Source organism: Xenopus tropicalis, chromosome 10, assembly GCF_000004195.4.
Source record: "Xenopus tropicalis strain Nigerian chromosome 10, UCB_Xtro_10.0, whole genome shotgun sequence".
NCBI lineage: Eukaryota > Metazoa > Chordata > Amphibia > Anura > Pipidae > Xenopus > Xenopus tropicalis.
In genome coordinates, this window is record NC_030686.2 from 29,431,749 (window position 1) to 29,492,155 (window position 60,407).

Here is a 60,407-nt window from a genome sequence, read left to right on the forward strand (position 1 = left end):
GTTACTAGGACACCATACTACAGATTAAAATTGTCACAATATAGGTCATTTGTGTATTAACTAGAGTAAGCTAGGATTCCCCCAATCTGAGGGCTAAAATGATGTTATTTACAGCCCTACAGCTGTTTTCACACCCTCAACATCCTCTGGTGGCATCATAGCAGCTGCTTGGGCATCCCTGCTATATACTAAAAAATGTTTTCAAATGGTTATACAATATATTGGTAGTTTTTTCAGTATTCTGTTTACTCAGATCTTAGTCTAAAACCTGGCCTTTTTAACCATAATCTACCCCTATTGCAGATCTATTCCATGCCCAGTGGCATAACTCATAGTGCAGTGGCACAGGGGCAGCTGGAGAGACTAACAGATTCACAAAGTTCTGCTAAGCATCACCCTTCAATGAGATAGCTCCAGTTTCTCTCCATTGCTAGAGCCCTTATCGGCTCTATTAAAATGAAAATTGCCTATTTAGTTCTGGTGAGGCAGGCAAGATCTGGGACAAGAAAAACATAACATCTTAGATTGTAAGCTCTACGAGGCAGGGACCTTCTTCCTAATGTCTCATACCACATGGCACTTATATATATATATTTATTGTATTTATTTATTATATCACTTGTCCTCCCTGTGTGTAATTTTGTATTCTGTAAGATTGTACAGCGCTGCGTACCCATGTGGCGCTTTATAAATAAAGTTATACATACATACATCAGTATCATGCCAACAGCAAGCTGGTTGACCAAGTAATTGAGTAACGGTGGCCATACACCTCAAGATCCGCTCATCTACCAGGGTTTCCAAATGAGCGTCTCTTTCCCAATAAGGTCACCTATGTGCTGGTGCAATAGAAAAGAGGCAAGCACAAGCAACATTTCAACAGAGAATTACATCTCTTTCATTAAAATATTTTATTTCTGGGCCATATTGGGCTGATCCATTTGGCCTTTGAGCCAGCGATCAGATCATAATGGAGGCCAATGCAGGCTGTCGGGAGAGAACTGCATTTAACAGGCCAATGTAATCCTTGCGCCAACCATTTTTAAACATGCCTCATAGATACATGCCAAATATCTGTCAGGGAGGAAGTCACAGAGGGCCCATACATAGGCAGATTATCTGCAGACTTAGGGGCACATTTACTATGGGTCGAATCTGAGTCCGAATGGAAAAAATTCGGATTGGAAACGAACGTTTTGCGACTTTTTCGTATTTTTTGCGATTTTTTCGGTGCCTTTACGACTTTTCGGAAATTATCGCGACTTTTTCGTTACCAATACGATTTGCGCGAAAAAACGCGAGTTTTTCATAGCCATTCCGAAAGTTGCGATTTTTTCGTAGCGTTAAAACTTGCGCGAAAAGTTGCGCTTGTTTCGTAGCGTTAAAACTTGCGCAAGTTTTAACACTACGAAAAAATCACAACTTTTTGCGCAAGTTTTAACGCTACGAAAAAATCGCAACTTTCGGAATGGCTACGAAAAACTTACGTTTTTCCGCAAAAATCGTATTGGTAACGAAAAAGTCGCGATAATTTTCCGAAAAAATCGCAAAATACCGATCATTACGAAAAAAACGCAATCGGACGCATTCGGCCCGTTCGTGAGTAAGTAAATGGGCCCCTAAGTGGTCAAATCAGGAGCTGAAATCTACACATGTATGGCCAACTTTATGATTGACAAGGCCTATCAGATTGAGGTCTTGGAGGCCCAGAATTGATAGAATTTATACAACTTTGCCATGTTCCCTGTTGTGGGCAGGAGGTAGGCTGACACCAATGGGCTGTATAGTAAGGAAGAACTCTTTTAGGACTAATAACCCTCATCCTACGGTCCTCCAGGCACAGAGTTTGACAGATCTATTATCTTCCGCTGCTCAGTTGCATGCAACCTCATATAAAATTAAGATGGAGGGATGCTCATTATATTGTAATCCCTTTGACAGCTCTGTTGCTACGCTGCAGTCCATACAACTACAAACCTTTATTAAGAGACCCTGTGTGTCAAGAAAGATTTTGTTGGACGGTTGGAAATGTACTCAGCTCAACTCCGGCTGTCTCGGTACTGTATATCCCTTTGTATTGGCACAAGCGTATCTCTTTTCATTTTCTCCCTTACAGGAAGAATCGGTCTACCACAACAAAATCAATCCCCTCTCCAGCCGTATTCCCTCCCAGCATTCCAGATGCTTTTGAACGCAGTAGGCTTTCTCACTGACCGAAGGTCACAAGGATAGACAAAACAAGGAGATGCAGAGACGAGCTGGAAATTGGACAATTACCTGATAGGACGGGGGGAAAAAAGTAAAGTTAGAAAAGCTTAAATGAATGGAAAATTCTCTTACTGGGCTCCACATCACATTGCTAATTTCATTTGTAAGTACTCACTTTCCCAAGGTAGGAAAATTAATAGCTGCCAAAAGCAATAAAAACCTGATTTTTTTTTTTCGTCTCCCTTTCAGGAAAATTTAAAAAAAAAAACAGATATAACCCTTAAACTGCTGCAGAATATTATAACAGTGCTAATCCAAAAACATGTTCTTCATTTTAAATAGGGAACTATTGCACTTATTGCAACAAGCATTAGTCCTGCGCCAGTTAAAGAACAGTTCCATACAGGTATGGGATCCCTTACCTGGGAACTAGTTATACAGAATCTATTTTATATTAATGTATTCTACTGTACAGCGCTGCGTACATAAGTAGCGCATTATAAATAAAGTTATACATACATACATACAGAAGGATTTAAAATTTGGAAAGGCCATTTTCCATAGAGTAAATTTTCTCTATAATAATAAAACAGTACATTGTACCTAATGGTAACTAAGCTGCATAAATCCTTCTGGGCTTCTTTCATGTGTAGCAGATTGAAGGTATGAAGATGCCTTACCAGAAAACCCCTGCCCCAAGCATTTTGGATAACAGATCCCATATCCAAAACCTTCATGTAGCCTACAATAGGTAGCTCTTTTACTGGAAATGTTAAAAATTGAACCAGTAAAGTTTTATAGAAACAATAATATTTATTATTTGCTTGTGTACTGCCAGCACTTTTGTGCGCCTCTTATTCTTTCCTTTATAAATAGATCCTAGAAATCATTAGAGTTACCAAAAATCATTAGAGTTAGCAAAACTGCTCCTTGGTCTGTAATATATCTGTGTGCGCCTCCTGTGCTTTGTTTTACCAGGTGGTTACATAAAGAATACCTGCCTTCCTCAAGCTAATAATGCACTTTTGTATTGTTCGTCCTATATTATTTTGTTTGTTCTAGAACTCATTTTGACAAATTGAATTGTGTTACTTTAAAATAGTATATGAACAACATGTAGGTCATAAGAAATATCATTTTAAACCAGTTATACACTGATACATTAGCAGACATGGTATAAGTCGACCATTTACTAACAGTGGGCACAGGTGCAGCAACCAATCAGATTTTAGCTTTCAATGGAATTTCTGCAGCTGTCTGAACCAACTGGTTGCCTTGGGATATTGCCGTTTCACAAATTCCACTAAAGGTAATAAATGAGGCCAAGTCTCATTAACTTTAACACGTATCTGCATATATTTGCTGTTTGACATTCAGTTGTCTGTTGGATATTATTGTTAATAAGTTCTGGAGAGAGGCCTAACAACACCCACTAGATTTCAGACTGCCATTATGATCTTTTGGGATTAAGTTAGATTGAGATAGGAAATCTTGTTTTAAAAGGGATTCATATGTATTTGGTCCCAGTAAATCAGTGATTCCTAATTACTGAGGATTCTATCTACCCCAGAAAGTTCTGCCTCCAAAGGGGGATTGAACCAAAACAACTCTGACAACCACACCAGTAGAGCTCAATACGGTAAGATGTTGGAAGGCATCACTGCCATCTGATTCCCAGTTCTTCCACTTCAAATCTCATGTCACATCACAACTTGATTACAGTCATGGTGGCAGCTGGAAGCATGTTGGGGCTGCATATAACTTCTTGGGGCAAATGTCTTCTTACCCCAAGAAGTTATGTGCAGCCCCAACAAGGGCAGAAGAAAATATTGCAGATCTACAGCATTCCAGGATTTTTAGCATAGAAAGGCAGAGCAGAACTTTTATGCTATCAAGAGAACATGAGCCAGTGGGATTAAGTTAAGCACTCCATGAAAAGCAAATGGAAAACAATGAAGGGAAAAAAACTCTCAGCATTTCTCTAGTAAATAAACTGGTGGGAACAATTCTATTGTATTCTTAACCCCAAGCTTAACTGGCCTCCTCCCCTAGTTAAACATCAACACCATCTATTACAATTACCCTCCAAGCCTGAAGAACCAATGGTTCTTGATTATGGCATCTTGCTCTTATGCTGGGACATAGCTCCAGGTTGCAATAAAAAGGCATAAAATCATTGCAGCACAAGAAAACTAACTGTGCATCCAGCTTCCAACTGGATCATAAAACTGAGAGATGCCAGACATTTTGCACATAGATTGTAAGGGTCAGATCATTACGAGGAACAAGGGTAAATATTTAACTTGAATTCTTCATGCCTAACTTCTTGGTGCATAACTTGTTTTCCTTAGTGTTTATCAGCGGGGAGGGTGAGGTGCAGCAGCCACTGTGATATGCGTGCAAAGCAGGAAAGAACCAAGGTAAGTTGCTTACAAAAAGAGTCCCATTCACCATTTACCTTTGTTAGCAAATGATTTATATTATTCTCTGTGAGAACAGCACATTGCTGAACATGTTATATTTTATTTACTGTAAAAGCTACAAAAATCTGTGCTTCAACAACAACACTTTAAAAACAACTGCAACTTAGCCCAAACACCTAAAACAGGAAAAACCTTTTGGCTGGGCGCAATGGCTGGCGGAGGACTGGACAATCAGCTGCTATTTATTATTATTATCCTTTATTTATATAGTGCCAAATTCTTGTATAGGTATTATACATCTTTTTATTTGCACATTTGATTTCCTTCAATGTATCCAACAGTTTAAAATTCAGATCCTGTAGTGTCTGTTCCCTAAGCCTTACAAAATGTAACCTATGATTAATTGTCTCTAAAGTGCCAATTGGTCCATCCCACCAGCGAACATCTAAGTCGCCGGTGGGATGGCACACGCGGCGGCACGATTTCCCGAAATCGCCGAAAAAGACTTGCGAGTCTTTTTTGCCGATTTCGGGAAATCACGCCGCCGCGTGTGCCATCCCGCCGGCGACTTACATGTTGGCCGGTGGGAAGGTGGGTCATGGCAACTCGGGGAGATTAGTCACCCGTGACAAGGGAGATTTGTCGCGGGCGACTAATCTCCCCGTGTGCCAGAGCCCTTAGACTTAAATGTGAATGTGATATACTGTAGATAGATAGATAAATGATAGATAGATAGATAAATAGATAGATAGATAGATAGATAGATAGATAGATAGACAGACAGACAAACAGATAGATAGATAGATAGATATCAGCAATTCAATCAGATTTAATGCTTATTCTTTAGTTGTACCTTTATGTGATTTTCCAGTTCCCTGAGTAAATGGGCAATAAAATAACGAATGGTGCAGGTAATACCAATTGGATCTGTACATATATAAGGGTCTAAATATGTATAGACATAACACAGATTGATTCTTTAACATGTACCAAGGAGGGAGAACACAAATAAAGCCTGGCATAGCAGTATACCATTTGAATAGGCTGATCTCAAAAATTTATTTGTGTTTCTCCTACCTGGTTTTCTGCTCTAATCGCTAAAACTTTTCTAGGTGAAAGGACTGATTGTCACCAACGGTAGCATGTTGTGTAAAACTAAAGCAGTACCTGTGAATCATGCAATGGTAGTCAACAAATGTATAATAAACTTAACCCCATGTTTGCCATTACAGCAAGGGTGTAGCTATAGCCATATAGTCCCCAGTACAAACTCCACCAACTTGTATCCTTTATATCCTGCAGCTCATAATTTATTTTTTCTTCTGTGGTGAAAGCTAAAATTATGTGTGCCCATGATAAAGGGGTATCTGTCTTGTCCTAGGTGAGTTTAAATACTTTGTAAGTACTTTGTCTAACTGGCTTGCTCAGGCTTACTAGCACTTACAGGGTTAAGTCAGTTGTTTTATTAAAGGCAGTCGGCTACTAACCATAACCAACTCATATAGCCTGCCTGGCTTTTGAATGGTTCAGGTACCTTCCGGTACTCTCGTAATGTTATGCCTTCCTATGCACACTAGTGTATGTAATAAATGTGCATAAAATAAATACATGCAGGTACAGGTATGGGATCAGTTATCCAGAAACCCAGTATCTAATTTTTCAGTAGACTTAAGGTATGGAAATCCAAATTACTAACAGACACCTTACCTGGAAAATCCCAGGTCCTGAGCATTCTGGATAACATTGAGTTGCTGAAAGGTCAATACTAGGGTTAATGTTCATACAAATGTTCTCACACTCAGTTAGCATTGTTGTATTTTCAGTTGAGCGCTGCAACTTGAGATGGTATCAGGTGATCACAAATATTTGTCTTACTTGTATACCTGAGAACATTCTTCCTTAACCTCTACCGAATACTGCTGTTGTGTTTCTTGCAAGTAGACAAGAGCCTGTATCAGTGCCGAAGCCTCTCACCAACTAACACTCTCCGACTAACACTCGCCAACGAATACTCGCCAACTAAGCGTTAAAGTCTTTTTAAAACTGATCGTTGTCTGGACCACAGGCCAAACAATATGGCAAAGCTGGTTTTCCCTTTGTGACATTTGTGCCCAGTACAAGGTGAGTTTTATGCCATAAAATGACTTATTTTTGATGCATGCATGCTTGGTTCTAATATGCATGTCGGCTGTATACCTTTAAGATTTATGCATGTTATAATCAGGACTATACACAGTTCTGTACACGTGTGTATGCGTCTTTTAATAGAATACAGAAGGGTGGTTTCATATACATTTTTATTGTATGAAAAGTAAAAGCATATTCTTTATGTCTGATATTTGTTGGTCTTCCCCATCTCGTAAACTGCAGTGTTTGATACTTAGCAATACTTTGTGTTGTATTTTTTAAAGGGCAGGCTAATTGGCTCCTGATAAAATTGACTGTAGTGTCTGTGAAAGTTATTAGAACTTTAGATTATAAGGTTAACCAGGGAGGGACTAATGTGATGATGTATAAGCTCTATAAAATTCTGCTGAATCAGTTGGTGCCATTTAAGAATAATAATAATAATAGGTTGCTTCCATCAGTACTCACTTGGAAGAAATTAGCCAACGTCATATTTGCCTAATTTTAGCTGGCAATTGTTTGGATGGTGCATAAATTAATGTGTTTAAAATGATTATGCACAGCTAGTGGAACACTGTATTCCATTTGTCATATAAGCACATTGTGTTTTGTACTACTTTGGAGCCAAGTTTTCCATGAGATAATTTTAAGCACTGTACAGCCTGCTAGACAAATAGCTGTTGTGGTACTTGTACTTAGGGTTGCCACCTTTTGCAGTTGATAACTCTGGGCAGGGGGGCTAGGGTTGTGATATCACTAGGTGGGACAGTAACGGCAAGGGGGCTATGACGTGGCAATCGCCAATCGCCATGTCAGTCTCAAAGAGTCCTGCCCAGTTTTCCAAATTGGGGCACCGGGCAGGCAGTGTTGTCCTGGACAGCCTTGCCGAAAACTGGGCTGTCCGGGTCAAAACCGGACAGGTGGCAACCCTACTTGTACTTGATATTATATACACTCCCTGACCCTTATAAAGTGAAATCCAGTACGTACCAGTTACCCCATACAGTAGTGAGCCTCAGCCTTAATCCATACTGGGAAAGGTTTGAAGTGAGAAACAAGTGAGTCATTCTGGAAACTTTTATGTCCCTCCATCTGCAGACACTGCAATTACACAGCAATACAAGGTTGAGTGACAAGGCTAATTGATCCCTTGAACAAATCAGGTCATTATTACTTATCTTTGTCAATCTCTGTCTTTTCTTTATCCAGTCTTACCCATCTCCTCAGCTGATCTATTATTTTCAGAATAGTCAGCACTTTCATGGCCAGAAAGGGGCATGGTCTACATGAAAATGGGCTGGATTTGGAGCTGTGGTTGGCACAGTGCAGGGCTTAGCATTGCTGTTTTGAAGAGCTGCATACCTCCTAGCATTTAAATTGTAAGCCACGTCCAATTATGCCTAAACATGCCTCCGATCTAGATACTCAAACCACTTTATAACAAGCTATTATTCAGGACCAATGTGAGGTATGAAGCTGGAGTCAAATAAGGGCACTATCTGCATTGTATACTCTCCCTGTAATTGTCTGGGTTTTCCAGTATACTCCAATACTCCAAAAACATTCAGGCAAGTTGGCTCCTTGATCCTAGTTTGTATGGTAATAATCTACCACTGGGGCAGAAACTGATGTGAATGAGGTAAATCTCTATAAAACACTGCATTTTATGGTGGCAGTTAATGGATATTGGCCTGGAACATACTAAACATACTAAACTAAAATCTACAATTAGTATTGATGTTGGTATATAAGGTTTATGAATGCAAGTGTATAGATAGGTCAGTAATGATCTACAGTATGTGTGCACTGGGTTTACTTGGTAGGGTTGAACTTGATTGGCTTTGGTCTTTTTTCAACCCAACTTAACTATGTAACTATAATAAATGTTACCACTACCTGTGTGAGGGGGGATAGTAGCTATGACAAAAATGTCTACATTTTAAATATGGAGAGGTAGAGCTATATGGCAGTGCTAACAGTGTATACAGTGTATACTGAAGCCTACAGATCGGCAGGTTTGATTTTCCCGTTGGATAAGGGACTGCTAGTTTGTTTGGTCCTTGGTCCAACGGCACCTATGATCACTGGTTTAATTTGATCTTTTGGCACCGTAAGTGAGCCTGTTGGCAGAAAATCCGCTTGTATGGCCACCTTTACACCGTGCTTTTCATGGTCTTAAATTTAGACTGTCCTACCTAAAGAAGAAGTATTGGGAGTGGCATATGGACCAAGACATTGTTCTTTATTCAGATTTGCAGAGAGGGGTTGTTATTTGCACACAATATGCTTACAGAAAAGACACTTTAACTCTTGTATTTGGGCTTTATTTTCCCTTTAAGCCTACAATGCTGAGGGAAGCCACATTGTTTTGTTTCTTGTTCACTAGCGCCTGCCCTTCTCAGTTCAGTTTTATATTTAGCAAAATACATTGTTATGGGTCTCTTTAATATATAACATGATCTTACTGTACGTCTCCAACAAGAATATGATCTGAACTCTCTTTTTTGCCAACAAATGAAATCACTACATTTAGATGCTGAAGCCAATTTGCTTAAACACAAGAAAAACTACAAGGCGATAATTCTGTTTAGTGCAAACTCTCTTTTCATGTACGGCTTCAGCTATCTCCAAACATATGGAACATGTCCAAGCAGATAAAGTAGGTGTAGCTCGATAGTGTTTTGGTTATTAGAACAATATCTCTACTGTGCACAAGAGGGACAGAGATATCAAATTTAGGCCTTGATTTTGATATCATAACTGTGTCGATATGTCTCAGTTCCCTTATTGGCTGTGATGCAATACAGAAAGGGCTTCGTTATCCAAAGAAAGTGATAAGATTGTAGGTTGTTTGAAACTGTCTTTTAAAAGGCAGTGGAAAATGCAATATGACATATTTGGCCCAGGGACAGCTCAGTGTGTTCAGTAGCAAAAAGGCTTATAACTTAAGTGAAACAAAAGCCAAACTACTCAGAATTACAATGGATGAGTTCTAATTAGTAGAGAAAATGCACAAGAGTTGTGAGCACCTTTGTGTATTTTTTTATGTACAGTGTTCAGGTAACAACAGAAAGTGGGTAATAGAGAGGCTGGGGAGGAAGAAGACCCCACTGTCCGGGTCCCCCCTTCCTGTCTGAGAAAACAGAAAACAGAGTTTCAAAGGAAACAGGTAGCACACACTTAAATGCAGAATTCACCAGGGTCCTTCCATTCCTGGAAAAAACGTGTACTCACACGGTTATAGGCAGCACTCCATTATTAGTTTAAGGCTATAAGTTCAAGACACATGGAGCTACAAGTAGCTACTTGTTATGGCTACTAAAATAGACAATATCGATCAATTACTGATAATTGTCTCTACTTGTGTTTTAGCAGAGGCAATTATCAGTACTGTCCATGGCAGGGTATATTCTGGCCTTTACTAGCCATGACAAGTAGCTGCAATTAAGTAGCTCCATGTGTCTGCACCCTTAAATGCCTTTATTGTCACATCAGGGGTAGCTGCAACATTTCAGGCCTACATTTGGCTCTTTATCAAGCTAGGGGGGATCGGCTATCTTCCAGATAAGGGGGTCTTTTCACAACAGGGAGCACCATATCTTAAGGCCATGGTAATTTGTTTGGTATCAATATTGGTTCTTGCTAGCTCAATAAATGATATCGTACAATCTTTTTTATTTACAGACTAAAGGTGGCCATACACGTGGCGATCTGACGATGTTTCGTACGACCATCGGTCGCACGAAACATCGTAAGATCCACCACACACCATTCAGGGCTGAATCGGCAGGTAAGGAGGTAGAAACAATAGGATTTCTACCTTCTTCTGCCGATTCAGCTCTGAAGGGAGAATTTTGGTCAGGCGCCTTCTATGGCGCCCAATCAAAATTTTCAAACTGGTCCGATTGGCGAGTCGTCCGATATCAGCAGCTTCCTGCGATATCGGGCGACTCGCCGACATGCCATACACGCACCGATTATCGTACGAGAAACGAGGTTTCGTACGATAATATCGGTGCGTGTATGGCCACCTTAAGCAAGCCTTTCAAAAATTGTTTATTATACAGACTGGGAAATTGCTGTATGTAATACATTTCCAGGTAGAAAGTTTCTATATAGGGTTTTTGGATAACAGTTTCCATGTCTTTACCTAATGTTTGTGGTATGCCCACAGTTCTACTACTTTAATACAAGTATCCAGATTTTTAAGTTCTATTGTCAGGAATGAGGATACGTCATTTACCTTTTTTGGATAACACATGATCTATATATTCTTGATGTATACACACCGTAAGATGAAAGATTTTTGAGGAGTGTCTACGTCTAGCTTCTACTTTTTGGCAACCAAATAATATATTTTTACCTAAGTCATAAAGAAAGCTCAAACAAAAATACTTTATAAATTATAACATATATTAAAAATATTCCTGCTACTATGCCTGAACAATTCTATTACAGGATGGTCACACCCATTGTCTCATAGGTGCTCTTGGATGCAAACATGTCATTGCTCCAGAACCTCCTTCCATGCTGGTTTCTTATAAAGCAATTATAAATCCCTTCTGGCAGAATATGAAAAAGACCAATAGACAATGGAGCAATGAAGGCTTAGGAAGGTAATACTAGAGGCACGTGCTATCAGAGAATCTTGGGAAAAACAAAGCAGGAAGAAGCACTCAATCATTTTATATTTACAAAGGGAAAAATAAAGTATAGTAGCCCTACAGCAGTATATAAACTCCATATTAAAATAAATAAATAAAATTCATGAACAAGTATCTTTACACATAGGCAGTGATCCCCAAACCCTTGGATGTTGCTCCCAGTGGCCTCAAAGCAAGTAGCTATTTTTAAATTCATGGCTCAGAGGCAAGTTTTGGTTGCTTAAACAGAGCCTCATGTAGGCTGCCAGCCTGTATAGGGGCTACCAAATAGCCAATTACAGCCATTATTTGGCACCCCCAGGGACCTTATTCATGCTTATGTTGTTCACCAACTCTTTTTATATGTGATAGTGGCTGATGGGTTGGGGACCCCTGCACACAGGTGACAAAAATGATTACAGAGGGGCTAGAAGAAACATCTACCATCCACTGCTAGAAGGTATAAAGCAGAGATTGTCAGATCTCAGGCCTTCCCAACTAAAAATAATTTTGTTAACACCCTGCCTTGCTTTATTTGCCCATTGGCATTCAAGGCATTTTCTAAACCAGCAAAACCAGCACTGACCAGTTCCATCTAGTTATAATTTTTTCACTGTTTTATACAAAGGAAAAACACAGGTGAAGGTATTTCCTTATCAGTATCTAGATCAGTCTTTACCGTGAGTAGGAGTCATTGTTACAATTTCCGTGAATGGCAGTTTAAAAGACATTTATAGCATTTGTGTGACTGGTAAACACAGAGACTGATACATTTGACATGAAAAATCTTCTTTTTGTTGCTAGAAAAAATTCTGCTTACTCATTGGTCTGCAGCTTTTGAATACTTAATTACTTACCAGGCCTATAGCACACATTGCATTTTCACAGGGAGTGGATTTAAGGCCAGAAAATGTGTTTGTGCACATTTTTCCTGCTAAAATCACTCAATGTTTGCCCTCACGGGGGATTTCCAGTCCTGGGGCTAGGACCTTTGCTAACCTGACTGGGTAGAAAAGGCAGACTGGGCAAGAAGAAGTTTGACTGTGGTAGGGTCCAGGGAGGGTTAATATGTAGAGCAGTGACGGGGAAAAATGAAGTGGAACAGTAAGGGACATGGAGGGTGGGGGGGCGGGGAAATGGCAGCCATTTTCAGCGGTAAGCCAGGAACGAGTAACATGCCACATACTGGCCCTCTTTTTTGCTAGGATCAGTGGGAGGATGTCCCTTTAGGGGCATCAAGTTTAATTGTTACAAATATGGAGGGTCTATCCTCCACATACAAGGAGTATGACAAGGATGATAATGGTCAACTATTCCAGGTTAGAAGCATTCTAGTTGTCTGCTCCCATTTACCTGTTGCTTTTGGAAAGCAGCTGGCATGGCAGGTAGCGCACCTTGTGGTATCTGTTTCAGCTCTATATTTTTTATACCTATGTTTTATTGTTGTTTATGCTATTTTATATTTCATGCTATTTTTCTTGTAACACATATATATATATATATATATATATACACCTGTATATATATATATATTTTTTTTTTTAAAAAGAGAAGACAGGTACACTGATAAATTGCCCCAATACTCTTAGAAACATTAACATAGGTTAAGATGATAGCAATATGGAATATCTTGTATAGGGCTTCAGACTACATCATCTACTATGTTATACATTGTACACTAAAGCTTCAGAAAAAGTATGTGGGCCAAGCTATATTCAAACTGCACAATACCCTCAACCCTTTGTTTCACTTTGGGGACAGTGCTGGTGTTGTGTGCGACTTCCATTTAGCCCCAATGGAGATGTGAGCAGCAAAGAGTACCCGGTTTACAAGTTTCTGTATGGCAGGGATCCCCAACCTTTCTTACTCTTGAGCCACAGTCAAATGTAAAAAGAATTGGAGAGCAATACAAGCATCATAAAAGTTCATGGAGGTGCCAAATAAGGGCTGTGATTGGCTATTAGGCAGCTTCTATGCACACTAGTGGTATGGTACCAGTACACAGGGATTTTGTATGTTTTTTCTTTGCCTGGTACAAGTAATTCCTAATTTTGTATTGTCCCAGTTAGCCTCCCATTCCTTCTCCTCTAATTCTCCATCAATATAGGCATCCTATTTCTGCATATATTTATGTTTATAACCTGCAGAAGGGTCATTCACAGAGTTATATATATATATATATATATATATATATATAAATATATGAGATATTAAGCCTATTGCAGGAGCTTGTGAGTGGCCAAGTGCTCAAAGGATGATAATGGGAATCCTCTAGCTGTTTGCAAAATGGGAGTATAGTAATGCTTCAGCTGGAGGAATTCATACCATAGAAGGGAGAGGCCTGGTGCTTTTTAGTAACTGGACACCCTGGCTTTCGGATATCTGATTTATTTAGTATGCCCATCATCCAATAGTTATATTTGGATCCACTGGCTTTTCTGTCCCTTTTCGTTTCCCCGAAAAATTAGCAAATCTACAGAAAAATTCTCAAAACGTCGACAAATTTGTGAAACGTGGGTGAAAAATTTCAGATGCATATAATATTTATAAAGCACCAATAGATCAGTACAATATGATCTGTTTAAACAATAACGTCCCTTCAAGCTTCTCTAACCTCTTTATAATCCTCTAGAACTTTCCAAAAGTTGTTCATTTAATATGAATCCTTTTCAGCAATGTGAATTTCCTAATTACTTTAGAAGGGCTGGGCTTTCTTAAAAATCAGACCTTTTAAATAATTGTGGCATTCTGTATTCCATTAAATACAAGCCATTATTTGAATTCAATAGCAAGAATGTCTATTGTGTGCCCACAAAGGTACATGTTGTTGTATTTCATGTGGTTCCAAGATCACATCTGACTCACCACAGTACCTAGACATTGGCAATAAACCCTAAGGCACGCTCCCTTGTTTTTTTTTCTGCCAAAAGGAATAGCAACCTAATGATGCCCAATGTGGATAGGAGTTGCAGTTAGAATAAGTTCTTTATTTAAGGGCCAGAGATTTTTTATGGTCTAAAGTATTAGGTGACAATGGAAAGTCTAATACACAGGTTCCTTGCCACCATTAGATTACACCTTGTGGCTAAATAGTTATTTGATATCCAGGGTACTCCTGGGGCTACAGAATGTTGATTGTCAGAGTAATATGTTAAACTGAGTATATACAGAGTATACTGTTGTGTTCAAATCAGAATATGACTAATTAAAATAGGGTTTATGTTAAAAGGGGTGATCTGGTAGCCTTATTATAAGGCCCCATTGCCAGAAAGTGCTAGCATATGAGCCTAAGGATGGCGAGAAGTAGGTCACCAAGAGCTGGAGTGTTAAAAGATTGTATCCACCACAATTTACATGTTTGTGGTGGTTCCAGAAATTCTGCTTTATCATTGGCCTTCTCTTTACTACCAGTTACCATGTTACTTATGAAACTACAAAGGTTAAAAATGCCACTGTTTTCCCATCAGGTTGATTTGCTTTATAAAGGTAGAGTGAGAAAGATGGGCTTAGCTGCTGTGGCTCTAACATGTCTTCAAAGACTGGTTTCTTTTGAATATATTTTTGGAATCTCAATTTGGAAACTTTTTTGGCTGGTGTTCCTACTTCTCTTTCCTCAGGATGCTCAGTGACATCTTCAGTATGATTGCCCTGTTATTATAAAACATCAGCAAGCTTTCCATCTGCTTTCTGTTTTCTCTAGAGCTTCCTGCATGGAGTCCATAAACTTCCATTATTGATCGGAAGCAATAGGGTTATGAACTCAGAATTTATTTCCACCAAAACACAAACACAAGATTCTGCTTTCCAGAAAAAAAAAATAACACTGAAATAATAGTGTGTATCTAAGGTGAATCCGGGGCAGTTGACTATTAATATCTCTTGTGCCTGTCTGTAAACGTCAGGAGTTTGGACACATCTGGAGGCCACAGGAAGCTGTTGATGCTCTGTACCAGAAGCTGCAGGAAGCCTATGATGTTTTGCATTGTAGGGAGTGTAGGGAAATTCCTATTTGTAAAGTTCTAAGGCAGCAATATCCATTAGTGTTTTCTGCAAAATTGTAGGATCCCTGACTTTAAGGAGAACAAAATGCTGCCAAATTGTAGCACGATACAGAACTGCTATCCAATTGCTCTACTACAGCAGATCCATCCAGTTTAAGTTCTTGGTGCAAGTGGATAGCTGGAGGGAAAGTGTAATGATAGGTTTATTTAATACACTAGACACAAGAAGATGAAATTTTCTACATTGTGACACAATTACTGCTCGCACATCTTCAGAAAGCTTGTATATCTTCAGAATACAAATACATGTATAGCGTAGAACAGTGATCCCCAACCAGTCGCTCGGGGCAACATGTTGCTCACTAACCCCTTGGAAGTTGCTCTCAGTGCCCCCAAACCAGGTAGTTATTTTTGAATTCCTGACTTTTTGGTTGAATAAAAACAAGATTTCCTACCAAATAAAGCCCCCCTGTAAGCTGATAGTGTGCATAGAGGCTGTGTCAGGATCAGCCAGGTTTCGAACACCACTTGTGGTGTTCCTGGCGGCATGCATTAGCCTCTGTAGCCACTGGAGGCATTTGGGCTCTGTCTGTTTCTTCCCTTGTCTCCTACTTTCTGTCTGCTCTCTTTCCTCCGCCCACCTCATTAACCTCATGTGTTTCCCATCTCCTAATCTTCACCCTTTATAAGCCTTTCCCTGACCATTGCCCCTTGCTTGGTCATTAATTGTCTTTCGTGACCCTGCCGTCCTGTTCCTGTTCCTGTGTCTGTGTCCTTGTTCTCGCTGGTTCCAAGCTCCAGTTCCGTGTCCTGTTCCTGCCTTCTGCCTTGTTCCTGAGTCCTTTCTAGTTCTGCCTTGATTTCCCGGTTTTGACCTTGGCCTGTCCTTTACTTCGCTTGACTGCCGCTTGCCCTGACCTTTTGCCTGTTTTGGATTCTGCCTCTGCCTGCCGTTCAAGATTCAGTCTGTATATCCTTTGTGTGCACTGTTAAGTCACTAAGTTTATTAAAAGTTCTTCACTATCAACATGGCCTCTGACACCAGTTCTGTGACTTATGGTTACACTCCGGGTTACCCCGTCTTCAGGCTCCCACCTTCCTGGTACTCCACAGCGACTCCACAGGGAGATCGTGACAGGCTGCCTAATAGCCAATCTTAGCCCTTATTTGGCACCTCCATGAACTTTTATGGTGCTTGTGTTGCTCTCCAAGTCTTTTTACATTTGACTGTGGCTCACGAGTGAGAAAGGTTGGGGACCCCTTGGGTATAAAACCCTAAACATAAGGTCAGAAGGAATTAAAAACTAAAAGCTCATGCTTTTTGCAAAGCAACTCTAATACTAACCTTGACAAACATAACAAGAAATTACAAAACAATTGATATGTATCTAAATGTGATTAAACCAGGAGTATGTTTATTTCGTGTTGCGAGCTGCAGGTCAAGAACAGCTAGGGAATAGGGTTGTTAATAACCCTCATAACCTCTGCAAGCCTTGCAATAGCTCTATCTAGTTGTATCACTGTAACTGTCACTAGTGGGTGAAAGTGATATATTTGGACTTGAGTAATAGTAAATATTCATTTTCAGAGTGTGATCACTTATCCCATTGCATCTGTACCTTCTGATTCCTGCATCAGTAACACTGCAATATGAACAAACTGATATGAAAAGCATGGATCATGTGAACTAATGAAATTGCAAAGAAACCAAATGAGCAGTCTTTTTTTTCTAAATGTATTGCTAAAGTGCTGAATCTTGCACAGATAAGTCGCCCAATGGTGCTAGACACGGTGTGCAGTTTGTATTTGTGAGAAAAGGCATCTTCCTTGGGTTACGGGTCCTTAACCACAGTAGATGTTACTGGGCCCACAAAATGCTGTGGACTGTTTCATATAAACATATATATATATGTATATATATATATATATATATATATATATATATACACATACACACACACACTGTTCAACTGAGTAATGATAATATAACTTAATTGTCTAACCTTCTAATATGGGTTTTAACTGCTAAATACTGAACTATAGCTTGAACCAGAAAAGTAGAAAAACCTGTTTAAATGTATGGCGTCTTTTTGTGCAAGCTGTTGTTGTTGTAGTGGGTGTGACGTTTATGAAACAGATACCAAAACTCTGAACATTCTGACAAACAAGAAGATGGTGCATGTGAAAATGATGTAATAAAGACTGGTACCTAATGCAATGTGTTTTCTAAACTTTATTTTAGTTCTTTCTTTTTTTTTTGCAAAGCACGAAGCACTTGTAGGCATCAGTCATTGCGTCTTTTTAAATTTCTTTGAAAAAAAGTTCCACCCTTTTATATCCCATAATTTAATTTGAGTGTTTTTACTTGGTATACAGTAATCAAGCAAGCAAAAAACAGATACGGCAAGTGTCTTATATAAACTACTTGTTCTTTAGTTCATGTGTTCAGTAAATGTTTTTCAGCAGTAGTACTTTGAGGAATCACAAACAATTCCATTGCTTGCACATTTGTTCTCTGTTATGTATCTGATATCCTAGCCCCAGCAAGTAACCTGGGTCATTGTCAGGTTGATATATTACATGCAACCTTATCCTATATCAGCATTCTGGGCAATAGCACTTAAATTAGGCTGTTTACCAAGCCTATCATCTCCTGGGTCTCTCTTTCTGCATTAGCCTTCCAAAAAAATGTGTGGGGTTAAATGCTAGGTCTTCACCTGCTTCGCCAGCTCCCGGCACAGACACAACACAGATGCTATCTCCGCCTATGGAAAAAATGAGACATGCAGAAAACACAAAGCAAAGAACAAAGAGAATCTAACCCATCTCCAAACACAGGAGCCTTGGAAAACATCTGGACTTTTAAAATTAGGAATGAAAACATTCCATGTCTGTGGACAAAAAAAAGAAATGCAACCTGAAAATGAGCCTCTAGGCTGCACGGAGATCTTTCTACAGCAAGTTCAGAGTTCAGTACATCTCAAACGAATCTTTCAACCTGTCTGGGTAATTAAAGGAGGTTTGATGGATTATGGCTACTGGAATGAGCACAAGTTGAGACCAGCTGAATGTTCTTGGAAGCCGGTGAATCTGCTCGATTTGACTGGCCTGGCTGGGACTTCAGGCATGCTCCTGTGTTCAAGATGAAAAACAATATTCTCATTTGAAAACACCAGTGGGACTTGTCTGGTAAATTGAGGATGAATGGGATGTTCTAAACAGATTCTTCAATTCTACAGTTTAATGAGATACTTTGTGCATTTCAATATGAAAGAAGATTAGACTCATTATCATAAACATGGAAATAGATTAAATGTTCCTGTTATGAATATCACTGGACTAGATTCAACTAAGACAAAATATTGTATAATTTATAGTTCTCAGCTATAGCCAGATATTAAACACATCAGTCAGTATCAATGTTGTCTGAAGAGTTCATAGACAAGTGAAAGAGAACATGAAGGCTTCTCAGATTAATAGCTCCACCAGGTATTCATTAGAACCTCTGTGCTTGGGATCAAGTGGAGCCTGCACGCAAGCAAAGTTGACCTTGATGGCTGGGGTAGAATCATGGGTTATGGTATGCAACCTGCTATTAAACAGACAGAGATTACAAGCATGGCACGTTACATTCAAAATAGTGGCGGCAGTCTTTCAAAAATGACCCCTATAGTATCGCAGAGGCCCTCACAGATCATCTCATATACAGTTGCAAAATTGCATCTATATCCCATTTAAATATAGAGCAATGCATTTTCCATTTTATTATATTTTCTGCAGGGTACTTAACCAATTAAACGATTCATGAAAAATAGAAAAGTATAATATTTTTGTACAATAAGTACCTTTGTAGGCCTTGCTATTACTTGTATATACCTGGCTCTAGGCAATAAAGGGAACCACAAAGGGTGGTTTTGGTCACATGAAGTAGTTCTGCGTTCCAAAATCATTTTTTTCAGGAATAATCCCCACCAGCCCCCCTCTTCCAGAGAATTCAGGTTAGCTAATCTGTTTAGGTGATGGCAGAATTAGATTATTCAGAGAATCATCATTCAGTCTTACGTTAGATAGGGCTGACTTTTGAAAAATGTAGAACTAGAATCTGAACAACAACATCCCTGAATTTTGACTATTTAGAAGAGCTGCCATCATTGGCTGGTGCATGTATTGCCAACTTAAGTTAGTTCTAGAACAGACAGGATTTGCCAGATCGGGAGTGGACTAGTAGAAGAGCCCCATCCCTGGGACATACCAGAAGATTGGACCCAATTGGCTGCTTCAACTCTAGCACAACAATTATTTTGTCTATCAATGTGACTCAATCTTGGAATGGAATGTGCTCAGCATGACGTTTACTTATAATTGCAAGCTGCTAGATAATGCTTTGCCTTACACACTCTTCCAGTGGCAAGCTATAATATTATTTACAGTCAGCGGCAGGAATATATAAGCACTCAGGATATGTAAAATACTTTCACAACCTGAGCCACACCTGACGTACAAATACCAACCCCCAGCTCGTCTTCAATTACAATTTGATTAATGTCATCAGCAAATGTTAACTTAAAGCCAAATTCTGCTTGGAAGCTTACAGGAAGGCATGTCAGTATTTGTATGTAAAGTACGAGCAATTGTTGATCTGACAAGCCAGCAGAGAACCAGGTGAGACATAGATCATTCCGAGCTTCGGTAGTTGCTCAGGTGGTCACTGCTGCTAAATATACTTTTCTACATTCTTTCATTTTTCTGTAGGAAGAGCACATACATCAGCATGCTATACATTGTTTCCTTATATAGATCTGATTTCCTTTTCTCAACCTTTTGCATTCATCTTTTTGGTAAATTCCTGAGAACAGCGTTGAATAATAAACACTTGCGTTTTATTTTAGCTCCTAGCAGATGTCTACATAATTTCTTCAATTAAGAGTATTCATAGAATTTTGTGTAAATAAGCCTTGGATTCTTGTGGATTTCTTAGTCTGTATAGGCAAACTATGCTTGCCTGAGAACCTGCCTCCCTTACGCTGCAGTTTTTCCTGTCTGAGGAATAAAGGACGTACCTACCATAGTGCAGATTGGAGAATTTACTTCCTTTTCTTGTATGGGACTTTACAACATTTGGCTGCTATTCACTGATTGTATTGAGCTATTTATTAAACACTGCAAACCACATACATGTCATTAATAGAAACATGTATCTGTGAGGTTCAGCAAAAAAACATGTAATGATAACTCTTACTTCATGCTTTAAAGCCCATCAGAGTTTCGAAATTTCATGTCATGTGAACATGAAGTGATGCGGGACTTTGTATATAGAAAGTTATATGAAAAGTATTCCGTTGTGGTGGGTTTGATTTGATGTTTTTACTTAAAACATGCCTCTGCTATAAAGAAACCTTAGCCATTCGTCTGCTGCCCGTATGAATCCCATTTTATGCTGTCTAGAGTCAGTTGTAGAATATGGAGGACTGGATTTAAGTTAAATGGTGCCCTGTTCAAATTATTGTGGTGGGCTTTGTTCAACAATTATAGCATAGTATAAACCAGGATATCATATATATAAGGGGTTATTAACTATGACACAAAATAAAAGTGCATTCAGTGAACCTAGAGGTGGACTGGAAATCCGTCAGTAGGTGCAGCATAGGGGGCGCAACTGTTGTGCCAGGGCCCTCTGGTACTTCCCAATTCGTGCATCTTATGTTTGGGTGGCGGTGGGAAGGGGGATATTTGGGTGCCTTTCCCCTAGTTGTGTGTGTTTATGTATGTGCCACATGTGCACTTGGGATCATTTGGAGGGGTTGAACTTGATGGACTTTTGTCTTTTTTAAAGCCAAAATAACTATGTAATGGTGCAGCTGGCAAAAATGCTGCTTCTTGTGCACCACTTGTTGTACTCTGCTTCTTTATTTGTAAATTGCCAATAAATATAACATCTTTTTTGACTGCGTGAGCTACTGAGATCCATTTTTCTATAGTTAACGAATATCTCAGGTATGACAGCCTGTGCTTATACATCACATCCGCTAATGAGTGTATCTGCACTGAAAGGCACCACTGCGGTCAGGGTGCGGACACATGGAACAGATTTCAGTGCATAAATGCACAGAAATCCGCTCCGTGTGTCTGTACCCAGACTGGTGCAGTGCCTGTCAGTACAGAGACACACCAAGCAGATGCGAGTGGAGGGGCTGTATTTTGGCCTTCAGCCTAGTGTGGCACTAGGAAAACTTAAAACTTATTTTTCTTTTATCCTTTTTCCCTTCCAGAAACAGTCACTGTTTAAAAAATAAAAGATTGGTGTTTGTAAATTAAAGAGTTTGGGGAAACAAGTTGACAACAGCAGTAATGATGTAAAAAAACTCACTTTGACCCTTGCTACATAGACCAAACATGTCGATGTCATAGAGGAGCAGGGAATGTTTTTCATAAAGTAGGTGAAATTGTAGAACTATAAATCTGCAAAACCCATGATCTCACATGTTCTGTTATGCACAGAATTGCTTATGACTTTTCTTCTAATATTCTTCATGCTGTCCGTTTCATCCCCCTCCTAGGTATCTCAAAAACATCATCTTATAGAACTTTGCCTTGACAAATAGATACTGATGTATTTTGCTGATGTAGACACCAGAAATAGCCCCAGACTGAATTTATTTTGACCCCTCTTTCATGGAACATCTGTATTTCTTTAGGAAACTCAATTCCTGCAAATAATTTATTGCAGGAGCCCAATCCTAGCCTGTTCCCACTTATTCCACCACTGGATTGTACAGAACCAACATAACGGGGTAGTGGCGAATGTTTATATTGAGGGTCCAGGTGGAAGAATTCATTGCGTGTGCGCATAATGCTGTAAAGAAGTTCATTACAGATTTACTATATGCCTATGATTTCCAAAGGTGTGATTTGAAAGGATTCTCAGACCAATTTTTTTTTTTTTTCAATTTTGAACAATGTTCTTTCTTATACTGAATTTATGGATGCTTATCATACAATAGAAATTCATAAACGTACAGAAACAGCCTTTTCTCTGTTCCAGGCAGTTATTTGATCTCCTCTGACTGGCTTTCTGTGGGCCCAGGCACATACTTTTCACTTTCTGGTGTCTTGATTTTGTTGACATATTCTCTATATTTAAGGAATTGTCTGCCTATTAAGGAAGTAATTATTAATGATGAGTCATTCAGGCTTTTCAGGTTGATCTAGCCAAGCCATATCCTAAAACATGCCATGTAAAGATCTCAAATACTAAGCAAAACATTGCCTTCAAATAATGCTGTTTTTTCATAGCTCTAATCCAGTATATGCATTTTAGTGATTTAATTCAGTCAGAAATCTTTTCTGGAGGTTTCAACCCAATTCAGTTCAGTGCATCCTGCAACTTCAGATTCATTCTGTTCCTTTATTTGTATATCTCATACTAGCTCGCTCCTGGGAGAGCTTGTTCTATTGCAACCAAAGCCAAAAGTGCCAGCCTCGGGAAACTCTAAATCCAAATCCTGCTGGGACCACAAGGGCCACTACACATGACTCCAAGAAGCATAGCCGGCCTGTGTAAAGCATCAGAACTTCATTCAGTATAGGATATTTCTACAAGATAGAACATCCTGACTTAAAAAAATGTTATACTCAGCTAAGTACTAAGAAGTTGTTCGACTACATATTGAAATTCTGTTTAGGGCCCTCTACTATGCGTTGCTGAGGATGTTGATTATTTTGTACAGTACATTTACTGTATATTGTGCATCCCTAGAACTCATTCTGCAGTAACACAGATCTGTTGTTTAGTCACTGCGAATTTTGTGTGAGACATCTCTGCAGTAAAACTAGAAAGCTCATTCCATGCAACCTGCTATAGTCGGCAGCCTCTGCCTTATCCTGAACTAATGTGTATCTATAGGCATTTGTAATTTATAGAGAACTAATTCTATTCCATTTACCTTATAGACTAACAGGAGATTTTTCTATAGTTACAATACAGAGTTACTGTTTTACCATGTAATAGAAGACAGCTGCTGAGAATAACATTATATCAAAGAGATCAGTATTGCAAAAATATTTCCATCAGCAAAAGGGAATTCTGGAAGTACAGGGCTCTGTGTGCCCAGCGTGCCTCCCCTTGTCCCTCGTAGCTACACAATTAATTTGGGTTGAAAAAAGACAAAAGTCAATCAAACTCAGCTCCTCCAAATGGACCCCAGAGCACATGTATCACACATAATATCTATGCACTCACACATATAAACTTTATCACACTAATACCTGTACTAGGGGCATATTTATTATGCTGTGTAAAAAATGGCGAGAAAATTCGCCACACATCGCCATGCTTCGCCGTGTAAGAACGGCGTAAAACCGGCGTAAAATTGTCGTCGTTTTTACGCGTTTTTTCTGCCACCAGAACTTATGGAAAATAACGGCGTAATATCCGGCGTTCGGACGGCGATCTTTTCAATTTATTTGTTTGTTTTTTTGGGAAAAGATCCCCCACTATAATGTCCTCTAATATACATATATAGAATAATTACAGTATGTCTCCTCCCAAGCAGCTTTACTCCAGAAAAAAACAGACCCAACCGTCTTTCTTTACATTTTAATTATTTGATTTCTCGTGAAAACAGTGCTGCCAAATCATGGGGAAAACAAAGATCTCTACACTCCATTTTCAAGTGCAGTGACCTGCAGAAGTCTATTAAAGTCAACAAAGATGAGGGGATTGCTCTATTTTTTTGCTCTTTGAACCCTGCCCATAATTAATAACCCCTAGGGGCACATTTACTAACCCACGAACAGGCCGAATGCGTCCGATTGCGTTTTTTTCGTAATGATCGGTAATTTTGCGATTTTTTCGGCGTCTTTACGATTTTTGCGTAAAAACGCGAGTTTTTCGGCGTCTTTATGATTTTTGCGTAAAAACGCGAGTTTTTTGGCGTCTTTACGATTTTTGCGTAAAAACGAGAGTTTTTCGTAGCCATTACGAAAGTAGCGCAAAGTCGCGATTTTTTTGTAGCGTTAAAACTTGCGCGAAACGTCGCACCTTTTAAGTTTTAACGCTACGAAAAAGGCGCAACTTTGCGCAACTTTCGTAATGGCTACGAAAAACTCGCGTTTTTACGCAAAAATCGTAAAGACGCCGAAAAACTCGCGTTTTTACGCAAAAATCGTAAAGACGCCGAAAAAGTCGCGTTTTTACGCAAAAAACGTAAAGACGCCAAAAAAAATCGCAAAAAATACGAAAAAGTCGCAAAATGTTCGTTTCCAATCGGAATTTTTCCAATTCGGATTCGAAATCGTGTCTTAGTAAATCAGCCCCCTAGTGTGTTAATAGTATATTGGTTTACAGACTATCCTATTTCTATAAAGAATCTTAGCTGTAGATGATAAATAGATAGATAAACATATGCAGTATATATATACTGTATGCAGATGGAAGGAATCACCTGGCCCAAAGAGCTTGTGGCTTTACTCATCATTAAAGCTAATTCCATTAAGACAGGATACCAGTGCCGAAATGTTTCACTGTAGTTGACTGCCATGTAAAGCGATAATATTCAGTTTATACTTATGCAGACGTAGGGGTGTATTAATTAACATTGGAGACATACATCACTGGTGATGTTGCACATAGCAGCCAATCAAATTGTTGCTTTTGTTTTCTAACTTTTAGGTGACTGTTCAAATCTAATTGCTAATTGGTGGCTATGGTAGGGGTACATTATTTCCTACAATAAACTATTTTTAATGGGTCACATGACACAAATATGACATCATTAAGCAGGGCGTATAACTGATGACATCACAAAGTCCACATTGTGTTACCATATATAGGCACAAAGCCACATTTCCCTTTGCTGCAAATTGATTTATTCAGGGATACATTCCCTTTAATCCATTTTCAGCAAAGGAGCAGTTAATTCAGGGCCTGTCAAACAATGCTATAACGTGCTAAGTCCCAGGAATCTCAGTGCCGCTATGAAAGGGGAAAATAAAATCACGAACAATCAAGTGAACCATATACGTCTGTTGCTTATTATAGTGTCAAACTTTGGTGGTTCCATGGAGGGTTTTTTTTAATAGGGTCTGGTTTCACTTTAAAGAATTAAATGTCACTGTGTTTGTTTCTTTTAGTTATTTCAGTGCAAATTGGTGCCCCGTTGCATGACTTTTAAGTTTGTGTAAGTGTCTGCTGCTCTGTGCTATTTACGTCTGAGGGTTTAATGTTTCAATAGAAATTTCTTTATTCTGATATTTTCATCTTCTGCCCTTTATTGAGGTTTGGAATTCCTGACCCACAAGGCTTGTGCTCTTACGCCAGGGACCATCCACTTCCAGGTTTTTTTTTCCCCTCGTGCTTTTTATAGCTGTCGAAGTTCACAGAAAAAAAATAAAAGATTCAAAACCCCTTATATGAGATAGACGTAAAAGATTTTGACAACTGGAAAGTTAAGGGGGATCTCCACCTTCCCTCAACTTCCCAATATGCATCAATTAAGCTTTTTTACATCTTAAAGCTATTTGTAAATGTAATTCCAGTTAAAAGCAATGTGGGTCCTGTTGTTCTGGTTCTGACCTTTACAGCAATATATAGTAAAAAAAGAAAAATCTGACCTTCTAATTAACTGGCTTCTGGGACATTGTTTCAGAAGTCAGAAGCAATAGTACAGAGAATATGCAGTAGGTGTTTTGGTAAAAGCTTTTTCCCTGGGATTTGAAGTGGAATGGAGTTACTTCTGCTTCCCAGTGTTTATATAGTGAATAAAGTACCCCCATTGTAAAATATATTATACCGAGGAGTTCCATGACCATTTAAAAGCACGAGGCTGAAGGCCGAGGTCATTGAACTCAGAGGTGACTTCTAATATCCTCATATTTTACAACAGGGGGTACTTTATTTATTATAATATACTAGTTTCATTGAGTCATGCGACAGAAGCTAAGCTCTGATTATAACTGATGACATCGCTAAGCTTAATTACTGGTAGGTCCAGGCTACTGTTAATTTCAGGGTCCGCTAACATCAAGGTGGACCCCTTGCCTGTAATTCAAGAAGCATGTGTTGTGTGGTAAATATTTGTATGGATTTTCTGAAAAGATGGGGCTATAAGATAAAGATGTTTTCTAGTGGCTCTATATCCTTTTCTCTGAGATATATATTTGCTGTATATTTGGTTCAAGCTGATATCAAAAATCACAAACCCCGGACTTACCCAAACTTAATCAGAAAACATTCTCTCCCTACGAGAGCGGCAGATTTGTTTTAGGCGGAACTGGCATTTTGACTCTGTTTTTAACAGTAAAATTGTATAAACTAACCCTAGAAGTAATGTTCTGGCATCTTCTGCAGCCCCGGCACAAGATATTTAATAATATTCCCTCTTGTTAATAGAATACAGAGAAAGCAGTAGCTGTTTATTTTAGCAATTTTTATGCAGCGCTGTTTGTGAGGCTTACATATGTTGTCTGAAGCAGGCAATGTGAAAACAATTACAACTGTAAGGATGTTTCCTATTTGGATGCTTATTGTTACTCCAATTGCCCTTTTGCCTTTCTTTCACACATTATGTTATGGCCATGCTGAATACTGCTTCAAGGGGATGTAAACCCCACACTTAAATGCTGCCAAGCACGCATGCCAGGAAACCTATTAATGCCCCCTTTTTATAACATATCTAGCCCATTCTATGATACCCCAAAAAGTGGTCATGTTGTGAATTAAATTTTACTCTTATTCTAACCTTACAATAATTCTGCTTTCTAACCCTGGCAACCAGATTCTACACATCAAGTTAGAACAATAGAAAGAGACTATCTGCAGAATTTCTCAGAATCTCATAAATGTAGGTTTAAAGAAGTGGTGTGCAGGTCAGTCTGAAACTTGCAGATCGGGTAAGTCCAAGCTGACCAATTTCCCTCTGCAGTGGATGAAGGGCAGGTGTTTGGCCATTTGACAGACAACATGCCTTGTTGTTTTATATTCTAGCACCAAATCTTTTCTGACCCCTTTGGTGACATCAGAGATGGGCAAGCTGGGACAGGTATATAAATCAGGGTGGCATGGCAGGACGGGGTTGGGTTATGGCTAGTTAGGGTTGACACGGGTCAAATAAAATCACTGGTTTAAAGTGGAAGATATGTAACTAAAAAGGGTTTGTTGGGTTATAGAATATGATATGTCTCGATAACTTGTGTAGGTGATCCAAAAAATAAATGTCTGTAAATACTACCTGCTAACTGGTTGCTATGGGTTTCCAGACAAGCAGCAAACTTTAGACAATATATTATACTGTATTACCCCTAAAGAAACACATAGCAGCTACTTAAGCTTCACTTATTACCCTAGTACCAAGCTTTGACAATATTGGGCAGCACCTTGGAAACACAGGTAGAAGCAGCAAGTTACCCACCACCAGGCACTGAAAGGCAATTGGGATTTAAGACTTCAACACAAGGTGAACAGCCACGGGTTGCATCTCCCTTGTGTAAACTAATGGTGGCAATGCATATAATACAAGTCACTCCCAAGGGGACGTCTTCGGGGAAGCAATTACAGTTTTATTTACATACTATAAATGGCTGTTCAGACAATCAGACGTTCAATACAATTTAATTTCCTGATTTCCAGTTAAAAACCCTTGATCACCTCAAATATAAAATTGGAGTTACCAGTGATATTGTTCACTCAAAAATTGCACAACCCAAATTTTCCTGTAACCAGATTAACAATCCATGTGTGTGTGTGACCATAGAGCACAAATAAATACCTGGTGGAATTTTAGCCTTCTTGGGGGAATTTGTTTTTAATCTGTTCCAACTATTGAAACTAGGCTTTTTGCTGGTGATGGTCATATTTATCAATCAAAAAGCAAAAAAAAAAAAAAAAAAAAAAAAAAAAAAGCAAAAAAAAGCATACCTCTACAACAATAACCCCAATGCAAGTCATTTGGGGCCTGGAATAGTTTAGGGAGAATTTTCTCCCTGACTGCCCTCCATTAGTGCTTGCATCCTGGCTTACATTTCAGCAAGGGCATTGTCTACATTGAGACGTTCTTTCCATGTCTAGGTGGCTTATCATCTTAATGTTATTGTATTGTTATTTTTATTTTCTTACCTTTCTTTTTAGGTACATGGAGCCCTAGCAACCAGATAGCTGCTGAAATTCAAAAATAAAAATAGTTTTAGAATACCAATATCTGCACCATATGAAGTGACAGATGTGTTAATTTTTAAATTGGAGTCTTTTTGACTGCAAAGAATGGAAATTGTTTGAGATGTTTTTGCTGATTAAAGCGAAATCGTAAATGGCATTGGTCTACCCAGTGACATCTATAGCGAACGAAAATGGCATTGGTCTACCCAGTGACTTCTATAGAAACCGAAAATGACATTGGTCTACCCAGTGGATACTATAGAAACCGAAAATGACATTGGTCTACCCAGTGACTTCTATAGAAACCGAAAATGACATTGGTCTACCCAGTGGCTTCTATAGAAACCAAAATGACATTGGTCTACCCAGTGACTTCTATAGAAACTGAAGTGACATCTATAGAAAACCAAAATGGCATTGGTCTACTCTACCCAGTGTCTTTTATAGAAAACAAAAATGACATTGGTCTACCCAGTGACTTCTATAGAAACCGAAGTGACATCTATAGAAAACCAAAATGGCATTGGTCTACCCAGTGACTTCTATAGAAACCGAAGTGACTTCTATAGAAAACCAAAATGGCATTGGTCTACTCTACCCAGTGTCTTCTATAGAAAACCAAAATGACATTGATCTACCCAGTGACTTCTATAGAAACCAATTTGACTTCTATAGAAAACCAAAATGGCATTGGTCTACTCTACCCAGTGTCTTCTATAGAAAACCAAAATGACATTGATCTACCCAGTGACTTCTATAGAAACCAATTTGACTTCTATAGAAAACCAAAATGGCATTGGTCTACTCTACCCAGTGACTTCTATAGAAAACAAAAATGACATTGATCTACCCAGTGACTTCTATAGAAACTTGCCAGGTTTTAGTTGTCAAATTTCTTCATTAGAAGTTTTAAGTATAAATTAGAGACTGATTTTTATTTTGCTGCAATTTTTTCTTGAATTTGAATACATTTTCCCTGTAAAGTTCATTTAAAGTTATACAAAGCCTTCCTACCATTTTCAAATATTGTTATTGTATCACTACTCTGCTCCAAGCTGTGCCATTTACAAAGATTTAAATCATAGTATGGGATCTGTTATCCAGAAACCTGTTATCCAGAAAGCTCAGAATTACCATGAATTACCATAGACTCCATTTTAAACAAATTTTAATCAAATAATTACATTTTTAAAATTGTTTTTAAAATTAATTTCCTTTTCATTTGTAATCACAAAACATTACTTTGTATTTGATCCTAAAACAATCCTATTGGGTTTATTTAAGATTTAAATGATAGGCGTAAGCTAACGATCTAAATTACGAAAAGATCTCTTATCTAGAAAACCCCAGGTCCCAAGAATTCTGGATAACAGGTCCGATGCTACATTTAATACAAAAATGTCACTAGTAAATGTAGAATGTACTTGTGTTTGATATTGTGCCCAATATTCAGAAAACTGATGCAGCAAATAGCCTTTGAACCCCTTATCTTGCTCTCAGTACCATAAAGTCTATGACTAGGGCCTACATCTTTATTGCTTCCCAGTACACATCATGCAGATAACTGCTCTGCATGTTTCCCAGCCTCTACATACTGCAAATAGTTCTGATGATTACAATATATTTTTCATAGATAAAATAAACAGTTTTAAAGTTTTTGTGTCGGTTTTGCCATAAATGCTTGAAATTTACATGAAACAGTGTTACTCTAGTAATGCACCATTCATCATAAGAATGAGGATTTATAGTGATTCTTATAAATAAATACAATCTGTACATCTGATTGAAATCTTAGGAGGAAAGGTAATGTCTTTAATCCTTCTACTTTTTGTTGTTGCAGGTTTTAGGTGCCACAGGAAGATATTCCTTTAGATCTGTTTCTTGCACCATTGGAAGCCATGATGAGTTATACGACAGATACGTGGAAGCTAGTAAATGTCAGGGAGCACAACTGGTACCACTACAGTACCATATGTAGGAAGCCTTTCCAGAACCGGTTCATGCAAAAAGATGGAAGCTGCAATGTCTATTTCAAGAACATATTTGGAGAATGGGAAAGCTATGTGGTTGACATATTCACTACACTTGTGGATATAAAATGGCGTCATATGCTCATTATATTCTCCTTGTCATATGTCCTGTCATGGTTGCTGTTTGGCTTCATATTTTGGATCATAGCACTCCAGCATGGAGATCTTAGTGATATGGAAATAACCCCATGTATTGACAATGTTCGCACATTTGCTGGAGCATTTCTTTTCTCTCTGGAGACCCAGACCACCATTGGTTATGGCAACAGGTGTGTTACAGAGGAGTGCTACATGGCTATCATCCTGGTGACACTTCAGTCAGTTCTTAGTTGTATTATAGACACATTTATTATAGGTGCAGCAATGGCAAAGATGGCAACTGCCCGAAAAAGAGCCCAGACCATACGTTTCAGTTACTTTGCATTGGTTGGAATAAGGGATGGCAAACTGTGCCTAATGTGGCGAATTGGGGACTTTCGGCCAAACCATGTTGTTGAAGGAAACGTAAGAGCTCAGCTCCTACGTTACCATGAAGATCATGAAAAAGGCATCACTATGGAATATAAGGACCTCAAACTAGTCAATGACCAGATAATACTGGTCACGCCAGTAACTGTGGTTCATGTTATTGATCAGGATAGTCCACTGTATGCATTAGATCGAAAAGGATTGGCTTCGGATCGATTTGAAATTTTGGTCACATTTATATACACAGGCGACTCCACTGGCACATCACACCAATCACGAACATCTTACTTGCCCCGTGAGATCCTCTGGGGATTCAGATTCAACAATATTTTACAGGCCAAGAAAAAGTACTATAAAGTAGACTGTGTGCAATTTGAGGAAATGACAGAATATTATGCACCATTCTGTAGTGCAAAACAGCTGGATATCAATTCACAACCCAGCACGGCAACCACTGTCGCAGCCGTCAATGGCGTACCTAATGCATCACCAAGTATGACTACTGTTTCATCGCTTGCCACAATAGACAGTAGCAATGCAGATAATGCTTCTACCTTCCACGGTAGTGTACTAGAAGAGAATGGAGTGAAACATAATCGGAAAGTTGTTGTAACTTTGAGTCAGTTATCCCTGGAATCATAAATATGTTTTATTCAATTACATTAATATATTATTCAAATATAAAGTGCCCTCATATAACTTTGGGAAGAGGAAATGTTACACCACTGATGGACTTGTGCTACCCCCATATTGTTCAATACAGACAACAAGATGCCTGAACATACTGAGAGAGTATTATTGACAGGATTTAGAAGTTGCTTTTATCCATTGCAATATATCATGTGCATTATAATATTTCAAGAAGCACAAATGCAATGCTCTTTAGATGCTTCTCATCAATACTGCTGCTGATCTATAGGAACCTATAGAAAAAACTGATTTCTAAGCACAATGGATTTGAAAAGCTAGACTGCACTATTATTCTATTGTTGTGCACCTATGAGAATGAATATAACCCTTAAGGCTGGAGTACAGTTGTACAATCAGGCACATCTTGCTTAGATACAAGGCTCCCTAAGCTCCTGGGTATGTGCTATGAAACTAAGTTTGCTCCATAGTCCTGCTGATGGAGCACCAACTGAACAATGTATGTGCTTCTGCCTGGAGCCCCATTTGAGCTTATTTCATCTCCACAACAATTGATCTCCTGCTTATAAGACAGACGTTCATAGAGCCTATGAGAATACATATGCCACTGAATGGAGGACCAACAAAGTCTTGTCTCAGATCATTGTATTTGGGTTGCCGCTTAACAAAATTGTTGGCCGTATTTACAACATAGTCAAGCCATATGCAACTGAACAGGTCAAAGAGCTCCAGGAACAAAAGGGTTAATAAATGATACACTCTATCATTTAGAAAGCAAACCGCTGATCATATGTTTTAAAGGAACCACTTTTTCCACTTGTCACATTGAATTAAACTCACCCAAGACTTTCTGAGTATCATAACCACCATTATCTCACTGTTTGAGAATTCTGAACATTACTGCTGTGATTACTTATATTAATAGCCACAGAAAGAATTACTCTTTTATTTCAATAAAAGATAAATGTTGGCTTCATCAGATAACAGAAAAAGGAATTTTAGGATTTTTTTTTTTTGCATTTCCTTACAGTTCCAAAACTTTCAACAAAAACATTTTCCAAAGATGTTGTTGTAAAAAATAAACAACAAACGAAAAAAAGGACACCAGTATCAAACATAGTGAACACCAATTGTCCATTATACTGGATTTGCATATACAGTATTTATAGATAAAATGTCAGGAAAGAAAGTTCCACAGAAGGAGAAAAAGACAAGGTTTATATTTAAATCTGTAGTTAGAGTGTGTTAGAAATGCTGGCAGTTATGTGTAACTTTTCCATGACACAGTATAATAAATTCCAGTTCAATGCTGCGACTATCAAGGCTATTAATACGGTGTCTTTTCTGACCCAATTGTTCCCTTTAAAATGATAGCATTAATTTTAGAAATGATTTATGATGTAAAGGCAGATAACGTTTTCCCAACCAAGCTTTAAGCTGAATTGGAAGTGATATCATAAGAGAGAGAAATGAGTAGAATAGAAAAAGAAGCTTTAGGACTTAGTGGTGATTTTGTAATAAATCTATTACACCTATGGGATGTATTATCCCAAATGTAAGGGAACTGATATTGCTGCAATTAGGATCACCTTAAAATTTAAACGCTGAACAAACCCAGTAGGACTGATTTGCCAACAAAATAGATTTAGGAGCTTTGCTACAAGTGCTAGAGAACAAAGGGGTACAAACACATGCCCCTCAGGGGCAGAACTAGGGGTAGGCAGAAGAGGTACATGCCTTGGGCCCTATAGTGGGGAACGCTAGGTATTTACCCTTTGTGGCACCAACCCTGGCCTCTTTGGCAGCACACATAAGCACATTCTTTCATGCACACACATGGGAGGAAGGGGAGCAGCATAGCAAGCCAGGTTTCCTAGGGCACCCAGCCAGTTTGGCCCTGCTCTGGTGCCCCTTATGGGACATTTTAAAGGCACTTCCATCTGGGGTCTGGCTGTGCTTTGCACTATAGTGGTCACTTACTTAAGGGAGGGCACACAGTACAAAAACCATTGTGGATTTGCACCTTGCCTGACTTCTATAGTCATATAGTGATCATTTTACTTTTAACTAACGCACAAAAATACTGTTTCACTTGAATGAATGTTTCCTTCATAAGAATATTCTTTTTATATACATTTTATAGGTTGTTGACTTGTTTTCTGCTGTCAAATGAAAAAGGGTATCAATGAATGCACATTTTAAAACTCAGTGTGTGTGTGTGGCCCATTGTCTGCTTTCCAGGATAATGCTCTTTAAAATAGCCATTTTTATTGGCCGTCTGGGATGTTCCCCAGAGGTATATAATTCCTGTAGATATTCTGATGTATTCCCTGCCTTATCTCGCCTTTATACATACCTAAACGTTTCTGAAATCTGTTTATCACTACTGAAGTGCTGTTTCTGGCCTGGGGCTTCTCATTTCTCTCTTTCTTGAGCATCTTTTCTGCCTTTCCAAGATCATCCCTGCCTATACAAAAGGCACCCCCACACAAAGACCATACTCTTATGAACTATTAAGAATAATACAACCCCAAGTTTCTCTGTGGCATATATAAAAGCACCATGATATTTAAACCATTTCCTTCATATATGTGATCAAAGGTCTGATATTGCCATATTAACCTGCAAGGAGGCACTGTTTATTGAATGGCTATTGGTACACATTCCCTAAAACATGTTTAGCCAAAGTAAATAATCAACACTTTCAACCTTTATAGCAATTAGCGCTGTCTCATCTTTAATACATTACAGGTAGATATATAGTGTTTCTGCAGGCAAGTCCTGCAAGTCCAGGTGCAGGAATAAATGTTAAAGTTCAGGTCAGTAGCTAAGGGTGAAGCTAAGTCTGGAAAATAATGACATTATGATAGAGGGTCATCCAAGGTAAGGGCTCCTAGCTGAAGACAGATTGTTAATAACTGCATCTGGGATCTGTAACGGAAGACAGCTGGTCAGTGTCTTTTTTCCTTTATTACGAGATTGTTTCAAGAAAAAGGTTCCAATGAGGTGCCTCAGGTATTTGGAACAGAATCGATCTTGTCAGCAACTAAATAATCTCCATACAAAGCATTCAGAGACAAAGTTATGTTAACCCTCCTCAGTTATCTTGTATACTTTATAAGCCAAAGCACGCTAATGAAAAACATAGCTTTTATTACAGATGGTCAACTCCTTCATCCAGAAAGGGTCACATCATGATGAAAGACAATGGAAATTGCAATCCAATTAAAAGCTTATGATGCAGTTCTCCCAAAATATCCTTCATGTTCTAAGGAATAAATGACTCCACAGTCCATAATAATTATGTCATCTCGTAAGTTTTTGGTTCTAAGTAAGGACTGAGGGATTACACATTCAGTAGGTCATGGAAGAGTTTTATTTGTGAAAAAAACATGAACTATGTGGGTGAGTTAGAAGCACATTCGGCCTTGGTTAGGGAAGAATAAACAATAAGAATGATGAACCGTCTCTATAAAGAGTGGCGTTAATGGTGTTGTATAAATAAAGGATGATGATTATGATGATAATATTAACAGCCAGGTCAAATTTAGGACATTTTTTCATGCTTACACTACTGATAATAAAAGTCATTATCTTTATATGAGTAGCTCAGACTCACACTGCCTACATTTCAGCTACTCATTCCCTGCCTATTCTCAATGTCGGCTATTCGCCATCTCCTTCCTAGGCTGTCAGAACCTCCATGGCCTGGTCTGACTTCGGTCAGCTACCCCCTGCCTTGCTGCATAGACAGTCATTGCCTCCTTCCTTAACTTGTCAGTAACTTGCTGCCTGCTTCACCGCACAGTCAAGCACTTAAGTTGTACTTTGCCCAGCAGTCACTTGCAGTACATGCCACTTTTTTTGCTTCTCATAATCCCTTTTAGTCCTTTTTACATGCCCTCTACATCAATGTAGCAGCAGCATGCTCAGAAATTGTTGATTATTCCCATCAGTCCCTGCCTCAGAGCTTGCATTCTAAGGCTCATGCCCACAAATATATAGTAACTATTATTATGGTCCAGTTAAACCATCTATACTTTCTTATTGTCTTTTTGTTTTCTTTTATCATTTCTCCTTTCTCTGTCATATTTTCTCACTTTCTCTCTTAAGGCATTTTCCCTATATGACCCCCCTTACTCCCCTTCAGTATCAGTAAACTAGTGGAATATTTACAATCTGTTCAACATTTCTCTTCAGACAAGGGACCAGTATCTTGGAACACCATACTCTCAACTGTCCTACCACTGCTGTGATGAGGTCTCCCTCCATTGTCTTCCTACATTACTTTCACTTAGGGTGTATGAACTGGAGAAGGCTCAACTCCATACAGTGCATAAGCCAAAGAACATAATGCCAAAATGGTAAAGCGGGTGTAGAATCTCATATACATTTAATAAACTAAATATAGTGAGAATTAAAAAGTGAAACTCAAAGACCTTTAAGTATGAATACTGTAGGTGCTCTTGGGGAGCTTCCTCTGCCTGTAATGCATTCCTCTACAGAACTACAGGCAGCAGCACTGGCCATACTCTCTAATGCAGTGGTGTAAAGCGAGGTGAGGTTATACTGTATGGTACAGGCAAGAACAGCAGTGCCTATTAATGTATTATATTATAAATGTTCTTTTCTCAATGGTTGTAGGAATTCTCCTTTTCCTCTGCATGCTTTTTCCTTTTCCAAATAAAGGTTACCAAATCCAATATCAGCTTTGTTTATGGGAAACAATGTAAATCTGTGTCATTCTGAGTCTGTGCCCTGAGTTAGCAAGATTTATTTTATGCAATAAATGTGCTGGCTGCTTTCTACATGCAGAACAGAATATCCAATGTTTAATTAAGTAGGATTATCTTGATATAATTATCCTAATAGGAGGACAGGGAAAGGTACAAAAGGAAAAGGAAATCAAAGAGCAGAACATAATAAAATGGGAACAGAGTAATAGCAAGTTGTAAAAGATAAAAAAAAATACAAACATAAGAACCAACGTAAAAATAAACACAACTCATAGGTTATAAGTATTTTATAAATTTAATTTTATGCAAAATAAGTAAGAACAGTAAGTTGCTAACCTTGCATATACATGGAGACATACCTGCATAGCAAGAAATATGGCTGATCCAATAGGTGTGTTGGTACCAGCTCTGATCAACTGACATCGAAATTCAGGCTGCACGGTTTCCCCATAGCTCCCTGAACTGAGCAACCTATGGGATGATAATTCAAAATAAGTATATTGCCTATCCACCCCTATATCCCTTTCTGCTTGCCCATCCGGTCATAAGAAGTAGAGACCTATTGTAGGTGTGGAAGAAGGGATTATGGGAATGAAAGGGAGAGAGAGAGCGATGTATATTAACTATCTGATCAAGGTATGATAGCCTGGAAAATGTCTTGGGTAAAGTGGTAAGATTAAGTATATTGAAACAGACCCTGAGCAACAGGGAGATGCCTGGTTAATATGACTAATAAATAGATTCTTCATGAGAGTGTAAGAAACTTTTTCTTACCATTTTAATATGGTCCTGTCAGGTTCTCCAGAAAGCTCAAATTACAGTATTAATATTTCCCAGGTGTAGAGCATAAATACTGTATACCTTATATATATCATCCTAAAAATAAATCAATCTGACTTTAAAATTACTCAGCAAGACTATTTTGGGTGCTCAATATTTCAGATCACACTTGGACCTGAAATTAATAAAATATTTCCAGAATTTTTATATAGCAGGATTCAGCTTCTCTGATGGAACCTCCCCAAAATATGTAGCTGCTTAGGTACAAAGAAGCGGTGGGTTTTCATGGAACTGTGTAGGATGAGGCGTGGCTAAGGCTTAGCATTATGGGCCAGTACAATGGTCAATAAGCAAAGTTGGACATTATTTCTCATTGACAATGCCTCAGAGAGCCAAATATTAGGTTGGGCCTCACAAAATGCTAACACACAGCTAACTACAGCTGAATATGACTTCCAAACCTAGATATCCTGAGTGCATTTAGGTTAGGTGCAGATGGGAGGTTAGAAATTGCAGCTTTTTATCACATGAAACTCAGAAGGTCTTTTTACTTGCTCCCAGGATTGTAATAAATATGCAGACACATTTGCTGTTAATGCTGCAAGAACAGAGGGACCCATTTCATCCTGAGGGGTACACTACAGGTGCAAAATACAGGGCCTTCTACAGTCGTACCCCTGTATACCCCAGAATATCTGTCATCTCTTATAAGAAGAAATCCCTATGTAACTTATATTGGGATTATTTATAGAAACAGAAAACTTATAATAATAAACAAATAAGGGGTTATGTAGCTTCAGCAATAGGCTGTATAGTTGCTTATAATATCTAAGAAATAATATTCCGATATACTGACACTTTGCTTTATGGCTAATTCTGCAAATGCTATAAATAGATGTAAGGGAGAAAGCAAAGAATGAGGGCAGGTTAATCCAGAGTCATTAGGTGTGTGGTCATTAGAAGCTGGGGAAACTTGTATTTTAAAGCTCATTATGGGAAAGCTGATGTCCTCATTGCCAATGCAAAATCCAGCAAGAGCAAGATATAAAATCTTAGGCGCTCCCCCTTGTGGACCAATGAGAGGCATGCAGCAAATTTAGCATTCATGTTCCGGAGCATTTCCTTCTATTAGTGGCAGCATTATGCTAGTGAAAAGGCGACGTGATATGTAGTTTGTATGATAATCGGCTAAAAAGTACTCACAGTTACATGACATTGTCCTTGCACACACACTCAAAATCTAATAATTACGTTCTGCAATTGTGATGAGACTGAAGAATAGATTGGATTCTTTTATATTTCCAAGTTTAGGTTTTCAACTGCATGCAAAAGTCTGTTTGATTCTTGAATTACAATTTAGCTATTGGGATAGTGGGAGCTGACAAGCAGCGGAAACTGAGATTATATAGTAGAAAAGGGCAAATTAGCTCAGGTGCAATAACCCTCTGGAACCTATCACCATTTAACTTTTTATGTCACTCAAATATCTGGTTGGTTGAGCCCATTGTCTTCAGTCTGATTCAATGAAAAGAATATTCTATAATGGCCCAGAGAGCGAGCCTGAAGCCTCTAGTTTAACACTAGGGGAAAATGTTCATATGAACTAAATTATGTTGGTGATTTAATGACACGAACCAAGCAATCATTTTTAATAATCTTTTTTAATGCTTATTGTTTTAATGTTTTTGAACACCTACCTCTGCAAAGAAGCATATCCCCGTACGTTAGTAACAACACACCTCTTTGGTTAAAAGTAGTAGTAACACAAAACCTTCATCCATAGTAACCAATCAGCAGTTAGTTTTTGCTAAACAATCTCAGTTAGAGTTCTGAAACAGACATTGGAATGAGAGGAAACTTTGGCCGTAATGCCACTGGACAATAGCTGCCCATCAAATGCAGCCCAAAGCGGCTGGTCTCGTGCTCAGCTGGAATTATGCACCTTTTTAAATTAACTAGGATAAAGAGCTAATTCTTTCTTTAGAATGAAATAAATTTAATTATAAATATTTGTCATAGAGTTGATTAATTTGGGTTGCAATTAAATCATCAATGACATCATTACCAATGTAATGCATACATCTTTTTTTATTTAATGCCAAATCCATTTTCCTCATGATATAAATGAATATAGGTTTAACAGGGCATCATGAAGATACGGTGGGTTTTAATGTAACTAATGTAAGTCTTATGCTTAATTCCAACCAAGCCACTATATGCATGTAAGTCTGTATGTTCTCCCAATGTTTTCTCCCTCACTCCAAAAACACACAGGCAGGTTAATGTGTGTGAATGCAACAGAGACCTTAGATTGTAAGCTCCACTGGGGCAGGGAGTGAAATTAATAATGTTTCTTTATGCCAAGGTTGATAAGCTACGACTTACATCATATTGTAACACAGGGATAAAATGAAGCTGGGAGCTGCAGCATTACAACACCAAGGTTCAGGCAGTGCTCATTAAAACTTTTTCCAAGCTACCTGGGGCCATACGCCCTCTGCCTGTGTGTGCAGCCTAAACTGGAAGCATTAAACAGATTTCCCTAGCAATTAATATGCAAAAAACACCATGTATCTCACTTGATCATCCTTTTACATCAAATCGCGCATAGTCACCCACCCCAATAGCACAGTTTTATGAAAGGCTCACATGTCCTTCTACAAAAGAAAACACATATACATTCCTTTCATTTCCTATGAAGAAGACAGCCATGCATAGTTAAGTGCTGTGCTTTAACACTGATGATAGAGAAATTATTATGCAGCACAAATCCAGCATGCAAAGGGTCAAGTGAACAGCTGCTATCAGCATATATAGCGCAGCAAGATATTATACTCATGCTGTAGTTTTGTCCCCATGGTGTATAATTAACTTTCTTTCCAACAAGCTTTTTCAGGCTTCACACTGGGAAAGCTAAATATAACCTTGAAAAGTCCCAGTGATATTTAAATCTAATCTGAGCACCCCGGGATCTACATCTAGCCGACTGGCTTTTCTCCATTACATATTTCCACACATTTCGTCACCATGAAAGAGTTAATGGATGTATAAAATGCAATGAAGGATTAAAAACAAAAGCCATGTCAATCCAGGTCTGGAATCTCCCCTCCCTAGCCATTAACACCAGTAAATATGTTAACTGTGCTGGTAAAAAGGTTCCTGTTGCACTTAATCCTGTTGTATTAAGGAGCAGAGCCGTTCAACCTGTAGACTTCCAGCTGTTACTTAACTCCAGCTCCTAACTGTTAGTGCACTTCCCCACCCTGAGGGCATAAGGTAGCAGTTGCATATCCTAGTATTTTTAAAACAAAATACTTACAGATGGAAAGCACTATTGCTTTGTGTGTCTACATTTAACATATGGTAAAAAGTCTGCTCTTATGTAGATAACTGCCAAAGTATGAAAAAGAGTCAATTAAACAATGTACTTACCATTATGGTTAAAGTTATGTATACAATTTGCCCAGTGTTTTGGCTACTATGGTTAAAGAATGAGACCTCAGTGACCACCATTTGTCAGAACTTAAAGAGATGAAGAGTGTTCCATTTTCTCCAATAAAAAAATCAGCGGGTGGAATTCATTATGCACCAACTTGTTGTAGAAAGAAACTAGCACTTTTTTTGAGGGCAAACCAACAGCCTTCACCCCCTATGAAACCACCCTTACCCATGTGCCTTGCAAAATTCTTAGCATTCCCGTTTATACTCTACTTACTCAATGATGTTTTTTTCATGTGCACTTTAGAAAAGTCTCAGTGACCTCCACCAGGTCCTTTAAAGGGGCAGTTTACCTTGTAATTAGCAAATAGCATGATGTACAGGGTGGTATTCTGAAGCAATTTGCAACTCTTCTATATATTTTTTTAAAAATTGCCTTTTCCTTTGCTGCCTCTTTTTAATGGTGGCCAAGTAAGGACCTGCGTTCCACCATCCCCCACCCTCCTATTGGTGCTTTCCTGATTTGTAAGCGTAGTGAGGTGATCTTGGGTCAGGAAGGGATCTGAAATGTATTTTTTTGATGGAGCAAACCAGTTTGAAAAGCAATGTAGTGCATACATAGTTGCAATCAAGCGAATGGGGGTACCCACCTTCAGTATACACAAAACTTTTTTCTTTTTATCATTTAGCAAAACTTAGATAAGGCAATGTAATATATGTCAAGAAAAAAATTGCCCACTGAAAGATGTACAGTAAGGGGTGGGCTGGATTCAGTGTCGGACTAGCCCACCAGGATAACAGGAAAACTCCCGGTGGGCCCAGGTGTCAGTGGGCCCTCTTGCTTCTAGCTATTTGGCCAATTACATGGTTATTCCCTATTTCTGTATGGGAAACAGAGATGGAAGGATAGAGAAGAGACTTGGATAATAAAGGGGTTGAGGGAGAAGAGGAGGAATAATAGTTTAGAAAGTGGGCCTATGGTCCAAGGGTTCCTGGTGGGCCCTTGGCATCTCAGTCTGACACTGGCTGGATTTATTAATGCTCAAGCCACTGGGCTTGAGCAATCAGTTACTAAAACCACATGTGAGTTAAAGAACTAAAGCGTAAATAAAGAAGAAGGGTATTTTTTATGCTCCTGTACCAGCTTAAGGCAACCACAGCCCTTTAGCAGGGAAGAGCTTTGCCTCCAAAGATGCCCCAGTAGCTCCCCATCTTCTTTTCTGCTTCTCGCTGCATATGTTCTGTGCTGCTGTCACTTACCTGAGCTTAAGGTCAGACAATATACTGTACAGGTATGGGATCCCTTATCCGGAAACCCGTTATCCAGAAAGCTCCGAATTACGGAAAGCCTGTTTAGAATGCTAAAACTGATTTCCTTTTTCTCTGTAATAATAAAACAGTATCTTGTAATGGATCCCAACTAAGATATAAATAATCCTTGGATGCAAAACAATCCTATTGGGTTTATGTAATGTGTTATTGATTTTTTAGTAGACTTAAGGAATGGAGATCCGAATTACAGAAAGACCCCTTATCAGGAATACCCTTGGTCCCGAGCATTCTGGATAACGAGTCCTATACCTGTATATATAGAATATAAATGTCACAATATAAGGCTGATTAGTAATTAATACAGATAATTACTACAGGCAGCTCAGAAACCAATACAATTAGCATCAGAATTTAATAATGAGTCCTGTAGCACCAGCTTATATGACAGGCCAGCCTCATTTTCTGCTTGATAATTTGCGACCATACGCAAATTACCCCTAAGCTTAGTTTCTCAACAGCTGCACAGAGTACAATGAGAATAAATGGGGAGCGCCTGTTACAAGTTTGAAGTCCTGTATCATTGCTGCTGTTAAGATGCAGAAACTTTAGGCTGGTGCAGTAAGTACAGTATATTGAATATAGCATTTTTAGCCATATTCATTTTATAGTATTTAATATGTGGTATGACGTACATGCATATACTAAAACGACCCAATTTGGCCTTAGCTTTGCCTTAAGAGTCTACTGCAGTATGTATCTCATTTTCAACATTCTTCTCTATTCGTGCCCCTTTATCAACAAAATTAGAAAATGATTCAATCCATAACCTCAGTTGCCCTCTCCACGCTACATCCATCTTATGTTCTCTTGTAACAGAAGAATCCTGTACACAGCTCAATTCTCCTGACCAACAACCTGGCCTCTTGACCCTATTACTTCTCATCTCTTCAGTGTCTTTTACACTTTGCCCATTCTAATCTCACATATTCAACCTCTCTATATAACACAGGCACCTGTCCATCTTCCTTCAAAACACTGTTACAAGGCTAATCATCAATGAACCTTCTATTGACCCTACATGCCTCTCAAATTATCACTCTGGGTCACACCTTCCCTTATTTCTTGCAGACTTCCTACATTTACAGATGTACATAACCATGTTAGTTGCACGTCTACTCCTGCTAATAAACATTTGGAAATCACCAACATAAAGCATTTCTGCAGCCCCTTATTAATTTATTACACCTTTGAAATCTGTCAACATAAACACAGTCATAGAACACCTGTGCTCTGAATCGATCTTTTACACATTTATTAAAGTGATATAGTAACTCTATTAGTAATTGCATGTTTATCATTACAGCACATTAATCTGCCACCTATTGCCCTCAGATATTTTTCCATGAAATATGCAGTCACTGTTGTTTTGTCTTCTTAATTTCTTAAGAAATACCCAGGGGCATATTTATCAAAGTGTGAAGTCACAATTTTCAACAACGTTTTTAAAGAAAAAAGCCAAAAATATTTTTTTTTATTGTCCTAAGAAGCCAACGTTAGGAGACAAGGTGCCTTTATTACTTCACAACTCCCATTCCAATGTATTCCTATCAACTAATGCAGCTGCCACTTATAGTATAGTACTTTATTAATGCATTGCTCTTTAATGATACAGTGTAGGTATATTACCTTTCACAGAATTTTAATCACACACATTAACCCTTACAGACTAATTTCCCTTCTACTGTTACCCCTCCTTTTTTAGGGGAACGACTCCATGCACTCCATGCAATTACAGGAAAAACATACAAACTCTTTCCAGATGTTGTCCTGTTCTGGATCAAACCCAAGACCCAACTGCTTCTAGGCAAAAACATTAGCCACTGTGCCACCATGCTGCTTTGTCTTACATTCAAACGCTCTGATGGGTGGAGAAGGACATGCTAGGCAATCACTAGTGGAAGAGCCTAAGCGGTGAATTAAGTGCTTCAGAAATAATTATTAACATGTGATATTTCCCCTGTGACTTTTATGGAAAACTTTACAGACATGTCTGAGACATTTAGAACCTAGCTTTTCACATGAGAGCAACCTGTTTCTAAGCAATACTGCTCTATTATAGTTAATCTCCGACTGAGCGTGCAAGTTAATCAGGGTCTCAGCCATTTTGGGCGACCCACCTGTGCATAAGCTTTAGAATCTGGCCTTCACATGTGTTGTCGACAACAAAGCTTGGTCTTAGGAAAAGTGACTGTGTGCCAGATGACTAACCAACTTATCTACATGAATCACTGTTTGCTTTCTGTACAATACCAACAGCTTAACCTGACTTTGCAAGTCTTGAAAAGACTTGGTGCTGCTCTGAAAAGTCTGTTTTTTTTTTGTGTAAGCAGGGCCACAACCAGCAATAATAGGGCCCCATACTACTACTTTGGCAGGTTCCTTCCCTAAAAGACGCCAATTATTAGCTCAGTGGTCACCTGGCCACTCTGCATGTTAGACCCTGCCAAGATGGGGCACCAATGAGAAAAAAATGCCCATACAATATACCCCCATGCCCCATATCCAACCTGGCCACTCCCCAATTATGTTAAATCACACCTATGCTGCATCCAAACCCCAACCACTTCCGCAAACATTAATGTCTTGTGAGTTGTGTTTTTCCATCTCAGGGCTCCCCTCTGCCAAGGGGTCCCTGACTGCAGTTCCCCCTTTACCCCCCTGATGGCAGCCCTGTGTGTAAGTTGTGTCTTGTAACCAAGCCACCATGCAGCAGACAACCTATGTTGTTATCAGTTATTATGTCTGCCATGATACTAGCAATTGGAGTTTATATGAATTATCAATAAACTGTAATAAAAATGTCATACATTATGCCAATTAATTAGCTATACATTCTTTCAATATATTAATTATTATTAACTGTTAATTAATTCACTAATACATGTATATGCAACTATCTTTCACTCACAAATGGAAACTGGTCATGTTAAAAACTAACATTATATTTTGACCATCAGATATTTTAGTGAAAATTATGTCAATTTTGGTGTGGCTAAATAGTTGCACAAAAAAGATGCAAATGTGCTCACCTAGTCTGTACTGAAGAATCGTGTGCAATTGTAACTGGTGATGCTAGGAACCGTGGCACTACCGCCACCTTGAATATAACCTTAATTACAGGTTTCCAATAGGGGGCTGTCTCAGTTGCACCCAATGAACCACATGCTAATGGTGCTTTAAACAGGGGCGCTGCTGCCATGAGGCGAGTTTCTCAACAGCGCCCAGCAAGTTACCGGGGACGGCAAAAAGTAGCTCCCAGTAAATTAAAGAGCCGAAATTCCAATGTTTAAAGCGGAATTTCAGGTCCTCTAGTGAAGAGAGCGCTATAGTGCTCCCCCCTCTGGCGCGAAACAGGTAAGCACATGGGGAATGAGAGGGCGGCATCCACTTGGCCACCTCAGGAGGCTAGGACCCCTGAGCGGGCGCTGGCTTTAAAGAAAAACTATACCCCCAGAATGATTACTTAACCAACAGATAGTTTATACTGTATTATGTTAAGTGACCTATTAAAGAATTTCGCCAAACTGGAATATATATATATCAGTAAATATTGCCCTTTTACATCATTTCCCCTGAGCCGCCATTTAGTGATGGGCTGTGTGCTCCCTCAGAGATCAGCTGACAGGAAGTGATGCAGCTCTAACTGTAACAGGAAGTAGTGTGGGAGCAAAAGGCAGAACTCTGTCCATTAATTGGCTGATGGGGCCTAGCATGTATGTGTGCCTTGGCTTGTTTGTGTGCACTGTGAATCCTCTGATCCCAGGAGGCGGGCCTTAATTCTTAAAATGGCAATTTTCTATTTAGGAGTACCCAATGGCACATACTACTAAAATAGTATATTTTTATAAAAATGGTCAATTTTGGTGAAATAGGGTTTTACATATGAGCTTGCTTATGCAATAAATTTTTTTAGAGACCGAGATTGTTTGAGGGTATAGTTTTCCTTTAATACCAACACACCGCTCTTCCTTATTTTTTATGATTTGCTTTATACAGTTAATTGCAGCCATAATCCTAGATGGGTCAGTCAGAAGTGTGCAGCTGGGTTGTGCTCATTTCTGCTCTAAATGCCTTATAGTCCATATGATCTCAGCTAGATTTTATTATAAGGACAGAAATGCTAAAGCACAGGTTGTGCTTATATAAAGTCAAGAAAAGATGCAAACCCAAAAGTTTGCCCTCATAAAAGAAATGTAATTCTTACCAACTTTCCAACATACATTCATCACAATGTTTATTTGTAAATGTCACTTTGTGTCTGTCACATTCTCTTCTCCTGGTTCTGATGCGTTAAGCAGTGTAGCAGAGGTCAGCTCTCCTTCAGCCAAGACATATCTGTTCATCAGTTGCCTTCTGCTACACTGCTTCAGTAGTTAAGTGTGGGGACAGACCAACACTGCTTTCAATAGCAATTACATTTACAAATTACTTAAAGGTGTTGAACATTTGTAATGATTGTGTATTGGAAAGATGCTTGGAAAATGCCTGCTTCTTTAAAAGCATTTACCCTTTAGTCCAGTTCAACAAAAGAACATAAAGGTAGTGTATTCCCTTTGCACGGTATTTGCCATGTTTACAAAGCTATCAGTTTATCTAAAAAAGCCACAGTCAGCCAGGCAGTATCAGAGCAGATTGGGTGGCTGGCACATTTTTCATGCAGTTGCCTGGAATGCTTGGAATCTGAGCTTGGATTGGGTTTAAACACAATATTCGCCTTTGCGGCGCTGCAGAATGTCACAAACAGATTAGCGGAGGCAATCTTTGTGTTCACATCCTAGGGATGTAACCTCCTAATTGCTTCTTCAGTTCGCTTATGGGGTGTTTCACTTAGTAAACCCATATGTGTTTGACACTTATTTGTCAAGTATGTTTAAAGGGACCCCATCATCCAAACACAAAGTTTGTATTTGTTCCTGAATACAGTGTATACTGTTTGGCAAGATACGGCAGTGCTGGACAAAAAAACTGATTTACTTACATTTTGAAAATGTTATAGATTTGTGTTTGGGAGTGGAGGAAAGTGTAATCAAATGCCTAAAGGGTAGTTTACCTTTAAATTAACTTTTAGTATTAGGTACATATAGGTGATATATTCTGTCTGGTTGCAAGGGTTCCATGTACCATAGCAACCAGCCAGAAGAGATAAAGTAACAATAACTATACAACTGTAGCCTCAAAGAGCAATTCTTTTTTGGCTGCTGGAGTAATTGACCCCCATTTGAATTCTGAAAAGACGCAGATGAGAAGGCATATTACTCAGAAACAGTTCAGAATGTACACTTAAGCTAAACTTTTAAGGCTCCTTTCTTCCTCTTTCTAAATAACAGTACTGACATGCTTTTTGGCTGAGACGCTAGTCATATTTATAACAGAATATTGAGACCAAAGTGGTCAGAAATGCTATCTGAAACCCATTTTTTACATCATTTTATGACTTATGTCCACAGCACATGTATAATGTGATTGTCTGCTTTACAGCTCCAAAACATTCTTATCCACGAACAGTCCCTTCGCTTATGTAAATTGGAAAGATGTTGGGTATGTCAACTAGAAGGGACTGCATGGAACACAAAGCCTACTGCTACTTAGTTCCATAAAGTGGTTCAGAATAAAGGCACCGTTATAAACCTTACTTAATTACTGTAAATGCAATTGGCCATTGTGTTATTATGTCATGTATTATCACCCCAATGTCATGATCATGCTCAAAAAGTCAATATAATAGTCTTGCTACAGCCAGTTTAGCGGACTATACATTTTGTATATTAAGAGACTTTAAACTCATATTATACAAGTTAACATTTTCCATTATACTACAAACACTACAAAAATTTGCAAAGTTTGCAAGTATAATCCATAGCTACCTATATGTAAGAAGCACCTGTTTAAAGTAAATGCACTATATGGCAAAAAAATAACAAATGCCAAAACCATGGACACCTGTCTGTCAATATTTAATTCCAAAATGTATTTGTATTGGCACCTGAGTAAGCAATGACGGATGTGGCTTAAGCTCCAGTAATTAGTACTGGTAACCACATACTTTTGGTTATATACAGTAGTTCATCCAATTGGTTGCAATGTGGTGCCAGACATGGTTCAGGGTTTGCCATTGTCAGTTATCCTAGACTGACCTATTGAAATAATAACCATGCAATTGGGTATCTGAGAAATAAAATGAGTAAACTTCACTTTAATGCCCATTTTTATGTTTCCATTCATTCAGGCATGGATGCACTTGCAATGTATATTTCTCTCCACGTGCTCCTTTAGAAGGTCAGTGTGATGTGCCTCTTAGTACAGTGCAGAACTTTTCCAACCCAGATTTTGTCACTCGTTTATTATTGTCTTTGGTCTTCTTACATATAATTGCAAACTGCCTGTCTAGTATCCCATAGCAACCAAGCAGAAATGCACTTTCATCATTATAACTGCACAAAACTAGTACAATCAAAGTTTTAATTGGTTGCTGTAGATACTGGACCAGAGAAAACCCTTAGGGGGGGTTATGTAATAAAAGGCACTAAGTTAGCCCATATGCAGGAATCTATAGTAACCAATCAGCTGGTAGAATTTACCGGTCACCTGTTTCAAAACAAACATCTTATTGGATGCTATAATTTACTGCTACTGGGCAAAATTATTGGGGGAGTTACGTTTGTATCATTTCTGGCACAAAACTCTTATTATACTTTAAATATCTTCCAGTTACAGGAACAGCTTGTAAGGTTTCACAATACAGTATTCTGTTGCAGCATTGTCGCGCACACATAAAATATTTATATGCTACAGCCCTAGGCTTTCCCAGAAAGCATCCTTAGATACAGAATTTAAAAAAAAAAAAAAAAAAAACGACCTCAGCTGACCTGATCTATATTTACTCATATTTCAAAATGAATTGTTCTATTAAAGCTCAGGGCGAATCTTGGTTTGGGTCGTCAAAAAAAATCCCTCTGCTTACAACACTCCAGCAGCTGAACGAGTTAAATTTAGATCTGCACTGTGCACGCTTCCTCTGACCTCTGCTTGATCAAGCAAGCACTAACAAAAGCACTTGTGTTCGCTACAGAGAGAGAAGCCCAGGCTTGCTAATGCAGATCAGTGCTGCCCCTTACGGCCGCTGCGGAGAGAAGCAGCCACTTGTATTATAGGGAGAGTCTAAAAAGGAAAGAGAAACCACCTGTTGGACTGCAAATTGGAGAGAGAATCATAGAGGAAAGACATTCATGGGAGAGATTTTTCATTGTTTTTTGCAGGACGAATTGTAATTTTTGCCATATTCTGTAAAAGTATCCATGTCTTGTTAGTTTATAAAAGGCAAATTTATGCAAAAATATGTGCTTAGATACCCCATAGGCGGATTTAAACCTTTCCAACACAACACAAATAAATGTGCTACAGCAGAAAAGAGGTATTGTACATGCGACTGGCAATGTATTAATTCTGCCCTGTGTTCATGGAGGTATGTGCAACTAACACTCAATCCTATCATGTAGGGAATTATACAGAAAACTGGTGCTGATTTTAACCTGTTTTTACTTCTAGGCTATTATACTTGAAACTGGCACTGGATTTATCCTGTCGCGTTCTGGGAGCCATTATACATAATTGCCAGTGTATATAATCCTGCTATGTGTTCTGGGGTCCTATCCATAGAATTTGTCCTGGGAAACAATGGAAGTATATGTGTAGAAAATGTTTTAAATTAGCCTTTCCTCCTCAAACAAAAAAATCACCCTCAGCTTATGGGATACCCATGCATTAAAGCACATATGGATCCTCAGTCGCTATGTTTCTCGACAAGTAGCGTTACTGTAGCTGCAGCACAAACAAGTGCTGGTTTAGTTTTGTTAAACAATACGTTTTTAAATCTTCATATATATATGTTTATATATTGTATATAATTTGGCTATATCAGGTAAGCAGCAGGTTATATTTTGAAAGCTTCATGTCGGGAAAGACTGAGTATGGGAATTCTGAAAGACGAGAAAGAGAAATGTTCACAAAGGATTAGGATTCTCATAAATGGAAAAAGATGTGCTTGGCAATATAGAAGAGTCATTTTGCTAGCTCTTCTTTCCTTCAGTGTTTCGGGAAAATGTTTATATTTAGTGCATCTATTAATTACCTACCGGTCTTTCAATATTTCTGGGCTCTCTAACAGTCACTGGGTCTGCTGTCTCTTTTTTCAGCAGATGGCAAGGAACTAATTCTCTGCTTATTCCCTGTATCGTCATCCTCAAGAAACAGGAAACCAAAAGGAAACTATAACTATAACATGTTCCTACTGCTGCTTCTGCATGCTCTAGCAGAAATGTATGATATACCGGTCCTTCCAAAAAATCAGTTCTGTTTCATGACAAAATGGGCTTATGTAGTGAAATGGAAGAGTTTGAACAAATTCAGCAAGTTACTGCAACCAATCAGAAATTTGATTGAATCTATTTAACTCCATTAGATTGATCAAAAGCTGATTGATAGTTATAGGTTTTTCAGACTGGGCACATCTATTTACTCAAGTATTGAATTGCACTACTCTGCCTCTGTACTTTGAAGGTCCTCTCATATTTGTTGAGATGGTAGGGGTCTTTTACTTTTACCCTGGGTACAAATGCCACAGCACTAAGGAGCTTAGAAATCCGTCTTTCCCCAATGCATGCATTTGAATGATACTAACTTTGAGTAATGGGTTAACAAATACAGTGCTATGTTCATAGGGGGAATGTAGGTCACTGTTTTCTGTGCAACTTTTTTAAATGGTATAACATGCTTGAAAAATGTCAGAATGAGCCTGTTTTTTTTTGCACCCTGCATTGCACTTAAGTAAATAACTCCCAGTAACATGACGTCTTCCTAGCTGATTGCTTGTCACTTACAAAACTAAAGTGAATGGCACCCTACTACAGCTTAAAGAGGAGCAAAGATTTTTAAGAGAGAAAAAATAATTCCTATTAGATGTCCGAAGTCCATTTGTTTTTTTCTTGGTTGTGTATGAACACTATAAATTTGCAATGGTAACATTACGATTCAAGTCAATGCTGTGTTTAAAATTAGCCTTTGATAGGTTTCCTTCCTTTTACATTTCCTCAAATATCCAGTAAAATGCAAAGCCAAAGCTTTATGTGCTCACAGATCTTACTGATAGGAGTGTACATATAGCATGGGGCTGCTACTGTATATTGTTTACATGGGTAATAGCATTTTGCATGGCAATATTTCCGTTGTGTTATTTAATAATTATTTATATGTCTAAATCGCAGAGTTGGGGTCCTAGGTTCAGTTCCAAGCCAGATAACTATCTGTGAGGAGTTTGTACATTCTCATGCTTGTGTTGGTTTCCCCGGATATAACTAAAGGATACAAACATTTTTAACCCAAACCCTAATACGTAAATATTAAATATATATTAACATTAGACTTCTGCTCAGGGCCGCCATCAGAAATCACGGGGCCCCTCACAACAAAATTTTCTGGGCCCCTCTCCCACCAGTAAAAAGGACTCACAGACATGAGACATTGCTAGCCAGCTGTGCCCCCCCTAGTACATTGGTAGCCAGCAGTGCCCCCCTCCCTAGTACACTGGTAGCCAGCAGTGCCTCCCCCAGTACATTGGTAGCCAGCAGTGCCCCCCCTAGTACATTGGTAGCCAGCAGAGCCCCCCCTAGTACATTGGTAGCCAGCAGGGCCCCCCTAGTACATTGGAAGCCAGCAGGGCCCCCCTAGTACATTGGAAGCCAGCTGTGCCCCCCTAGTACATTGGTAGCCAGCTGTGCCCCCCTAGTACATTGGTAGCCAGCAAGGCCCCCCTCATACATTGGTAGCCAGCTGTGCCCCCCTCATACATTGGTAGCCAGCAGTGCCTCCCCTAGTACATTGGAAGCCAGCTGTGCCCCACCCCCAGTACACTGGTAGCCAGCAGGGTCCCCCGCGTCTTGTTCGGCTCCACCGGCGTCTTCGGCATCTTCAGCCGGCTTCGGACTCCTCCGGCGACATCCTTCCTGCACAAGACCTTGGCACTTCTGAGTGCCGAAGGAAGACAGGCCCTTTTATAAGGTTGCGCCCCGTGCGTACTGACGTGCATGTACGCACGGGGCGCGACCAATAGGATCACCCACTGACCACCAATGAAAGGGCCCAGAATTCATTAAAGGGGGCCCGGGCTACTAAGAAAACTTTAGGACAGCCGGGCCCCCTTCTAAAGTTCAAATCGTCCGGGCCCGGGACGACTCTACCCCCTGTGCCCCCCTGATGGTGGCCCTGCTTCTGCTACAAGGTACAGCTTCTCTGATAACTTTTGTAGCAAATGGCTCTGCTGCAAAGAATCAAAACATTGTTGAAACCAGCCATCTCAACTTTCTTGCCAACCAACTCTACATAATCTAGCATGCTTCAAAACAGATAGCCTCCGCAGACTACTATGTTTGGAATCTGACCTGAAGGTATCTTTGGCAGGAGAATGGAGGTAAGTGGCTGCTGTGTTCACAGGTTGACTACTGTCTAGAGCAGTGATCCCCAACCAGTGACTCGCGAGCAACATGTTGCTCACCACTACCCTTGATGTTGCTCCCAGTGGCCTCAATGTAGATGCAAATGTTTACATTTCTGGCCTGGAAGATTTGGAAGCACAGAGATGCAGTTTTACTTCAAGAAGATCCTCCTGCAGGCTTGCAGTCCACATGGGGCTACCAAATAGCCAATCACAGCCCTTATTTGGCATCCCTAAAGATCTTTTTCATGCTTGTGTTGCTCATCAAGACTTTTTACATCTGAATGTGGCTCGCCATTAAAACAGGTTGAGGATCCCTGGTTTAGGGAAACCTAGCCCTTCAAAAAATGTAATATCCATGGAGGATTATTGCCAAGAGACAACTCCAAAAATGTTACATGAGAATGAAGCTTTGACAAATTCTGTGATAAAATTCTCCTGTTCTCTTTTCACCCTTTGATACATAAACCCCCAATCTCAGACACAGAAAAATTAGTTCATCCAGCAAATTAGAATGTCCACGTACAGTTAATTAATATATAATTTGCAGCAAATGGAGACTCTTTTTCAATTAAGTGTGTTCTAAGCAGTTTGTCCCAGCTATGCCATAGAAGAGATGACTGGTTGGGGATTTCTCAAGAAAGCAGATGTTGGAGTCAGCAGTAGCTAGGACCTTCAATGCTTACATGAGTTTCTTGTGAATTTATTTTGGTCTATTTGACATGGCACACACTTCATAGTTCTTTCAGCCACTCCTCCTCTTCTATTCATAAGCAGCGTTCTTTAGAACGAAATTATTTCCTTCTCTGCCCATTTTTTAATGGTCTTGAGGTCAGAAAAGTTCCAACATGAAGCAAAGTTTTAGCTTTGCAAATTATATTGTGTTTGAGAAAACCACCTTTTTCCTGATGGACATTTTCCAGTTCCTTAACCACTTGGAAAATGTTTTTTTGCCAGATCATGTGCACAGGTTGGGCAGGTTAAAAGACTCAAACAAATGTCAACTTGACCAAACAATAAGAATTTTATTTTTTATGTAGAAGACAACTGTGCATATTTAAATAAAGTATAATAACAACATGAGAACAACATGTAGCTAACCATTGGATGTTTCTGCCAGTATCCTTAAAGTAGGTGCTTATATTTGGATACCTGACTTGAAGGCAAGCTTTAGTTGCACCAAAACCATGTGTATTGCCAAACAGAGCCTCCTGTAGGCTGCCAGTCCACATAGTGGTTACCATAGCTAAACACAGTCCATATGAACCTTATTGCTCTCCAACTCTTTTTACATTTAAATGTAGCTCAAGGGTAAAAATACTAGGGGATCCCTGTTCTAGAGGGTTATAAGAGAACATTTATGCAGATTGGGTAGGTTTGGTACAGCTAAAGAGGTTTGGTACAGCAGGATATTGACCATGCTACACATTTGGCCAGACTGACCATTATAGATATAGGTCCAGCAGTTGCCCTAGTAACCAGATCTGGCATGAAAGTGATGATAATAATATATACATAATATATACATACAAATACTTATACATTTCAGTTGAGCCATTGATTGTTTTCATTTCCATGACTGGGATATTTTTGATTACAGGATTTTGTTTGCAAATATGTTTGATCTAAACAAACACACAGTTCAGTGCCTATCTACCAAGGAATGTGATTAATGCAAACTATATTGGTCATTTTCAATGTGCTGCGATTCTTCACAAAATATGATCCAGCTGGATTACAGTTATTTGATCAAGAAATCTGGTTTACTCATTGCCTCTTGGAACCTAGTAACTGCATGAATCAACTGTCCTACATATCCTACATATCATCTTGGCAATTGGTTATGTCTAGGCAAATTGCAGCTTATGTATGTGTGTCTGTCTTCATTAGGAAGTCCTCTAGGAGTTCTCTGCATGCAGTATTAATTGTCCAGATAGGGGAATGGTGTTTGTTTCTGAAGCTATGAAGTGTGGTTTTCTCTTTCCAAGGAGCATTCTGTGTGGTCAAGGCTGTTATATGACAGTCCTTTGTCTACTCACAGGGCAACATTAAACGAATATTTCTATGTATATTGTGATTTAAGGGGTTAATTGCTTGCAAACTAATAACTAAGCCACTTGGCACAGGTGGCAGTTGCCAGCTTCCAAAGGCTCCGTAAAGTAAACCCTGAGTATGTTATGTATAAGGTGCAGTGTATTTGTTTTTTAGTTTGGCCACAGAAGAAGGTACTCCTTCTGTCTCTTGTGTATATATTTACAAAAGATTATCTCATATCATAATAAAGCCATTTCTCAGAAATGGAAAGTTAAGCATAGTTGAATATGGCAACAGCAGTAGAAACATGTGCTCAGGGGGTAGTAAAGAGGGTTTACAGCCAGTCTTTAACTCTAACTGGACAATATACAGTATTTTTGTGTCTGTCTTTTCTGGTAGTCACACAGTCGTATCTTTATAGTTATTAAAGTAATGTTTGGAAGAAGTGGAATCACTCTTGACTGACAAAAAGTACAGTAAAATAAAAAAATAAGCATTTTCCAATAAGCTGCAGTGCAAGCTGTACATATACCATGGGATAGGGCACGTTCTAATGGATACAACTACAAAACATATGTGCAAATCATCCTAATGCTGCTTTCTTAATACTTACACAGTTGCTTGTGAACTGCATGGGCCTTGGCATCTTTAAATAAAGAAATTAAATAAATAAAGGGGAGTTGCAACTACTTTCACCATATCCTGTACTAAATGCCAGATACAGCCAACAACAAAGCCACATTTGAAGTTGCTCAATGTGCATTAATGGAGAAGCAGTCAGTTCCTTTTGTTATGAGAAATCATAGAAGAAATACTCTCTGCTCTGTTAAGCTGTAAATACATTAATCAAAAGTCCTACATCATTTCCAGAAGTTTCCGATTCACCTCACATTCAATGAAACTGTAGCTCAGACTCAGCAGGAAAAGCAGTTCAGATCAGCAAATCCAGAGACCTGATGAAATTCAACCCTTACAGAGTCGCTTTTCATCATATCTGTCTGCTATTAAATACCTAAAATGTTAGTCAGGTGGGGTTGCAGTGTGTATGGCTGCTTGCAATTTAGCTGCATGCAAGTGGGTGAATGAAGGGGTAAAGATTGGTGTTCATCTTTGTATCAAAAGAAACCAATTATTTTCCTTGTCATATGAGAAAATATAGATTAAATCTTTTTTTATCTGCAATGCAACAATACAAAGCCAGTTGCAACTATAGCTTTGATATTCTAAATATGTGAGTGTTACTAGATCATCAAATTTCCAGAATATCAAAGATGGCTGGTGCGAGAACTGTCATTTTATCAGATGTCTTATGTGCATTCTGCAATGTTCTTATCGTACTTTTTATCCTGTGGTGGTGCCATAGATGTCTGTAAATTATATAACAGGTGTCTTTCTCTTGGGAAATGTCTTCTATCTAAAGTCAGTTCATCAAAGAGCTTTCTTAATTTTCATGGCTTACTCTCAATAAACCCAATAAAAATCTACAGTTAGATCTAAAACTAGCACACGTTTGTGTTCGTTTACAGTATATTCACTTTAGAGTCAAGAAACAGAATAATATAATTTTGTATAACATTGCACATCCACATATGGATACGTAACTGTTGTGTCACTGCATCATTTTTAAGTGAGTTACAAATCACTGCAAATTATTGCTCAGTAACGGATGACATATAGATGTCTAGGACTTTTTATATACATATAAAATACAGTTATAATTGCTGCTTAGTAATTACAATTCTGTCACATGACTCACTGAAATGGTATCATAATAAATAAAGTACCCCTGGTTAAAAATTAGGGGATATTAGAAGTAATTACGGAGTTCCATGACCTGTGTAAATTTCGTTATATTTTATTATAGGGTGTATTTTATTTACTAAGACTGGGAGGCCGATGCAGTGGCTGAGAGGTCTGGGCTGAAAGGAACAGAAAACATAAATATAAGATAACATGATAATGATTATTAAAATGAATTAATAAAAAATATGTATTGACATATCTTTTAGGTAATAATGAATACTATATGGTTCTAGTTTCAATCTGGGCTAAAAATTAACGTAATCTTTAAAAAACACCTTTATTGGAGCTCTCAATAGATCTGCTATGGTCCCTGACAGTGTTTCAAATGAGAGGTGGGCATGGTCTAAGAGTCCCTGTCTGAATTAAAGCAGGAGGGGGATATCCAATCACAGCCCTGCAGGATAGCAGCAGGACATGGAAGGGTTTTTGGATAAATATGCAATAAATCAGCCCGAAACACATCTTTTTTGTGCATTCCTTTTATCTAGACTATAATCTAGAGTATAATGCACTGGCATATATGTCCCATTTAAGTTATCTACCGGAAAAAGTAAGCAGTGCCGGCACTGCAACCCATAAGGGTTGATTCACTAAAGTGCGATAGCGCATATCGCATGCTTTTTTCGCATTAAAATTGCAGTGAAAAAACACTCGATTCGCTAAAGTATTATCGCGTGCGTTAAGTCGCATATCGCATGCATTAAATTTCACGCTACCGCGTGCGTTAATTTTGCCACTTTGCGTTAATTTGCACGCAGAAATAATACTAACGCATGATTTACAAACACTTAGACGCGCTAAATATCGAATTTGTCTGTGCAAAAAATAACACCTACTTGGGGCAGGTGGTAATTATAGAAAAGTACAGTTAATGAGCTTTTGGAAACACAATATGGACTTTGCAGTGGGATTTATTCAAGTCTGTGTTGGCCCCAGAGTGATGCAGCCTCCAGTTTGCCAGGAAATGGTCATTTTAAAAAAAGTAGTTTTACGAAAGTAATGCCGTGTATTGCTAATATGGCGTGCGTTTTTTTTCGCACGCTGCAACTATTTGTGCGCGATGCGCTCATTAGCGCGAATTCCGTCAAATACCGCATGGAAATAGTCTTCGCGACTTAAATAACACAAACAGCATCGCGTCTAAATTAACGCAAATATACTTTTAGTGAATCGTGCATTAAGACGCGAAAAATTAGACGCAATAAAATTTTCAATGCATGGTATAAATAGCGCACGTTTTAACGCACTTTAGTGAATCGCCCCTATAATGTGTACCTGATGATGGGGCTTTAGACAGATATTTTATTTTGAGTCAGCGGATTTAAACATATTTATTTTTTTTTTTGGTCTTACACATTGTGACAATGTCTGGAGAAGCAAGCTTATTCATTTCTATACTCACCACTTACCAAACAGAAATCATGAAATTCTGAGCAAATATATCCCAATAATCACCCTTTCTAGGAAGGCGTTTTCATGGTGGCCAGGTTATAGTGCGTCTGAAGTGCCCTCTCATTTAATCACCCCAGGAACCAGTTCTGTGTATAATGGCCTGCTTTTAATATATAATATACCCTTCCACTTCCTTCAGTTTAGAATAAATTCAATCTTTCTTTGTATGTTTATTTTCTTCTTTCTGTCTACCATCAAATTGTAAAGAAAAAAGGAATTTGCTGCAATTATGGATACACAAGCTATTTATTGTCCATATATGATATTTCTGTCTACACCACCCTATTTTGTTTTCTATCCATGGAAACAATAACCACCACACTGCAACAATGTGAAAGTGTTGAAACTGAAACACATGTCTTTATGCATCTTTTGTCATTCATTACTAATTGTTTATCATACATTGCTAATATTGGAATTTATTCATTGCATGGGCGCTTTTCCTGTAAGGTTGCAAATGTCACTGAAATTCTATAGCGTCTAGTAATCATGCTGTGTCAGCAAGATTATTGGTCTCCTAACATGTGCTTTCCAAAATTAAGGTGCTTGTAAATGGATGTGACCCACATAGTAGGAGAATATTTTCCAACATCTGCCTTCCAAAAATAGCCCCTCCAAATACAGGAAAAAAGTCAGAATTCTTTCTGAAACAAAAGTAGGTCTTGAAGAGGGGTTGCAGGGATTACTGAGCTTTTGCAAGAAACCACAGAATGCAATGTGTTGTTTCCAGAGTTTCAGGGGCACTGCCCCCATGTCTTGTGTCCCCAGATTGCCCCTGGTACTATACAGTCCAGAGTCAAGATAAAAGCTCAGTTAAACTACTCTAGATTGCCCCTGGTACTATACAGTCCAGAGTAGCGATGAGCAAATCTGTCCCGTTTTGCTTCGCCATAAAATTCACGAAACGGCAAAAATTTCACGAAACGCATTTGTCGCGCAATTTTTTTTTGTCGCTTGCATCTATTTTTTGACGCCTGTGCTTTTTTTGACGCGACCACACCCAATTCTGACACAACCGTGCCCACATGACAAATTTTTCAGTGGCGAATTTTCACTGAAGTTTCGCAAAACAATTCGCCAATGGCAAAATGCGGAAATTCGCTGTGAATCCATGCCCAACGAAAAAATTCGCTCATCCCTAGTCCAGAGTCAATATAAAAGCTCAGTTAAACTGCTCTAGATTGTCCCTGGTACTATACAGTCCAGAGTCAAGATAAAAGCTCAGTTAAACTACTCTAGATTGCCCCTGGTACTATACAGTCCAGAGTCAAGATAAAAGCTCAGTTAAACTACTCTAGATTGCCCCTGGTACTATACAATCCAGAGTAGTGATGAGCAAATTTGTCCCGTTTTGCTTCGCCATAAAATTTGCGAAACTGCAAGGAAATTAACGAAACGGCAAAAATTTCACGAAACGCATTTGCGCGCAATTTTTTTTTTGTCGCTTGCATCTATTTTTTGACGACGCCTGCGCTTTTTTGACGCGACCGCACCCAATTCTGACACAACCGTGCCCCTTTTTTTAACGCGAGACAAAAAAAATTCCCACATGACAAATTTTTCAGTGGCGAATTTTCACTGAAGTTTCGCAAAACAATTCGCCAATGGCGAAATGCGGAAATTCGCTGTGAATCCATGCCTGACGAAAAAATTCGCTCATCCCTAGTCCAGAGTCAATATAAAAGCTCAGTTAAACTGCTCTAGATTGTCTCTGGTACTATACAGTCCAGAGTCAAGATAAAAGCTCAGTTAAACTACTTTAGATTGCCCCTGGTACTATACAGTCCAGAGTCAAGATAAAAGCTCAGTTACACTATTTTAGATTGCCCCTGGTACTATACAGTCCAGAGTCAAGATAAAAGCTCAGTTACACTATTTTAGATTGCCCCTGGTACTATACTGGCAGAGCTAAGATAATACCTCAGTCAAACTACTCTTGACTGCGCCTCTGAAATACTGTCAGAGATGAATAAAGTCAGTAAAACTACTCTATCAAATGAGATGCAGAGGCATCATAAGAACATAGTTAACAATGTACAATAAGAGAGTCTGTATCTACGGGACCCAGCTAGATTCAGCTCCTTGATTCTGCTCTCTGCACCGACCACTGGATTTTACTCCCTGCACTTAATGCAGAATGCAGCATTTCGGGGGTGCAAGGGCTTGTAAAGTGAGCACTAATGTGGCGCTCTAGCACTTTTGTCTTGGGGCTTGGTAAATGACCCTTACAATCTTTTCTACCTTTAGCCTTGCTAGTATATTTAGTTTTGTGACTTCAAAAACCACACTAAAACTGAACTGTGTGTAATATTTCTCATATACTGTATATACACAGTATATAGCTAAGCAACATATTACAGGGAATCTTAAACAGACTCCCACAATTCTAAAAGAGGGAAAAGTACTGGACACACACCCTGCAGTTTTGAATTGGGAAAATTATTTGGCACTGAAAAATGTTTTTCATGTTTGTACCTTATGGGCACCAGTATGAAGTGAATGTTAATTGGTGGATGGGATTAAACTTTTAAACCATTGGTGGTGTAATTGTGCTTGAAAAGAGGCGTAAGCCTTGAAAAGCACTTTTCTTGTGCTATCCCTGCCTGTATTATTCCATATTCATTGGTGTCTGGCACATCCCTTAGTCG

The 60,407-nt window shown here is 38.8% G+C and overlaps 1 protein-coding gene across 7 annotated transcripts; it reads left to right on the forward strand.

Moving 5' to 3' along the window:
• Positions 1 to 4,339: 4,339 nt before the first annotated feature.
• Positions 4,340 to 36,401, forward strand: kcnj16 (potassium inwardly rectifying channel subfamily J member 16). Of its 7 annotated transcripts, none has more exons than XM_012966099.3 (4): positions 4,340 to 4,468; positions 4,560 to 4,628; positions 6,570 to 6,752; positions 30,393 to 36,401. In XM_012966099.3, the coding sequence occupies exon 4, from the start codon at positions 30,451 to 30,453 to the stop codon at positions 31,690 to 31,692; it is 1,242 nt and encodes a 413-aa protein (XP_012821553.1). In that variant the 5' UTR covers positions 4,340 to 4,468; positions 4,560 to 4,628; positions 6,570 to 6,752; positions 30,393 to 30,450; the 3' UTR covers positions 31,693 to 36,401.
• Positions 36,402 to 60,407: the final 24,006 nt, after the last annotated feature.

Coding starts and splice junctions, on each gene's coding strand:
- kcnj16 (XM_012966099.3), top strand. CDS start 30,451: ATGATGAGTTATACGACAGATACGTGGAAGCTAGTAAATGTCAGGGAG.